We start from the raw sequence: 72089 nt of genomic DNA on the forward strand, positions 1-72089 counted from the left end.
AAGGATACTTTTTAAATTCTTGTTCATTTTTCTAGTACTTTTATGAAGAGTTTTATAATTAAACTTAATCTCTACCATTTAATTTATAATAAATGTAAGCTAGAATTCTAATAGTCTTCCTTTTTTTTCTTCCTTTGTTTTTCTTTCTTTCCTTCCTTTATTCACTCCTTTTTTTTCTTTCTTTCTTTCCAAATGGTAAGCCCAACACCATGCATTGAATAATACCTTCTGCCTGTAATCCTAGCACTCTTGGGAGGCCAAGGCGGGTGGATCATGTGAGCTCAGGAGTCTGAGACCAGCCTGAGCAAGAGCAACACTCCATCTCCACTAAAAATAGAAATTAGCTGAACAACTAAAAATATATATATAGAAAAAGTTAGCCAGGTATGGTGGCACATGCCTGTAGTCCCAGCTACTCGGGAGGCTGAGGCAGAAGGATTGCTTGAGCCCAGGAGTTTGAGGTTGCTGTGAGCTAGGCAGATACCATGGCACTCTAGCCTGGACAACAGAGTGACACTCTGTCTCAAAAAAAAAAAAAATTTAAAAATAAATAAATATTACCTTCTTTCCCCACTGATACTAATGGCACCTTTATTATATATTAAATTCTGACATTAATAATAGCTAACACTTTCATAGTGCTTACAACAAGCCAGATATTTTTCTAAATGTTTTACATATATTGCCCCTATAGCAATTCTATAGTGTATAGACCATGCTATCCCCATTTTATAGATGAGAAATTTGAAATACAAAAGGCATAATAAGTTGCCTAGGATCACAAGTTGCTGTTAAGTGGCAAAGCTGTGATTTGTATGTTGGCAGTGTGGTTCCAGAATGTGTGCACTCCATCACACACTACACTGTTCTTATCTGCAACATATACCTTGTCCATCCCCTTATCAATATCTCAGCTGGTATCACACTTTTAATTACCATGGCTTTACAGTACACTTTGACCTATTAGGGAACATATCCATCATTTTTCTTTTTCAGTTTTCTTGCCATTCTAACACAGTCAATCATTAACGTAAATTTTAACGTTAACTTATTAAGTTACAAAAATATATTTTGATTGGAATTATATGAAATGAAATGTACGGATTTGGAGAGAACTGATATCTTTACAACACTGACTCATCTCATCCAGGAACATGCGAAGATTTTTCATTTACCTGAATCTTCTTTTTATACCCTTCAATAAAATGTTATGGTTTTTATCATATAAGTTGCACACATTTCTTGCTAAATTTATCCATAGGCATTATATGTTAATTTCCATATCTTTTCATTGTATTTCCCATCTCTCGCAGGTTAAAATGTCAATTGAAAAACTCTTGATTTTTATATCTTATTTCCCACATCTTACTGAATTCTCTTATTCATCTCTAATAGGTTTTCATTTGATTCAAGTGGATTTTGGAGCATTTAATTATAGCTTCTGAAGACAAACATAATGTATATCTTTCCAGTATTTGTATGTCTTTGTTTTTCTATTTTGTTGCTTTGATTAAAACCTCCAGAACAATATTAAATAAGATGGTAAGACAGAAAACATCAGTTGTCCCCAATATGCATTCTCTTTTTTGCTCTTAGAAAAAGCTAGTTTTTAGATAAGCACATTGATACCCAGAATAAAGGCTACAGTTTCCAGAATTCCTTGCAACAAAGTATGGCCATGAGACCAATTACTGGCCAAAGTCAGCAAAAGTATTGTGTGGCAACGTTCACGAACATTCTTAAAAAACAGCAGATACCACCTTCTCCATCCTTCTGACTTAAATACAGATGTGATGTCTGGAATTTGAATTGTTATCTTGAAATATGAGAATGAAAACACACCTTAAGAGTTATGAGATATCACCTAACCCCAGTGAGATTGGCCTTTATCAAAAAATCCCAAAGCAACAAATGCTGGCAAGGATGTGGAGAGATAGGAACACTCTTACACTGATGATGGGACTGCAAATTAGTGCAACCTCTGTGGAAAAGAATTTGGAGATACCTCAAAGAGCTAAAAATAGAAACACCATTTGATCCAGCAGTAGCACTATTAGGCATCTATCCAAAGGAACAAAAGTCATTCTGTAATAAAGACATCTGCACTCGAATGTTTTCGGCAGCACAATTCACCATTGCAAGGATGTGGAAACAATCCCAGTGCCCGTCAATCCATGAGTGGATTAATAAAATATGGTATGTGTATACGATGGAATACTACTCAATTATAAAAAATGACCGTGATCTAGCACCTCTTATATTTTCCTGGATAGAGCTTGAGCCCGTCCTCCAAAGTGAGGTATCACAAGAACAAAAGAATAGGCACCACATGTACTCGCCATCAAATTGGCACTAACTGATCAACACTAAGGTACTCACACAGTAGTAATATTCTTTGGGGGTTGGGGGTGGGTAAACTCACAACTAATGGACGCAGTGAGCATTGTAGGAGGGGAAAGGGCATGCTTCAAATCATGGTTTGGGTGTGCAAAAGTCATAACATGTAACCAAAATGTTTGTACCCCCATAATATCCTGAAATTAAAAAAAAAAAGTTATAGAATAAACCTGGATGCCTGAAGAGGTCATAGATTAGGACTCACTTTTACCACCTTTAACTGCCTTTCTGCTGTTTTCTTGAAAAGAGAGAGAAATAAACTTGTTTTTTAATTAAACCTAATCCTAATGGACACAATTGTGATAGTAATTGCCACCCTTTTTCCTGAATCTAATGGAGTGCCACTTGCCTTTTACTGTTATATTTATCATTGGTTTTTATTTATACTGTTTCTCACCTTAAGAAAGTTTCCTTCTAACTCTAATTTACTAAAAGTTCTTAACAGTAATGACAATTACTTTTATCAAATGATTCTTCAGCATTGATTTATAACAGAAATATCCAGGAGAACTTTCCTCAATGGTGGAAATGTTTATTAGCTGTGTTAGTACTGTTGCCATTAGCCACATACTGTATGAATTTCAAGTAAATGGATGGAATCACACAGCAAATAAGGGGCAGAATTGCAGGTGGTAAGATCAGAGCAGTAAAAAGGGACCAGATCCTTAAGGCCATTGTAAGGACTCTGGCTTTTACTTTAAATGAGTTTAGGAAACACTGGAGTGTTTGGAGCAGAAGGCAGACATGATCTGACATTTTAATTGAATCACTGTAGCTGCTGTTTAGAAACAAGTTACAGAGGGGCAATAAGCCTGGAGATCAGTTTTGAGACTATTAAAACAATCCAAGGGAGAGATGAAGGTGGCTTAAAATCGAGCGGTAGTCGTGGAGGTGATAAGCAGTGTTTGGATTCTGGATATCTCCTTAAGATAGTGCTATAGGCTCCTTGTCTGAAATCCAGGCATAAATGATATTCATACTCTGGCTGGCTCAAGTGAAAGAACTACATATGCATCGAGAGCAGGAATTGGCTCCCAGCAGCTCATAAAATGCTTGGTGTCTTCTGTACTGAAAAGGGCACTGCCAATGCATAATACCATTCTTGTTTCATTACAAATATTAATAATTAATGTGCAAAAAGTAGATAAAACTAAACTGAAGATTTTATGAACGCTTTCTGAGTTACTCCACCCATACTTTTCATTGAGATTTAATTCTATTCATATATATATATATATATTCATCTTCAGTGCCATCTTTCATATTAACCATGAGATTGCCATTGGCCCCAGAGACAAGATTGTTTTGGGTTCTTTTAAGTAGCCAACTGTGATTGTTCCAAAGCAAACAAACAAAAAATTAGGCTACCTATAATAGTTAGGGTTTTCCAAAGAAACAGAACCAATAGGATATGTACACAGGAAGAGATTTATTTCAAGGAATTGGCTCATGAAATTGTGGAGGCTTAGCAAGTTCAAACCATGATGGGGGAGGCTGGCAGGCTGAGAACTTGGACATGAGCTGCTATCTGAGTCCAAAGGCCGTCTGCTATATAAACCAGGAAGAGCTGATGTGCAGATGAAGTCTGAAGGCAGAATTGCCTCTTGCTCATTGGAAGTCATCCTTTTGTTCTGGTCAGGCCTTCAGCTGATTGAATGAGGCCCACCCCCATTATGAAGGGTAATCTGCTTTACTCAAAGTCCACCAATTTAAATTTAAATCTCATCCAAAGTACCTATCTTAGTACATTTTCTGTTGCTATAATAGAATACCTCAGACTGGGTAATTTATAAAGAAAAGATATTTATTTGAGTCACAATTCTGGAGTGGGGGAAGTCCAAGATCAAGTGGCTGCATCTGGTAAGAGTTTTCTTGCTGTATCATAACATGACAGAAGGTATCACATGGAGACAGAGCACGTGAGAGAGAAAATTGGGCCAAACTCATCCTTTCTATCAGGAACCCATTCCAAGGATAACTAACTAACCCACTCCTGAGATAACGGCATTAAACCATTCATGAGGGCAGAGCTCTCATGGCCTAATCACCTCTTAAATGCCCCATCTCTCAATACTTTTACAATGGCAATTAAACTCCAATATGAGTTTTGGAGAGGACATTCAAACCATGGCAGCACCTTCCCAGAAACATCCAGAATAATGTTTGAACAAATATCTGGGCACCACAGCACAGATAAGTTGACACAGAAAATTAACCATAAGACTACCACTTTAAATAGGAAACTTCAAGATATCCTTTTTACAGCCACAAAATTCAGTTAAGCTTGCCTCTCATCAGCCATCAGCCTCACAGACTGTATAGTGGTTTCCTTTTTCTACTGTCTAATTGTATATTTAACAAAAGAATCATTAAATAATGGTGAGAGCCCAATTATTTTCTTACTATTATGCAAATTTCAATTCATCTCCTGCTTTTTTTAAAAATTTCAGCCCTATAATTACAACATGTGGTATCCCACATTGGCAAAATTATCTACTTTCCTCTCTAGAATACACTCTGTTATGCTTCAGATGAGTTTGCAATTTTTTACCTTTTAAAAGAGTCACTGGAAGAAAGGAAAATTGTTTACATAACTGTATTTATTCTTCAACTAGCAATTTTGCTTGGTTTATTTTGACACTGACTAAGGTGAAATCTTTATGAAATTTTTAAATATAAAAAAAGTCACAAGATTACAGAAAGTTTGGGAAAAGAGCAAAAACAAATTACCCTAAAATAGTACTCTAGCATTATGTCATTGAAGTTGCAAACATCAATAAAGCATTTAATTGTTATAGCAAGTGTTACAGCGCGTGGTTCCGAGGACAAACCGAGCTGCACACAGAGAGTCGGGGGGCGGGCTCAGAGGGGTCTCACCACCAAATTCTGAACCCTGTCTACCCGATTTTTCCCACTTTTATTAAGTTGGGGTGGCCCGAGGGATGGGGTCTCAGGTGGCTGACGCACCAACAGGTAATAAGTTAGTTGATGTGCCAGGTGATAGGTTAGTATTATGTTGACGCGCCAGGTAATAGGTTTAGTGTTATGGTGATGTGCCAGGTAATAGATTAGTATTATGCTGATGCAGGTTTTCAGTGAGGGGCGGGGGTCTCAGGTGGCTGATGCACCAAATAATAGATGGGGGATTTCCTTATCATTAGGGCATCATTTCCCAGGGGGTGATAGCCTTGTAAGGCCATTATGTGAGCTGTTGCTCTCCGGGTTACAGTTGTCTCTACGAATTTTATAATCTCGCTCAGTATGCAGGGGCCTACAGTGACAAGGAAGAGAATAGTTACTAGCGGCCGGGCCAGAGGTAGTAGCCCTGAAGTCTATTGTCCCAAGTTGAAACCCCAGCTTTGTTCTAATTCCTTGTTTCTTTTCTGGATTCCTTCTCTTAGCTCCCTGACTTTTGTGGTTACTATTCCTGTCTGGTTTATATAGTAGCAGCACTCTTCCCCTAGAAATATACAGGTCCCTGCCTTTTCAGCAGTGAGTAGGTCTAAGGCCCGTCTGTTCTATAACGTTACTGCTGCTAGTGAGTTCAGTTGACTCTGGAGAGACAGCAGGGAATCTGCTACTCATTCCATGTCTTCATTTAGTTCTTAGGATAACTTGTGGTAGATGCTCAGGGATGTTCCTAGGCCTTTTACTCCTGCTGCTATCCTAGCAGCAATTCTGCCCCCTATGAGGATTGATGCTGGTAAGGCCGGTCTTTTCTAGGTGTTTGGGTGGGGGCTTCCACTTGCTGGGTTTCAAAGATAGAAACATCTGGGGTGAGGAAGACCTGGGTGCAGGGCCCGGTACAGTTTCCTGGGAGGCAGAGGTAGGCAATGTCTCCACAAAGAAAGAATATGCCATCCCGGGAGCAGGTGGCAGTGTCAGTACTGGGTAAGGTTTGGTTATTTGTGCAGAGTTCACCTGATATGCATCCCAATATTTCATTACTAGTGCAGGATCTCCTGCATTAGTAATGCAAGTGATATTCAGGTGGGAAGTTATGGCTAGGCAGACACTGTATGCTACTGGGCCCACCAGGGATGTTTTGTTTGGGCCTGTGATCAAGATGCTGGAGTTCCAGCCCAGAAGCACAGGGACCCCAATATAGACTCACTTCTGGAGGGTTAAACAGACCCAACATGACATATGGTTGGGTAGGGCCTGGAGGGTCATATTGGGGAGCTAGGTTATTAGGGGAGAGGTTTCCAGGGGTTCAGTGATCTTTCGTATGCCAGTAAGATCTGGTCTCTTATAAGTTGACTCTGTTACTGAGACTGTCTTAACTAGCTGAGCCCTTGTGTCTTCGACCTGTTGGATTCTAGCCTGGTCTTGGACTCCTCCCCCATCAGACATCCCCCAGCAAGTAGTAAGTCCAACAAGCTGGGTTGCACCTTGGGGCTATACAGGTTCGAATACCACTTGTAATGGTGCCAGTCCAGTATTTCTTTCCCCTGCTGTGGCACACCTGAGCCTGACTATAACATATCTTTGGCCTGTAGGTGCGGACTGTGAAACCTCCCGTGTTCCAGAAGCCTCTAGTAATCCGGTTAGTGGAGGGAATCCAAGTCCTCGCATAACAAGCCTCAGGGCAGGATTTCTCTGCCATAGTTGTTAGGGCGAGTGCCCCAACCAGGAGGAGGGTAAGGACTAAGGCAGGAGTAGACATCCTATAATGAGCCAAAATACCATGGTTAGAGATGCCCTCTGCAGTCCAGTCCAATCTCTCAGAGCTATGGAGAAAAGTCCAATCCCCAGTAAAGTCACTACAACCCCAATGAGGGCCAGGTTCAATGGTCTTATTTACTCCTGTTCAGTCCTGGGTGTGGCTTTCCTCGTGGGGAGATGGTTAAGTTGGATCTTTACTGGGTTCTGCTTGTCCTGATGTGCAGTCCAGAGATCAGTTTCGTTGTCTGGTTCAGCCTTTTTCACCTGGGAGTGATGGATCCACAGAGTGATACCTCCAACTTTAATAGCAGTGGGAGTAACTAGTATCACAGTATGGGGACCCTTCCAGGTGGGCTCTAGGGGTGTTCTTTTCCAGTCCTTTACCCAGACTAGATCCCCAGGTTGGTGGCAGTGGACAGGGAGACCCAGGGTGATAGGGGTTTTTTCTAGGATGGTGTGGTGGATATGGCGCCTAGTTTGGGCTAAGACTTGGAGGCGTGTGTTTACATTCAATTCCCCTATTTGTGTAATGTCTTAATCGCTTGATGAGTGGGGGAGGTCTACCAAACAGGATTTCAGACGGTGAATATAGTGTGGGCCCCTGTGTGCACCTGACTTTGAACAGGGCTAGGCTTGGCATGTCTACCCAGGGTAATTGTGTTTCCTGACGTAGTTTCACTAGACTGGTCTTGAGGATCCAGTTCGTGCACTCTACTTTCCCTGAGCTCTGTGGCCTATAGTCTGTATGCAGTTTCCATTTGATTCCTAGTGCCTTGGTGAGGGTTTGCATGACCTCCGCAGTGAAGCTTGGACCGTTGTCACTGCCAAAGGAGAGTGGTAGACCATCCCTGGGGATAATTTCTCTCAATAGAAACTTTGCCACTTCCCTAGCCTTTTTGGTCCTGGTAGGGACTGCCTCAACCCAGCCTGAGAAGGTGCATATCACTACCAGCAGGTATGTATAGCCACCCCCACACACACATGGTTTTACTTCTGTGAAATCAATTTCCACATACTCGAACAGAGAGGTTCGGTGTACTAAATTCCTGGGGCGAGTCTCGGCCTGACCGCTGCATTGTTTTTAGCACAGGTCTGGCAGCAGGCACTGACTGCTGCAGGGATGGATGGAAGTTTGGTGATGTGGTAGTACCAGGCGAGTAGCTGCGTGAGGGCTGTTTTCCCTAAGTGAGTCAGGTTGTGATGTGGGGAGACAATAGAGTATGCTAATTTATTGGGGATAAAGATGTTATGGTTCCGTAGGTGCCATCAACTGTCTGTGTCCTTCTTGGCCTTCTCCTGCTCTGCCCACTGGTTCTCTTCTGGGGTATATTTTGGTTCTTCAGGCCACTCGGGTGCCAATAAGACTTGGCACTGGTTTGGAGTGTTGTCCTCTGAACATTCTTGGGTGGCTGCATTTTTGGCTGCTTGGTCTGCCAGGCAATTGCTGGTAGCAATTGAATCTGTGCCCTTTTGGTGCCCTAGACAGTGGATGACCGAAATTTCTTTTGGCTCCCAAACTGCCTCCAGCAGTTGGAGGATTTTATCCCTATTTTTTATCTACTTTCCACCTGCAGTCAGTAGTCCCCTCTCCCTGTATATTGCCCCATGGATATGTATTGTGGCAAAGGCTCCAGTGTGGGGGCTCTTTTTAGTAAGTCTTTTATTTCTTGGAAAGCCCTTTCCTGACTCTCAGCCCATTCCAATTCTTTGTTTTCAGGCCCACGTAGGGCCTCATACAGAGGCTTGGCCTTTAAGGAGAAACATGGGATCCAGATGCGGCAGAATCCGGCTGGTCTGAGAAATTCTCTGAGTGGTCTCCAACTGGTCGGCCTGGGAATTGTACAGATGATGTCCTTACGCTCATGTCCCAGTGTCTGGCACCCCTGAGTGATGTGGAAACCAAGGTACTTTACCTGTTGCCTGCAGATCTGTGCCTTTTTCCAGAAGACTTTGTATCCTTTGTCAGTGAGCAATTGGAGCAGGGACTGGGTTCCCCAGTGGCAGTCTTCTCTGGTTGGGCTTGCTAGAAGGAGGTCATCAACGTACTGTAGAAGTGTGCAGTGGGTTTCTTATCACAAAAAGGAGCTGAGGTCAGTGGCTAGAGCCTTCCTGAATAGAGTTGGTGAATTTCTAAATCCCTGTGGTAGTCGCGTCCAGGTCAGCTGGGTTTTCCTTCTAGTCTGAGGATCTTCTCACTCGAAAGTGAATAGGGACTGGCTCTTCAGAGCGAGCCACATGCAGAAGAAAGCTTTCTTTAAGTCCAGGCAGGAGAACCAGGCAGCTTCAGGAGGAATGAGGCCCAGGAGGGTATATGGATTCGGTACCACTGGGTGGAGAGTCACTGTAGCCTCATTAATCAGTCGCAGGTCTTGGATGGGCTGGTATCCACCTCTGTTGGGCTTATTGATTGGCAGGAGGGGAGTATTCCATGGGGCTTGGCACTCCACAAAATCCTCTCCTGCTTAAGCCTATCAATGTGTTCCTGAATGCCCTCTAGAGCCTCCTTGGGGATGGAGTATGTCGTCTCCTGGTCAGTTGGGCTCCCGGTTTCATCTCCATCACCAGGGGTGCATGTTGGTGTGCAAGACTGGGGGGATTGTCCTCAACCCATACTAGATGGAAAATACTGATGGAAACTCCTCGGGAAGTCAGGCAGGTTCTGTTCCTCTTTGGCTTCATCATATAGTTTCCATTCTGATTCCTGGGGCAGGGTGACCACCATTATGAGAGTCTCTGGGATGCTGAGCATGAGGCTCATGGTCCCATCCGGGTGGAAGGTGATCTAGGCTTCCAATTTGTTCAGGAGATCTCAACCTAGGAGGGGAACAGGGCAGTCAGGTATGTATAGGAATTCATGTCTTATCTGGTGGCCCCCCATCTGGCATATTTGGGATTGGCAGAAGGGTTGAGCTACTTGAGTTCCAGTGGCTCCCACAATGGTGGTTTCCCGCTTTGTAAGTGGAGCCACTGGGGTTGTTACCACCGAGTGTTCTGCCCCAGTGTCCACCATGAACATTATTGGTGGGCTCCCCACTTCCAGTACGACCATGGGCTCCCAGGGGCCAAGAGTCAGGGAACCCAGTTGGTCCTATTCCAAGTTGACTCAGTGAGACTGATGAGGTCCTGGGTCTCCAACTCTCGTTGGAAACCCCCGGGCAGGTTCCTGTTTGGCAGTGGGTGGTTTCTTTTGTTGGGACATTCATACTTCCAGTGACCAAACTCCTTCCAATAGGCACACTGGTCAGGCTTCAGGGTCCCTCGTCTCCTGGGTCCTCCTTCCTGTGACGGGCCAGGTCTCTTGGCTGGGTCAGGTCTTCCAAGGGCAGCTACCAGGAGAGCAGCTTTGTGTTTCATTTTCTTGTCATTCTCCCTCCGGGTGGTCCAATCTCGATTAACATAGACCTTCTGGGCCACTTCCATCAGCTGCTTGATGTTCATTCCTGCAAACCCATCAAGTTTCTGGAGTTTCTGTCGGATGTCAGCATAGGACTACCTAACGAATGTGGCATTCACCATCCGCTGATATTCGGCCACCTCTGGGTCAAAGATTGTGTACACACGGTAGGCCTCACAACAGTGCTCATAGAATTCGCTCAGTGATTCCTCCAGCTTCTGGGTAATCAGAGCGACTTTGTTCATGTTGGTTGGTTTTCTGGCTCTCTCCCAAACCTAGTGGAGGAGAGCTTCCTGATACTTTCCAAGTGCCTCTCATCCACTTGGGGAGTTGAAATCCCAATCTGGGCTGGTCTCAGGTGCTATTCTCTGTGCTCACTGTTCCATGTCCAAGGTTTCTGCTGGAACCTGGTCCTGGAGCCACCTCTGGGTCCCAGCCACGATCCCGCATCATTCTTCCGTGTTAAAAGGAGCTGGCGGCAGTCTTCCCAAGTGCGATGGTGGGTCTGAAAGGTGGATTCCAGGAGGTCGAGGGCCTGAGGTTTTCCAGAGTATGGCAAGGTGTGGTGCTTCTAGTTCAGAAGGTCAAGGGTGGAGAAGGGCTGGTAGTACAGGGCTGGCTGCCCTGGCTGAATGGACCCATTGTCCATAACCTGCATCAGACCTCATGCCTCACGCACGGGCATCTGGAGGGCTAAAGTTAGGGCCTGAGCTGACTATAGCCAGCAGTGATGGGAGTGTTGGCACATGGTTTGTCTGGAACTGGCGGCAGGGTGACTGATGGTGGCTGGGTGTCTGGTGGATTCAGGAGTACTTCAGGAGGTGTCACGGTAGGGTTGTAGGGTGGTGGTGGCGGATCCTCTTCAGGAGCTTTCTGATAGATGGGTTTGGACAGTTTGAGTCTCTGGTCCTTTGGGCCACAAAAATCCTGCTCTGTCCCTTATTAGCACAAAACCAGACCCAAGGGGGCAGGGTCTGAGCAATCTCTAGCCATGAATCTATGTAAGGTAATTGGTCGGGGTGGCCGAGAGTCCCAGTCACAATTCTCCAAACAGCTAGCACAGTGGGAAGGTCTAAGGTTCCTGTTGCGTTTGCGGGCCAGTCGACCCCAAATGTGGGCCATTCGTGTTCACAGAGGGCTCTAAGTCTACTGGGACTCAGTGTGATGCCATTATCTCCTGTGAAACCCTTCTTAAAGTTCTTTAACATACATTTAAGGACTGGAGGCTTAGATTCTATGCTACCCATCCTAAACCTTTGAACGGTGTCGCAGCTTAACAGATAAGGCGGGGGGGGGGGGGGGGGGGGGGTTCTCTCAGGTGTCCATCTGGCTTTGTCCCTCGAGGGAACTTAGGCGCGTCTTGGCAAAGGTGTGCCCGGATAAACCCCGGGCCTGGTCGCTCCCTTTAGGGGAGTGAATCACTGTTATGCCCTACGCCACCTCCACAGAACCGCAGGTGAGGAACCACTCAAGCTCCATAGCCGTAGCCGTGAACCACAGTCACTCTTCACTCACTCACTCAGACAGGCAGAGGTTACAGGTTCCCACCCTGGGAACTCCCTGCACTCAGGAGGTGATCAAGCTCCTCTTCCGTCATCTGAGGGGCCTGACTCGGACGGGTCCCGGGACCTTACCTGGTCCGATGCCTTCAGACCTGATTTGACTTGTCCGTCCCCCTGGCGTGTCCAGGCAAGTTCAGGACCCCACAGCCCAGCGGGAGCTCCCAAGGAGCGAAGATGTTCCCCGAAATGGCGATTGGCGCCCGTTCCCTGTTGTTGCTGAGGTCCCGCAGGTCGCTGCGCTCGCTGTTACCAAACCGGTGGCTTCAACAGGCCACTGCAGTCGGTTTTCCGGTCAGGGAACCAAAATGTTACAGCTAGTGTTACAGCAGGTGGTTCCAAGGACAAACTGAGCGGCACACAGAGAGTTGGAGAATCAAAGTTTATTCGCAGGCTGGCTCAGAGGGGTCTCACCACCAAATTCTGAGCCCCATCTACCCGATTTTTCCCACTTTTATTAAGTTGGGATGGTCCGAGGGGTGGGGTCTCAGGTGGCTAATGCCCGCCAGGTAATAGGTTAGATGATGTGTTGGGTAATAGGTTAGCATTATGTTAATGCACCAGGTAATAGATTAGTTAATGTGCCAGGTAACAGGTTAGTATTTTGCTGATGCGGGTCTTCCGTGAGGGGCGGGGGTCTCAGGTGGCTGATGCACCAAGTAATAGATGGGGATTTTCCTTATCATAATAACCACCAGAAAAGTAAAGAAACCAGTAAAGTGGAAAACCAAATGCCTAGTGCAAATTTCAGGAAGCTTAAGAAAATAGCAAAAATGGTCATATGGGAACATTATTAAACAATAAGAAATCCAGTAAAACTGGATGTTGTGAACAAGAAGAGATCCACCTTGTGTCAGAAGGATAGGCAGAATTTAACTTCATCAGCTAAAAAAAGTTTAATAACTGAAATAAAGATAAATTAGACATATAGACACAGAAGATATTAGACCAGCTTACTAAACAGAAGTAGGCCTAAAAGGAAAGAATAAATGCAACGAAATACTAGCTATTAGAGATGCCCTGGCCTGATGTGACTTTGTAAGGACGGTGTGAGGGGGCCCAATGCCATCTCCATACTTGGTGAGAGCAGCACCAATCCCAGCAAAGATCCAGGTCTGGCTTCACCTGATGGCAACAGTAGCTGTAGTACCCTTGATGCAGAGTACAGTGGCATTATTGAGTGTCCCTGCCCTTCTGAGTGATGACAGCTTTGTTGGCAGGAGGGAGTTGTGCTACCTGGCGATGCCTGATGTTATGCAGAAAGAAACTAACACATGGCAGTGGAGGCCCTGGGTGTCAGGGAAGATGGAAAGAACTTGTCTAAGAGCATGTGTGACTGAGGACTCCCAAAATTTACTGGGAAGGCAGGTTGAGTCTTTGAATAAGGCTAGAAATTCCAGCATTTTATATAAAGTATTACAGAGAAAACAATGTTTTATACTTTAAGGCTTAACCCCATTTTCGCCCCCAGGTGTAATTTGAGGAAAGATGGCTTATTGTGCCACATGGGTTAAATGATTACTCTTTCCAGAAACTGTTTACATTTTCACAGGGACTTTGTGTAGACAATACTTTAAACATGTCCCCCTCATTGCTTCATGAAGGTCTGTGTTACTACAGCTCCATGTGGCTTCATTTTCCCACATCTCTAGTTTTTCCAAGGTAGAAAGCCCTACATAGGATGAGGTGTCTCTGCATTAGGAAAAGGCAATAGTTGTAGTACTTGAACTTAAGTTTTCACTCCCTGAGCCGCTAACCCCAAACTCCTTTCTCTACCACCTTTCGCCTCAAACTTCCCTTTGCCCCACACAATGAAACTATTTTCATTTGGTTCTACAAAGTATAATAGTGAATAAATGCTCTTAAAATAATGTTATTTGGTAGGTATAAATAGTTACATCAAGCAATTTAATTCTAAGTTTAGAAAAATGAAGCTCACAAAGGTCACTTTGGCCTGGCATTTTTTAACATTCTCATTATTAATGTATGGATGTACATACATGGATGTACATATGTAATTTAATGAGTAGAGATGTGTTCACTTTCACCAAATATGGAAATAAAAAAGTGGTTGCAGCAATATTTTTACATGTCCACACTGAGTAATTAGAAGTCAGTAGCAAATAGTTTTAAGAGGCTAAATATATATACTAAGTGTCCAATAAGTATTTATTTAGAAAGACAAAATTAGCAGGTTCTTCAGAGGTATTCCCACCATTTTACAAAGAAAACTGATGCCTAGATAGGCAATTTCTTTTGTTCCAGGTCACCCAGCAAGTTCATGGCCAGGCTTGATCTAGACTCTATGTCTCTCTACTATTCAAGGTAAATTCCCTTCCTTCTGGATAAGACTCTGGAGATTAAGGAGAAGCTTATGTTCCCCATTTTCTCCAGAATCTCAGTTCCAAGGCAGTGGTCAGTCCCATTTTTATTGTACCAATGGGTACAGTGTCGTGGCTCCAAACAACCATGCCCAAACCTGTAACATAAATGTGGCATCATATAAAAGAGCACCCCATTATACACTCTCCATTCTCACACTATTCCCAGAAACACCCAACTCAAAATTTATCCTGTCTGTTGTGGTCTGGAATGTTTGTTTCAGCACACCTCCTTCCCCATCCCTGCCTTCAGCATGCGTACACAAATACAGCCATGCACACTTATACAGACATGCATGCCAAATACACTATCTTTTCATTTAGTGAGAATGCAAATCACATGACTATTAGGAAAACAGACCTTGCTGCACAGTGCATGAGGCGTTTGTAAAAGATAAAGAATGAATTCCTTCTGTCCCTTATGGGACATACAGTCACAGCTGAGGCACTTCCCTTTAAACTGCTGGACATCTGGATATCATTTGAGATGGGAGTCATAACTGCCCTTTGGTATCATCTTCTTTTTGTTGTTGCTAAGGTCATGAGCAGGAACCAATCATGAACTCATTCTCCTTCTAGCATTGCTTGTGGTTGGTCAAGAATAAATTTTTTGTCTTCCCTGAACTTGCTAGCAGTTAGAGAAGCAAATGCATCACGTTGTCAGACTCATGAATGGCTGAAGACAAAGTCCATTTTAAATGGCAGCCCTTAGATTAAGAACTGTTAAATCGATCCTCTTAAAGAAACTTGAGAATTGCCAGGATGTGAAGTCAAGATCCCTGTAACCTATGTGGTGAAAAATCAATTTCCAATTCCCTTCTATGATTGCACTTTGGAGAACAGATGCCACACCAAGATGACTGTGCTTGCAGTAGTTGAAGAAAAAGAAAATATTTCAGGAAGTTGATACATTAACTGGACAATTCAGACTATCTTGCCATAGAACTGACTGACAAGAATGGTACTTCACTACAGTATATTCTTTTGGTAAAGTGTGATCAATCTCTCTTTTTCTTTTTTTTGTAAAGTGTGATAAATCTTGGGATCTAAAACTATTCTCAGGTTTGAGAAATGGTAGAGTAAGTCTTTTGCAAATATGGATGTCAGATGTCATCTGTGTATTTCTCCTGATCATAGCCTTAGTTACTCTCTTCTGTTATACCTCCTATCAGATTTCCCATTTACGACCTCAACTCTTGCCAAAAACTGGTGACATAGCCATGAGCCAGCAAGACTCAGCCCCTTGAAACCTCTGTATCTACTCCAGAGGGTGGTATACCTGCCCAACTCCTCCTGCCCTCCTTGATGGGACCTGAGGATCCGTTTCTGAAACCACTAAGTCAGAAGCATCCAAAGAAATCAATAAAGGAAGCATGCGACTAGCATGATGCTAAGGAATAAGACACTAAGCACTTAAAAAATACTTAGTACCCAAGTCAAATTCCAGATCAAGTAAATTAGAAATCTTTGGATGTGGGGGTCAGCTATTAGTATTTTTAAAAATCTCCCCTGATGTTTCTAAAGCATAGACAAGGTTGAGAACCACAGGCTTGGGGATTGTTGCCACATATGTGATATAGTACTGTTCTAGAGTCAATGCCTTGCAGTTTTCAAATATGGCCCCAAATCCTTTGACATTTCTCCCATTGAATGATGGGGTATATATGTCTTTCCTGTTAAATATGGATGGACTTTTGGGTGCTTCATCCAAAAAAAGTATGCTAGAATTGATGCAATCTTAGTTCTTAGGCTATGTCACAAAAGGCTACGCAACTTCCACTTTGCCAAGTGGGACACTCATTTTGGACCCAGAAGCCACCATGGAAGAAGTCCAACTATCTTGAGCTACCATGCTGTAAGGAAGATCAGGCCACATGGAGAGGCCACATGTAGGGACTTGTCTTGATACCCCAGCCTGGTTTCCCAGCCAACATTACCCGTCAACTGAATAACTGAGGGATAGACAGATTATTTATGAATTCTGGGACTTGAAAACATTAATATAAATAAAGTGTGTTGGAGTAATGTCTCTGAATTTGTCCATCAAACATTCTTATTCCAGTTTTCCTCCAAATCTAAGATAACTTTGACTTTAAACAGTCAATGAATTTACAAGTGCCTGAAGTTACCTATTAACTGAGTTCCTCATGATTTGACTAGAGGCTACATTTGTAATAAAATACATAGAAAAAGTATTCTTACTCTGAAAATGCTAGGAAATGGTCTGTAACTGTCTAAGCTCAAAGAAACAACCACTAGTATTTTGGCATATCAGAGAAATGAATGGACTTTAATAATTTGAATGTTGGTCTACAGCAGCAGTTCCCAACCTTTTTGGCATCAGGGACCAGTTTCATGGAAGACAATTTTTCTACGGACCCAGGGGATGGGGGGGATGGTTTGGGATGATCTAAGTGCATTACATTTATTGTGCACTTAATTTCTATTATTATTACATTGTGACTTGCCACTTACCAATAGGGTTTTGTTATGAGTCTGCAAGCAATTGATTTATTATGGTCTCTGTGCAATCAAACCTCTCTGCTAATGATTATCTGTATTTTCAGCCGCTCCCCAGTGCTAGCATCACTGCCTCAACTCCACCTCAGATCATCAGGCATTAGATTCTCATAAGGAGTGTGCAACCTAGATCTCTCACATGCAGTTTACAATAGAGTTCCTGCTCATATGAGAATCTAATGCCACCACTGATCTGACAGGAGGCAGAGCTCAGGCGGTGATGCGAATGATGAGAAGCAGCTATAAATACAGATGAAGCTTTGCTTGCTCGCCTGACACTCACCTCCTGCTGTGCTGCCTGGTTCCTAACAGGCCACAGACTGGTACCAGTGAGTGGCCCAGGAGTTGGTGCATGGCCTGGGAGTTGGGGACCACAGGTCTAGAGGGCTGAACAGTGGCCCCCCAAAAGGTATATCCATGTCCTAATCCCCAGAGCCTGTGAAGGAATATTACTTTATTTGGAAAAAGGGTCTTTGCAGATGTAATTAAATTAAGGATCTTGAGATGAGAATATCCTGGATTATCCAGGTGGGACCTAAATTCAATGACAATTGTCCTCATAAAAGACACACAGGTGAGAGTTAACAGACAAAAGAGAAAGCAATGGGGCCAGAGAGGCAGAGGTTGGGCTGAGGCAGCCCCATGTCAAGGATTGCCAACAGCCACCAGAAGCTGGAAGGGGCGAAGGACAGATTCTCCTCTAAGAGCCCTAGAGGGATTATGGCCCTGTGAACACCATGACTTATGGCTTCCATAACTGTGAGAGAATAAATCTCTGGTCTCTGAAGCCAGCCAGTTTGTGGTGATTTGTTACAGCAGTCACAAAAATTAATATAGTTGTAAAAAAATTTCATCTAAATTCTTTGCTTCCACCTAAGTATAAAATTTAGTAAATTACAATTTTATTCTTTATACTTTTCTTTATGCTTCCACCTACTAGTTTCAGTTCAAAATGTTATTTCTATTATAAAAATGTCAATCTTTTATTACTACTGTTACTTTTCTTTATGTTTAATGTTTTGTGTGCTTTGTTGTCTTTTTAACGTACACCCTAGCAGCAATTTTTAGGCTGTATTTACCAGCAATCTAGAGTACAAAGTGGAAAACTTGATTTGGCATTCTGAATTCTGCCCAAAGTTCTTTTTAAAAAAAATTAAAATATATATATACAAATATATATACATACACACACACATATATATATATTCGGGGGTTATTGGGTAGAAAGTGGAGTCTTGGGACAGAAAGGATAAGGAGAATGATCCCCACGCTGTAAAATATATGATTTGTAGGGAAATATCTGTAGACATGGTTTAAAAAGGCTGTCTCAAATTCCAATTGAGGTCCTACCTACTTGATCAATATTCTTTAAAACTGTCCAGGTCATCAAAAACGATGAAAGTATGAGAAATTGTCACAGCCAAGAGGAGCCTAGGGAGATATGGAGATTAAAAGTAATGTGGTATCCTGGAACAGAAAAAATTGGATAAAAATTAAGGAAATGTGAATAATGACTTTAGTTAAAAATAAAATACTAATATTTGTTCATTGATTTTAATAAATGTACTATACTAATATAAAATGTTAATGGGGTGAAAATGGATGCTGGATATATAGGAACTCTTTGTAGTATCTTTCATTTTTTTCTCTAAAAGTATTCCAAACAATAGTTTTTGTGGAAAAAAAACTGTCTCTACCAACATTCATAATTTAAATATGAAACTAAACTTGAAGGAAGTGAAAAATTTTATACAAATCAGTAATGTTGAGGAAATATTCTCGACTGTTTCCCGAATGCCAGTCCATATTGCAAAGAATTGCTTTTTTTAAAAAATAAGGCTTTTTCCTTCCTAATTATTTGCGATATTCCGAAAAGGGAATACCGAGAAACATTTCCAGATTTGTTTAAAAAAGTTAAGGGGGGAAAAACATGGGTTCGGCTTCCAGTCTAGTTTCCAGGGCTAACTGGCGTGCCATCTGCTCGCAGCACGGAGTGGTAACCATGGTTCACGTGTCACGCCAGCGTTCGGGTGTTAGGAGCTTTGCCCCAGCAAGTCTGAACAACTCCGCTTCCGCGCAGGTTACTAAGCGGTGAGGGGAAAGGCGCGGCGGCAGCAGCATCCAGGGCGCGGGGATCGTTTTTCCAAACTCCATCTGCTTTCCCCTCCCCAGGCTGTGCCCGAGGTCCCCGGGCGCTGCAAGCCGCGGGGAGCTGAGCGGGTCTTTTATGCATAACAAAAGAGCCCTCCTCCTTCCCTTCCTCCTGCCGCCGCCCTGCGCCGCCCCCACCTTGGCTTCCCGCGGCCGCCGGGGCCTGAGTCCTCCGCGGGAATTGGCTCCCGGGTCCGAGGTTTCCAGGTACCCGGAAGGGGGAGGGGGACTGAGGCAGCGACAATTGGGCGGGTGAGGGCAAAACGCGCGGCCCAGAGCGCCAAGACTCCGAGGGGCGGAGAGCCCGGGCCGTGCGGCCGCGCGATTGGCCGGGGCCGCCCCTCCGGCCGCAGCTGATTGGTGGATTCTCAAATTCGGTCTCAAGGCGCCAGAGGAGGTGTTTTAGCGGGGATAGCGATCCAGGCTGGAGCAGCGCTCGGGGGTTCGGAACGCTGGCGCTGCCCGGGCGCTGTCGGGTCCCCGCCAGTTCAGGGCACTTGGCGCGAGGATCTGCGCGCCTCGCTCTACCCTCCCGATGTCGCCGCCCGGCTGCTGACCGCCTCACACCCTTCCCGCATCACTGTGGCGTGGGGGAGGTCCGGGTGGAGGCAGGAAGCCTCCTTCGCATAGCGGGAGTAAGTAAGCGTGCAGCCCCAGCGCTGGTGGGGGGCGGAGAGAATTGGGGTGAGGGGACCCCCGGCTGCCAGCCTGCGACCCCTCCGCTCCCCCGGCTGGCGAGAGACCGAGGTGTTATGGTCGCGGCACCGGGTGCGCGGGGCCCGTACCGGGTCCGGGTCTCCCTCCAGCTGGGCAGTAGAGGGGTCTTCCCGACGATTTAGGGGTTTCATTGGAAGAATTTATTTTGGGGGTCTGCTTGGAGGCCTGAGAAAGGGCTGTGCTAAGCTCTGAGTGGGTTTGGTCTAGCGATCAGGTTTCCTCCTCCTCTGATTCAAACCCCCTCAAAGCCGAATTCCTCCCAGTTGTTTGCGCCAAAATTAACTGACCTGGGAGACCCTGTACTTTCTGACAGATTTGCCCAACACCCTCCTGACTTGGTAACTTTATTTTGCCCTGTTGCTTTTTTCATAAAGAATTACTATTTTTGTTGATTTTTTTTCTTCCCAGATTTTCAGTAATTACTAAGCACACTTTAGGTGTTTGTGTTTGTTCACGTGAGTGTTAGAGAGTTGGAAGGCGGCTACACTCCTGGAAATTCCCAGGACGTGTTTAGGGAAGGGGAAGTTCATGTTCACAAACAAGTAATAAATATGTAGATATTTTGTTGTAAGAAAAAATATCTAATTGTACGGTCATTTTCTAATGTGCTTTACAGATGGAGGTAAATTGTTTAACACTAAAAGACCTGATCAACCCCAGGCAGTCCAGGCTAAATTTTGCAATTGAAGATGGAGAAAATGCACAAAAGGTAAGCCCACATAAATACCTTAATCTCTAGAATATTAAGGATGGTGATATCTAATCGTGTTCCAACATGCTACTTGTATTTGTCTTATAAACATCATAATCAATTTTGATGAACATTGTAAAAACATGCTTTTTTAAAAATGAAGCCATCCATATTATTGTTGCAATTGTGCTTTCAGTCATTGTGCCGTGGAAAGAGAGGCTAGGTTAGATGGATGTAATGTTGGAACCAATTACATAAGACATGCTAGACACAGCAATCAAAAGTTTGTAATACAGTTGTCAAGGATGGTTTAACTAATACTGTGTAGGAATGTGAAGTCTCACTTCCAGGAAAATAGACTTTTGTAGTTTTAAATGCTGGACTCTTAAAGTGCTGTGAAATGTCTTCATACTAATGAACCAGCCAGCTCCTAGAGGCTGTTCCTTTCACCCAAGAGTATGACCTGTGCCTACCATATAGGGAGATAAAGTAACTCAGCCCACCGACATACTCTGAATATTTTACAGTGCTACTGATAGCATTTCCGTGAATGCTACTGAGCCATTCCCTCCCTTTTTGCACCCCTTGTGATTTGTAAGAGTGAAGCAGTGTCTTCAAGAAACATTAAAGAGTAAACTGGCAGTAACAATGTCTAAACTATGTGAGTATTTTTAGGCCGAGGCACATAGATTTAACAAACCCAGTTTTAGAAACTTTGGATATAAACCTAAGAGTAACAACTTCCTTGAGCATCAAGGCTTAACATCAACAATGAAACCTCCTGGTTATGAAGCATCTGTTAAATGGGCCTTGAAGAATACTTGACACTTGTTAATTTTGGATAGTGTGAAATTGTGTGCTTTTCCATGTAGGGATTTTTTTGTTTGTTTAGCATTTTGATTTATTTTTGTTAGGAAAAGAAGTACAGTAGCCCCCTTATCCGCAGGGGATATCTTCCAAGACACCCAGTGGATGCCTGAAACTGTGGATAGTAGTGAATGCAATTGCTGTCAATTGGAACATGTTTCTGTTCATGTCTTCCACCCACAAATTTAATTCCTTTCCATCTTAACTAAGCCTTGAAAGAATGTGTAAATGTACATTTATATAAAGTCTAAGTCAGTACTCCACTTCTATCCTTCTGGGTCAATGACTTTTATCAAGTGCCTTCAGCAAGGACCCTTCTCTAGCATCAGTAAGTGCTGTGTCTTGTTGAGCTTTTACATTGTGAAGGGTTTGGAGAAAATCTCAAATGACTTGAAAGAGACTGGACAAGTGGCTAAAATGTTTGAAGTAGAATATATGAGCAGGAATTATATCACCTCAAACAGAAGACAAGAGATGAGAACAGAGTGCTTCTGCCAAGATACTAGGAGGGACTTTTGTCTCTTTTTCATGTTGCTAGGAAGTAAAGGAAGGAGACTCTAGGGATGGTGAGAACATGGGGTTTGGAGTCACAGGGTCATGGGTTTGATTTCCTGCTTTGCCGTTTACTAACTGTTGAACAAACATATTTATAAGATCTTCCAACAAATATTTATGTTCCAGATACTGAGGATATGGTGGTTTAATGAGTCTCATAACCTTCCTAAGGCCATTTTTTTCTTCCATTAATTGGAGTTAACATATAGTACCTCCCCTGTTAGGTTTTTGAAAAACACCCATCAGCACATATTCTTCATACTGTGCTGAATCAAAGTGATAACCCAAAAATGAATTTGATGCAGGCCCTGTCCTCAGTTACCAGAGAGAGGGACCCAAATGTCTTGAGTTACCCTGTGGGGAGTTCTAGAATGACCTCTTGGTGGAGGCAAGGAGGCCAGGCTTTTACATGTTACTGCTATTTCTATTAGCTAGTGAGCACAAGCTAGGCCTCCCAGGAGGGAATGTGATCCTGGATGAGTCAGCCCTCTTCCAGTCCCGATAAGGGTTTAATGTTGGCATTACTTCCAGCAGCTGGGGAAATGAGTCATTCATTTCCAAAGAGATCTGGGTGCATCCCAGTGTCCACTACACAGCTGCGCAGCCTTGCTAGAAAACTTTGGAGACAGATACTGTAGTCTGAATCCCTTATTTTATGCATATGGCAACTTGAGCTCAGACAGAATGAACAATTTGTCCATGGATCAAAAAGATACAAAAAGAGCTGAGACACAAATCAGGTTTACACATTCCCATTCCAGTCCCCTTACCACTTCCCTATAAATGTCAGGATAGCAGGATAGACAGATGGATGGAGCAGGGTGTGACCAGATTGCAGTTGACTTTCTGTCCACCGTAGACCTTAGAAAACAATTTGCTTGGCATTTTTTTTTTGATGTATTAACAGGTATAATATGATCATAACCTACCACATGACCTAACTCCCCTCCTACTTTAAGTATTCATTAAACTGCAGGGAAAATATATCAAAGTATATGAATAAATCATCATCCAGAGTTGCTCCCTCGCTAGGGGAAAAGTAGGAACTCATCATTCCCATGCAGACAGATACTGTGAAAGCAGTAGAGAAGGCAAGTAAATATCTATCCACTCAGTATGCCTGGACCACACCCTCTACCAAGAGGACACCTTTTGGAATAACCAGATAATCGAGGCACAGTGTTCTTTGAGCACCTGTAATGGGCAAGACATTGTGCCAAAAATTGGGGTGAATAACACATGTGGAACTTGCACCTTGACTTGCCTAGTCTCATTCAGACAAGGCACACATCTAGGAAATAAAATAGCAATACCATGCCCTGTAGTGTATTATCTCAAAGTGCCCGAATGAATGGTAATAAAGGATGGAAAGAGGAAAAAGATAATAGCAAAGTTTTATTGAGCACTCACTACAGACCAGGTATTCTCTTAACCCTTGAGGTGGGCATTTTTATGAACTTATTTTCAGTTGAGAGAAATAAAGTATAGTGAGGTGCAGGAACTTGTCACACTCACACTGCTAAGTAGCAGAGGCAGGTCAGCTGGCCTCAGGCCGTTGTGCGTAACTACTTCCTCATCCTGCCTCTCTCTAGATGCTGTTGAGGATCACGGCCTGCTGGGTACCTTTGGTTGGAGCTGTAAAAACGATAACTTCCCACTTGCACCCAGGACAGGCTCATTTTTAAATGCAGAATTCAGAACCATCTGCTTTCAGCTGTTTCTTACATACCAATGATTTTTACAATGAATGAGGTCGTATGTGACCTCAGGCAAGTTATTGACCTCTCTGTGCCTCAGTGTCTTCATCTGTAAACTGGAAAAATAATAGTACCTATGTCACAGGATTGGATGAAGACTTAATACATGTAAGATACGTGAAACAGGGCGTGACGTAGTAAATGCTCAGTAATTTCCCTCGAGAGTTCACTTGTGGAAGCCTTCATCAGAATGGCATGCCAGCAGGGACTTGTTAAAGGACATGGGTGGATGCAACGCTCTGGACTGGGTGTTTACTGCTGCTGTGGCATGAGAAATCCCCACCCCCATCCACTCCCTTCCTTCCTGTTATTCCGGGACAGAACGTTACCATGGCTAGCTTGCAGCTTCTGCTGATGCAAGGAATAAGATTTGCTCTGCTCACGCAAACTCCAGTTTCTCCCAAACAATCTTTTACCTCATCACATGTTAATCATTTATAGGAAAGCACTTTCTGTAAATCACTATTCAGCCAAAATCTGCACATGTAGTAGCTATAGAATGGTGTGTGTGCAGGAGATTGAGTGACAGATATTTAACTAATCTACCTTCATAATCATGTAAGACACTATTGACTGGAAGGGAATACTACAGGAAAAGCAGAATCTTTCTGTTCTTGAATATTGAATTCTCCTATTCTGAATTCTTGTTTTGAATATTTAGAAACATATTTTAGGGAAATTTGTTTTAATTACTTGATAGTTGTACATATGGGTTCTAATATTTAGTCCTTTTTCATAAAGGGGCCATCATTAATGTTTTCTTATAATTCTTGAGGGTCATCTACTCAAAGTGTGGTCTGAGGACAGGTGCTTTTCTACAAACTATTACCAGCCTGCAAAAAAATTAACAGAACTTGGGAGTTAAGCACTTAGAAACCTCAGTAGCAATTTGATACTGCCACCAGGACATCTAAGCCTATGATCAGTGGTCTTTTGTTGAACAAGCCATTTTGAGTGACAAACTCAAATGGCAAGTCACATCTGGTGGGAGTTGCATATTAGTCCTATGAAGTAAGATCACATATCAGTAATGTGGGAGAAGCACTGCTCTGGGAGAATATTACACAGCTCTCTGGGTTGACTTAAAATGTGGTATTTTGCTAGATGTTCTTCCATTAACTGGTCCTGCTGTTAATTGCTATATTAGCACTAGTGAACATTGAACTAGAAAAGCATAATTGCTCTTCACTAATTAATGCAAACTTGTAAATAGTGTTTTAAAAAAGATGGCACTTAGAAGCAGTATGGACTCACCCACATTGGCCTCCATCAGCCCCAACTATTACGAGTGACAGATACATTCATGACTTCTCTCACAGAGATTCCATGAAAAATATGTTTAAAAGGAGTAGCAGATCATAGTCTATTTCTCATTGGAACCACTCTTCAATTCCCATGAAGCCTTTTGTCTGATTTCCATTAGTCCTATCCTGATACTTTTCAGCCCTAAACATATGGTCCTATTTGTATTTTCAAGTATTAGTGAATGGTGGGAACAAAGTGTACTCTTAGCTGATACCTGCCCTTTCTCACTCTTGCTAAAAGGTCTCTTTTTTAAAATAGGAAAATATATTTGTTGATCTATCAAGGATGCCCCCGAAGACGCCAATAAAAAATGAACCAATTGACTTATCGAAGCAAAAAATCTTCACTCCAGAGAGAAATCCCATTACTCCAGTTAAGCTTGTCGACAGACAGCAAGCAGAACCATGGACACCCACAGCTAACCTGAAGATGCTCATTAGTGCTGCTAGCCCAGACATAAGGGACCGGGAGAAGAAAAAGGGACTTTTCAGACCCATTGAAAACAAGGATAATGCATTTACAGACTCTCTACAGGTAAACAGGCTGTGCTCTTCAAGGCTTTTATAGAACTTAAAAAATATTACTTGATCATTAAAAATTCTCAATTTTTCAGCTCTTATTGAGCCAAAAGCAGTATTAAACTGAATATCTTTTCATTTATAGCAGAATTCTTGCTATGTATCCTATTTTTCATAATGAATGCTTTCTTCTCTTCTGTCTGATACTTCCTGGACCAGAACACATTTAAAAATGATAAAATATTTTTTAAGTAATGATATTTAATAATTTTGATTTAATGAAGGAATTTGGACTTTTTAAAATGCTCCTGTGAACTATAATTTAGCTCACATTTTAAAGGTGATATTAATCTAAGTATTTTTCATTTGGGAAATTCCATTATTCTCATATATGTTTAGTTTGTTGGTTTGGGGTTTTACTAAAGTTAAGCCATCTTTAAATTCCCTGTCCTGTGGGGAACCAGAGCTGTTGACAAATAAGCAGCATATGTATACTTTTTTAAAAACTTGATGGTCAATAATTTTCACTCTTTCGTCAAACTTTTTCCCAGACTTGGTAAGAAAAGTTTCTTGCAGATTTGAGTGTTCTTAGCTATTTTTTCTCCTTTTGGTGGATTTTTTTAAGCTATAAAAATTGCCAAAATGAAGAAATTGGTAAGGGATAAGAGAAAAAGATGTCCTGAATTATAACTTATCATTAATAAAACAAAATTAATTTAATCCACTATACATATCAGTGGAGTGATAGAACTAACAGATTGTTTCATGTAACTAAACACAAATCATACAGCTTTGAGAGTAGTTTTTACATGCTTAAAGCCAAAAAAATTTCACAATTCCTTTTTTAAGTCTGGGTTATTCTTCGCTTCCTTTCCATTTTATATTTAATGTTGGAAGCACAAGGAGCTTGGGTTTAGAGGCCTTGGGTTCAAAACCACTCAGGGTCTCTGCATCTCAGTTTACTCATCTGTAAAATGGGAATCATGGTACCTGCCCTGGTTTTATTAAGTTTTATTCTAAAAACTAAATAAAATTAAGTGTGCTTTTTGCTGTCAAAAGCATATAAATATTGGTTTTGGTTTTTTTTTAATTTTCTTGACAAAAATATAGCAAAGTGAAAATCACCCAACAGGAATTGTTACTGACCTCTTTCATAAGGTGACATTATTGATATCTAACTTTGGTAGAACTAGTTGTTTAACATGGCCCTAAAACAAATTAAATTTTGGGGTTTTGTACCCAAGCTTTATAAGGAGATTTTAACTGATCAGTCACTAGAAATATTCACCACTACTTGGAAGTAAATACCTTGAGTGGCCATAAAACAAGCTTTTAATATCTTTTTAAAATTGGCCTTTATTACCTTTTGATACACTATTTGATCATATAAAATACACTTACCCTATGCAATACTTTTAACCCCCATAAATCTACCTCTCAGCCCAAAAGCCAGAACAATACTGTTAATTGACATCTGCCTCCCCAACAAAGCAGTCACTCTCCTGAATTTGTATTTGTCGTGTTCCTATATATTATATTGCATAGATTGGTTTGGTTTGGTCCTTAGGCTTTGTAAAATTGAAACTATATGTAGTATACAATCTTCTGAGACTTGCTTTTTTCAATCAACATACTTTGTTAAGATTCATTTGCATTTTTGCATGTAGCTGTAGTCCTTTCATTTTCATTGCTATGTGGGATTCCACTGCACGAATACACCACAATTTATTTATCTGTTCTCCTGTTTATAGCTGTTTGAGTTGTTTGCAATTTAGGGCTAATACGAAGTACGCTGCTATGATATTCTTGCTTATGTCTCCGGGTGTACATATATAAGAGTTCCCTAGGACAGGGGTTCTTAAAGTGTGATCTGAGGACCTCATGTCCACAGAGTCTTACAGGTCAATGAGGTCAAAACTATTTTCATAATACTAAGACATTTGCAATTTGAATTCTCATTTTCTCCCAAGTGTATGCTGCAGTCTTCCAGTAAGTATCCAACGTGGACATTGCAACAGATTGAAAACGAAAGCAAACACAAGAATCCAGTTCTCTTCTATTAACCCAGACACTAAATAGGTTTGGGAAAAATGTATAAAACACTAACCTTTTTCTCACAAAACATTTTAACTGTCTCAGTTTTAGTTTCTAATACAGTAACTCTCTGTAGATAAAACCTACATAAATAAAAAGCTCAGTAGGGTCCTCAGTCATTTTTAAGAATATAAAGGGATCCTGTGAGCAAAACATTTAATAACTACTGTTTTGGGTATATACTTATAGTAGAATTGCTAAGTCATTGGATATGCAAATATTCACAAGATAATGCCAAATTGCTTTCCGAAGTACTGTTTGCTTCCACCAGTAATATATAAACATTTATTGATCCACATCCTGACACTTGAAATTGTTAAATTTATTACTCTCTGCCAATCTAGTGGGTATACAATTTATATGTTTTTGTGGTATCCATTTGCTTTTCTTTGGTCACTTGGGAGGTTATGCTTCCTTCCACATGTTTGCTGGCTGCCATGTTTTTCCCACTTCTGTGAAATGCCTGTTTGTATTCTTTGCCAATTTTTACTGGGTTGTTAATCTTTTTCATATTGATTTGTTGCAATTGATTATATATTCTTGATACTAAACTTTTGTCAATTATATATGTTACACATATATTCTTTCAGTTTGGTGATTGTCTTTTCCCTTTATGTTGTTTCTTTTTGATGGACAGAAGTTCTCAAGTTTAACATAGTCCAATGTATACATTCTTTCTTTTAAGGGTAATGTTTTTTGTGTCTATTTAAAGAAATCCTTCCCTATCCCAAGGTTAGAAAATTATTTTCCCATATTTTCCTCATTTAAAATTTGCTTTATTTGTTTAAATCTTTAATGGTTTGGAATTGCTTTTTGTGTCTGCTGTGAGTCAAGAATACATCTTTGTTTTTCTATATGTATAATCAGGTGTCCCTGCACCATTTATTCAGGAGTTCTTCCTTTCCTCCCAGTTGGCAGTGCTACCACTTTCATATGTCAAAGCTGCATTTATATGTATGTCTGTCTCTGGACTCTTTTCTGTTCCGTTGGCCAATTTGTCCATCCCTACTCCAATACTCTATTGTAATTAGCATTTGTATCAGGTGAAACAGAACCTCAACTTACTTTTCTTGCTTGTATGGGCTATTATTGGCTCTTTGTTCTTCATATATACTTTACACTGGATTTAATTTTAATTCCATTGAATCTGTAGATTAATTTGAGAAGAATTAACCTTGTTATGGTACTGAGTCTTTCTATCTAGGAAAATAGTATATCGAAGTTTTAAATATCCTTCTTTAAGATCTCAGTTTTAGTATTTTATGCAAATAGATTTTTGCTAGATTTATTCCTTAAAACCTTATCATTCTTATTGCTTGTTTAAATGATGTCTTTTCGGTTCATTTGCTGTTACTGTTGTATAGGAATGCAGCTGATTTTTTTAAATATATTGTCTCATATTCAACTACCTTGTTAAATCCTGTTATTATTTTTAATAACTTCTCTGAGGTTCTTTTCAGTTTTTTATGTGAACAATCATATATTGTCTGCAGAATGAAAAGTTTTACTTATTCCTTTCCCGGCCCTGTGCCTCAATTTCTTTATCTTGTCCTCATGCATTGACTAGGATCTCTAGTAAGTGATAATGGGCATCTTTATCATTTTCCTGATTTTAAGGGAAAGTTTCCAAGTTTTTCCCATTAAGACAGATACTTGCTGTTGTGTTTTCATGAATACACTTCATTGAAGAAGTTCTCTCCTAGTCCTAATTTTCTGAGGGCATTTTTGGAAATCATGAATGAGTGTTAAATTTATCAAATGCTTTTTCTGAATCTATTAAGATAATCATATCACTTTTCTCCTTATATCTGTCCATTAAAAAGCCTTTTACTTTCTTGGGGCTTGAATGGAGCCCCTTTCAAATGTGGGTTGATGGTACAAGGATGCTAGTTTAGTATACTTGCAAATGAGAAATAATAAGATTTAATTGCCCTAGTTCAGCTTCATCAACCTTTGGTCAACTGTAAAATGTAAAACAATTTGGTGACAGGATGCAGGCCAGTGCATCTCAAACTTTCATGTCGATAGAAATCACCCAGAATCTTCTGACAGGGCAGATTCTGATGCAGCAGGTCTGGGATGAGGCCTGAGATTCTTTGTCTCTAACAAGCTCCTGACGATGCTGATTTCATGGGTCCAACAAGCACACTAGTAGCAAAGGTGTAGCTACCTAGAAATGACTACATTTTTTATTTTTCAAACTTTTAAGTAATACACTTAGCCTCAAATTACAAAGGAGAAAAAATTTAACCTAGACAAAGCAATAGGTAAAACATACAGAAAATTATATTAGGAAATGTATTTTAACCAGAATCTAGGATGGTATGGATTGAGATGTCCCCCCAGTTTGCCAATACCAGCCATTGCAATTTCTCCATTAGGATATTAACCGTGATGTCTTCCCCTCCCTTCTCTCTGCCCTCTATAGTTTGTTATTGTTGGGAACAGTCCTGTGGAAGAATTTGAAAAGCAAAGGCCAAGCAGAAAACAGAAAAGTTTAGGACTCCTGTGCCAGAAGTTTCTAGCTCGCTATCCAAGTTATCCCTTGTCAACTGAGAAAACTACCATCTCCCTAGATGAAGTTGCCGTCAGTCTTGGTATGTATCATGAGATTAGTGGGAAACTGGTTTCCTTGGGCAAGCCAAAGGCTTCAGGCAGCGTGAGCCCTCCAAAAGGGTGAGCAGGCAGAGCCTCCTTTGTTATCATTGAATTTCTCTTCATTATGCATAGAATTTCAGGGAGTCTTCTAGACCTGAGAGCCAAACAAAAATTCAGTTTTTTTAACCTTACAAAATATTTTCATAAGAGGCAGTATTTTTATGTGACTTACATTACAAACTGGTATTTCATATTTTAAATTCATCTTACTTCAGACAGACTCAAGAAATATTTAGAAACAGCCTGCTTTTGATTTTCAATAGTGCTTCCAGGAGATCAGAACTGGTGTCATTTCAATTAAAGCAAGAATTTGAGAGCATGAGCATTATGTTTGAAACCCTATACCAGGATCTTCACAGCAAGCCCGTCAAACTAGAAAAAGCACATTTGGACATAACTCAAACAGCTAAACCTTATAACAAAGAGGAATACATGTGTTCACGTGGCAGGAGTATGTAATGTAGGATGGTTGTATTGACTGTAAGTATGTATGCAGCTGCTTCAGCATAGAGACCCCTAGTGGACATGGATTGCAGTTGGTTCCAGGATGAACATGCTGTTGACAATCATTAAATAAGCAAAAATCACAATGATTTGATGATGTCAGGGTGTCCCCTTAAAACATTGGAGGGTTTTACATACATACAGAATAAAACGAAAACAGTTCTGAAGAAATTAGCTAAATAAATAAAGGATGGATTATAATTTTTGTTTGTTTCTTAGTTCTACTTCTTCCATAGCCCAGAAGAATATGTGCTAGTAGATGAGGATCAGTCTGAATTATTCATGCTCATAGCTAAAAAGATTTTGGTTGTTGGAAACTGAGATGATGAGGAAGCAGTGAGTTACCCTGGGAAGACCACGGCCTGGGCTTTGAATCAGTTAAAGCTGGATTCGAAGCCCAGCTCTCTTAATTTACAGGCTGTAAGAGCTTTAAAAAGTTAATTCACCTTTTGTTGTCTACAGTGTAGGGACTATAGCACCTACCTGGCAGAGACATGGCAAAGCTGGGGGCAATGTCTGTAATGTGCCTGAGTCACTGCGTGACATGGATAGCTCTATTACTACATGGAACAGTTTCTACTCAGCTCTTACTAGAATACCTCCAGCCCGCCGCCCCCAGCCATCCCATCAGCCTCTACAGCTAGGAAGAGGAAGTAGAGTGCTGGAGTTCAGGAGCCATTTTGGAACCCAAAGGTATAATACAGTATTCTAGGATTGGTGGCATTCGATCAAGGAAAGGAAAGTAAGCCAGCCAGACAGAGGCATGGTGAAGAGCCAGTGAGGCACACTGGGGCTGGAAACTAGTCTCATGGAAGATGAGGGTAAAATGACAGATTGTCTGGTGTCCTCCTTGGGGTTCATGAAGCCTACTTCCTCCTTATACCCAGCTTCCACCAAGCGTCTTGCACTGATGTCACTGCAAAAGACAAAAGATTAGATATTAGAGGGCTGTGTTACAGGTCCCAGGGAGGACTCCCCTGTGGGCTACAGATCATTCTGCAAATCCCTATGTTACAGCTTCCTGGATCAGAACTCCAGGGATTTTTAAAATCCAACAGCTCTCCAATGCCTCCTGATCACCCAGACCTGCCAAAGGAGCATGCCATATCTCTTCATGTGAGGTTGAAAAACGGGATCCCTTGCTGAAAGCTATTTCAGTGGTGACTGTCCTTTGGGGTTGAGTCGAAACTTCCTGCTACATCCCAGGGTAAAATCTACAAGACCAAGGATGTGTAGAGCATTCAACTTGCACTGTTTCTCAGATTCTGGTGCTATGTAGATTTGACATTGATGTCATGGGTAAGAATTTAAAGAACTGGGAGTGACTTTAGTAAATGGAAAATAGCAAAGCCTAGGATACTGGGCTGAGAGTTGTTCTTAATAAGTTGCATTGGAAACTAAGGGAAGCATGGCAACTACTGGTAAATCCTTGACTGTATAACTTAATGCCATGATGAGGATTAATATAACTACTTGAATACAAAAGAAAAAGAAGACTGAGTGCCAGGGAAATACTTTCTGACAGAGTAACACATGGGTCTTGAGACCTGTGAAATGGAACTTTTTAGTGCACTAGCCGGTGGACAGTTAAATTCAGTCCAGATTGAAGAGGTGAGTGAATGAGAAGCCAAGCAGCCACCACGTTGGCATTCACCAAAACCACCTACTGAACACCCAGTGTGCATATTAAGCATAGTTGTAACTCTCCAAGTGGTCAGAAGCTTCTTTTATTTTCACTTCTTAGGATATCTAGCCGCTAGATGGAGACTTAATAGCTAGTTATCAAAAACAAAATAACAAAACAGGCGGGCATATGGCTGGCCCTGGGGTGTCTCAGTTGCATTCACATGACATTTCTAATGGGAAGGTTTATAAAATGTTACACTCTAAACAAGATGTGTTAATATATGAAAACAGACTGGAATAAAGAAGCAGGCAGTTTTGGACAAGGGGCTGCCGACTGCTCCTGCCAGCACCTCCCGGCAGGCAGCTGGCACCGAAGTCTGAGCTTCTAAGGGTAGCCAGCCTTTGAGGGTCATGAGCAGAAATGTTCTGATTGACTGTGAAAGGCCTCTTCATGCATGTGATAGAACTTCTCTCAGCTCCAGAGTTCTTATTGTAATTAGGTATGTTTCTCATGTTAAGTCTTTGAAGGGCCAGCAGCTACATTCACTGAGTCTGCCCTGATTATATAACAGCTCCTGGCAAGTGAAAAGAAAGAGGGCATCTTTGTAGCTAGGCTGGTTTCCTGCAAGATGCCTAGAGGCTTTTGCTATGGATACTTAGATGAGAGCAAAGTAGGCCATGAGTCCAAGGGCCTGTTTCACAACACAGTGAGTCACAGACATGAGATTTTTAGAATCAGTTTCTACTGTGACCTCTTATTGCTAGCAGGGATTTGGGGTGTCTCCAATGCCATGCAAAAGGTGTTTACAAAAGTATTTATTTAAAATGGACGCCAACTGGGGACACTTTACATGGATGGTTGCATCTAATCCTCATCATTTTATGCAATAAATACTAAGACATAGAAAGGTTAAGTAAGGGATAGATTAGGGATTCAAATCCAGGCAGTCTGACTGCAGGGCTCCCACCAAACTTAACTTATGTAAATACTTTTTTTTTTTTTTTTTGAGACAGTCTCTCGCTCTGTTACCCAGGCTAGAGTGCCATGGCATCAACCTAGCTCACAGCAACCTCAAACTCATGGGCTTAAGCGATCGTCCTCCCTCAGCCTCCCAAGTAGCTGGGACTACAAGTCCATACCACGACGCCTGGCTAATTTTTTCCATTTTTAGTAAAAACAGAGTCTTGCTGTTGCTCACGCTGGTCTCGAACTCCTGAGTTCAAGTGATCCTCTCACCTTGGCCTCCCAGAGTGCTAGGATGACAGTCATGAGCCACTATGCCTGGCCAATATTTATTTTTTTTAAGAGATGGGATCTTGCTCTCTTGCTCTGTCACCCAGGCTGGAGTCCAGTGGTACAATCACACCTCATGTGATTTATCCTGGATCTTTTTGAGGATTGGATCCCAAGAAGGAAAAGGAAAAATAATTTGTTGCTTTCATCCTTATAGGTTGAACTTGCTGACCATCTATGCTTGCTGGGCATTACATTGGGCATGATGCAAAGTAGTTCACAGGCATGGTCCAGGCCCTCAGGGAATTTATACTCAAAAACATTCATGTGTGTGAAGTCTGTTGGCTTCTGTTTTTCAAACAGGTGTGGAGAGGAGACGTATCTATGACATTGTAAATGTGCTGGAGTCACTGCATCTGGTCAGCCGGGTGGCCAAGAATCAGTATGGCTGGCATGGACGGCACAGCCTGCCCAAAACCCTGAGGAACCTCCAGAGACTGGGAGAGGAGCAGAAATACGAAGAGCAGATGGCATACCTCCAGCAGAAAGAGCTGGACCTGATGGATTATAAATTTGGAGAACGTAAAAGAGATGGCTATCCAGAGTCCCAAGATCCACAGTTATTGGATTTCTCTGAGCCTGACTATCCTTCTTGTGAGTTCATTATAACCTCATGAGTAATGGCAGAGAGACAGCAATAGTCTCTTCTGAAGAGTTTCACTGCTAAGATGGGAAGTGCCAGATTGACAACCCTGGAGGGAGATGTCCTCTTATCTCTCTGCTGGAGAAAGGGAGACAGATGGCTCCCAACTGGGCTGCCCACTCGACCTCACTTGAAACCTGTCTCATGGCAGTTCACCAGTGTTTGGCATGTTGGGACCGTCGATCGCTAACAGCGCTCCCATTTTAGATTGACAGCCCCATGCTGTTTTCTTTTGTGAGACATTAAGTAAAATTTACTTTGAAGAAGTGATCTGTTCAAAGAATTTTATCTAATTGTATATTGGAATAGACTACTTAGAAAAGGACCCCATTTGCAGAAAATGTTGATAAGAAAGATAGACGCCCCCTGTTTTCATTTGGTGCAGAAATTTTGTTCATTTCTGCATTGTTCTTCCCTTCCAACTCATATTTATCCTCTTCTTTTAGTCATTGATCTTCTTCGTTCTTACCCTCCTCCCCGTTGCTTAGATGACAAAGTACAAGTATCACACTCACATTTCATTTGCAAATGCAAGAAATAGGAATGGAAAGAAAGGGGGGCCTGGTTTTCATTAGATTCACTGCCTCATGCCTTTTAGTTCCACCCCATGAGCCAAGACTTATCCTAATAACCAGAGAAGACAGCCATCTGTCGGGGACGGTGTGCCTGCCCTCCACAGGAGCACACATCTAATCAGCCTGTTTATGTGTAGTTTATTTATTCATGTGTTTCTGAAAAGAAATGGGAGAGGTGGGCACCAACTATGCTTAGGGTATAGTCTAGATATTGTGGGCACAGAGAAATAAAAATGGAGTTCTTACCTTTGAGAGGAGAGTTGATGTTCTGAAAATAATTCCATATCCCTACCCTGTCTTTTTATCCTACATTAATCTTTTCAAGAAGTTGCTTCAGAAAAACTGCCACTTGTGATTCTATTATGTAAAGTATAAGTATAAAGCATTGAGAGTGGTTTCAAATATGCATTTCAGAGTTTATGTGTACTCTAGAGTAATACTTTTATGAGCCACAAGAAAATCCAGCTCATTTCTTTATGTGCTGCCTTTTGGGATGTGTGTCCAGTAGGCTTCTGCCTATAAAGAGGGTGATCTTTCCATCTGCTGGTAGAGTTAGATTTGGCAAATGCAAGGACAGTCTTTCTTGTAGAAAATTATAGATTTAAATGCTTTTGTTTCATTCCATTTGTAGCATCAGCAAACAGTAGAAAAGACAAGTCTCTGAGAATTATGAGCCAGAAGTTTGTCATGCTGTTCCTTGTTTCTAAAACGAAGATCATTACTCTGGATGTGGCTGCCAAAATTCTGATCGAAGAAAGCCAAGATACCCCAGACCACAGTAAATTTAAAAGTAAGAATCTTCACCTAAATCCACTTGTCAGCATAAAAAGGGCGGGATTTCAAATGTTGATATTTTCTACCTCTGAGATAAAAGTTATATAGAGAGACATGTACTCCTTCCTACACTCATAAAGGTTTTCATTGCTGTGAGAGGTAAGTTAGTCAACATACTAGAATCCCTCTTTTTTTTTTTTTTTCTGAGACAGAGTCTCGCTTTGTTGCCCAGGCTAGAGTGAGTGCCGTGGCGTCAGCCTAGCTCACAGCAACCTCAGACTCCTGGGCTTAAGCGATCCTCCTGCCTCAGCCTCCCGAGTAGCTGGGACTACAGGCATGCGCCACTATGCCTGGCTAATTTTTTCTATACAGATTTTTAGTTGGCCAGCTAATTTCTTTCTATTTTTAGTAGAGACGGGATCTCGCTCTTGCTCAGGCTGGTCTCGAACTCCTGACCTCGAGCGATCCACCCGCCTCGGCCTCCCAGAGTGCTAGGATTACAGGCGTGAGCCACCGCGCCCGGCCTAGAATCCCTCTTAAAGCCTGTCACATGTCTTCCCTGGATGGTTCCAGTGGACGGTGAGAAGCAGAGTGCTGTCCTGAGAATGCTGGTCAGGGAGGGTGTGAAATACTTTGCATCCAAGACAGAATGTCTGAGTTTTCTTTCCCCTTTTTTCCCCACCCCCTGCATACTCTTCTGAAGGGTGGAGATGAAAGTTGTCTAAGGTAAGACCCAGAGGAATGGCCAGGGTAGGGTGGTGGGACAGGGCTGCTGGACAGGGAGAGAGTGCCTGAGCTTCACGCTTAGTGTGTCTTCCTCTCCCGTCCAGCTTGGATGCTGAGCCAAGTGCCCTGGGCTGCTGGTAGCCTGTTCAAGCCCCTGGAAGCCACGAGCTGAACATTCTTTAGCTTTTTTGTTGTTGCCAGCTGGAATTATAGCCCCCCTGCAGGTGAAATGACTAGAAATCCAGCCCTGTCAGGACTGGGAAGCAGAAGGCTGCAGCTGGGGTGAATGCATGTCGTTTCTGGATGATAAGCAAAACTCCTTTCATCTTAGCCTTGAGGTCAACTGGGTTTCCTACCTGTAAATTGATTTCTTGAATCAAAAATACTTTGTGTTCATCATCTTGCCTGTTTAATGGATTACCACCCCTTCTGAGTTTTTTCTCTAGTAAGTGCATATGCAGAGATCTCTCCCAAAACCCCTTAAGATTCAAGGGATGCCCAGCCCAGCCCAGCCCTTCCTACTGAGTGGCCAGAATGCCAGGATTTTAGGTGAGGAGCTGCCTGTCTTATCCACAGTTATACCTTATGACCTTGAGTCCTGGCCATCCTGTGTGCCCAGGAGTGCAACCTGGCAGGAAGCTGTGGGGAATCCCTGTTATTTTCACAGACCAGCTGCCTGGTGGAGCTGGTGCCATGATCTCCCGCAGGGCAAGCTTTTGATGTACTATATCAGAAATACATTTACTAAGCCTTTAATGACAGCCCATTTCCTCCCTTGGTGTTTTTGCAATCCCAGTGCTCCCTGCTTGTCACCAGGTGCCTCTTGTAAGAGGTGTGAAGTTGTGGAAATGGAATGACACACTGACCTTCCCTTGGTATGTGTCTTCAGATCCCGCAGGTACATAAAATCCTGGGTGATTTCATGACAGAGTCATTGGTCTCCTCATCCCACCCCACTGCTTTCTTCTTGAGGTTTTTATGGTGGCTGAGAAAAGTTACCTGTCACATAAACTAAAATGTAATGGTGTTGCAGATGGCATGACCATAATTGTGTTTTATATCTTCAAGCAAAGGTACGACGCCTCTATGATATAGCCAATGTTCTGACCAGCTTGGCTCTGATAAAGAAAGTGCACGTAACAGAAGAGCGAGGCCGTAAACCAGCCTTCAAATGGATCGGGCCTGTGGACTTCAGCTCCAGCGGTAAGGTGGCGTCATTTTGCTAGGGACCTGTTTCATTTATAATCCCCGTTTCCTTCTCTAAATCATACATCTACTACCCAGTGAGACTGATCTCCTTGTTTTCCCATAACCCACGTCACGTACAAAATTAGACTAGTGACTTCGCTTTTGGAATAATGAGCATTAGCCTAAAATGGTGTGTGCTGGTTGGCTCATTCACAATAGGAAGGGAAACACTGAAAGCATGTCATGTGGGAGTTTCTGTAACTACAAAATTATAGCTTTTTAGGTTTTTAAGTTTCGTTCCAAAGCTTTTTCCTGGAAGTTTGGGACTGAGAATTAAAAACAACACCTCTTTTGAACACTGGTGGTTGTTTCTATGTTAGCAGAATAAAATACGGTTTTTCTCTGAAATTCCAGATGATGTAAAATTACATCAAATAACCATCACAAAACTAATACGGGGTAACTAATATGTGGTAAAATTGTATCTAAATATAGTGTGGATGTAGTGGACACCTTTGTTGTAATTTATTTAAAAGGTTACAGATGTCAAAATTTTACTTAACTGGATTAAATTACTTAAGGGCATTATCTTCTACTATGTCACAGGTAATATCTGAGCAATCAGGGAATAGATCCTACACACCAACTGTTTTACATACAGCTCGCTGCCTGGGAAAAAGCCATTAAAGCTATTTTTAAATTACCCTTCCAATTTTGGTGTTTGTGGTATAAATTTGTGCCACTTAACCCGGGCTTATAAAAGATACCGCTCTCCACCTCACTTTTAACACATTATTCACTTAGGCTCTAGATGAAACCACTTAAAATCAAGTATAACTAATTCAACCCAGTAAGTACTTGGTGTGGGCGGTTTGCTGATTATTATACCAAATGCCATGAGAGATTTAAGATGTGGGTGACACTGGCCCTGCCTGCATGAAATATACAACTTTGCCATTTTCTGCTTCTTTGCCTTTGGCTTCTGTTTTTTCACATGTGAAGCCCTCTTCTTTTTGACACAAAAATATTCTCAACATTCAAGATCTGGCTCAAGTGTCAACTGCTATGTGAAATTTTCCCTGATCACCCAGAGCAAAGAGTGTCTCCTCTGAACCACTGCAATTTAGTATTGTGCTTGGTGAAGTTGATACTGCAGTGTTGCCCCTGCCCTCCACGTTTGAGGCCAGACATCATCTTTATTCATCTCTGATTATCCCAGAACAGTGCCTAACTCACTTTAGTTGGTTAATGAGCTTCTATTGAAAATGCATAAATTAGCATAGGTTTGAAAGTTAGAGAGCCATTAAGTGCTAGACAGGGTGGTACTGGCTCTGCTGGAATTCAGAAAGGATACAGGTTAAGTTTGATGGACTTTTGGGTTTTGGAGGGATGAAGGAATATGCTGGAGAGATCAGTGGAGAGCACAGGATTTAAGTGGAGAGCACAGGATAGAAAGTAATGAGATATACAATATGATCAGTTGGGACCACATTTTTGGAAGGCCTCAAAAGTGAGCCAAGAAATTTGGACTGAATGTGATAGGCAGAATTGATAAGTCTTTGGAGGTAGAGATGAAAAGAGAAGGAAGGACTCAAAGGTGGTTGGTGCCATGGAAGAAGTAAGATAGCTAGGATGATAAGCTGGTGTTAAGAAGTCAGGGAGTTCACGTGGTTGTACAACCAGGGGGACAATGTTGGAGAGAACTCTGATCTGACATGGGATAGAGAGTTTGGAGCCAGGTCAGGAACCTTAAATTGAACTTAGTTTCCCTACCCTTCAGAAACCTGGTCCTCTATATTTCCTAGTTCCATTACTAATAACATCATCAACCCAGCAACCAAGTTTGGAACATTAAGTCATCTTTGATTCCTTGATCTGTTCTCCTTCACTCCTCAGGCAGCAGTTCCTCACAGTTAAACCTCAGAAACGTCTCTCTCCTCTTCTTTCCCACCAGCATGGCATAGTTCATTATGCATGGGTGTTTTCTTCTTTTTAACAGCTTTATTGAGGGGTCACTGACATACAAACTATGACAGGAAGTTATGATAAGCTATTGCATATGTATGCACCTGTGAAATAATCATCAAGGTCAAAGTAATGAACACACTCATCACCCTCAAGCCTCCTCTTGCTCCTTTGTAATCCCTCCGTCCAGGCCCCAGCTCCTATCCCCAGGCAACCACTCATCTGCTTTCTGTCACTCTATATTTGTTTATGTTTTCTAGATTTTTTATAAGTGAATCAGATATAGTCAATCCTCATGATTCACAGATTCCATATTTGCAATCCCTGTGTTGTGTTCACAAGAATGCCCAAAGTGAGTAAATCTTCATAGCAAAGAAAATCTTCTGTTATGACCCGAATGAAGTATAAAACCTACACTGAGTCAATAGTATCAATTGATTCATCCAAAGTGATTGAATAACATATATTTTCCTTTTGAAGTATTGCATGAAGTTGTTCTGTTAAGTGGAAGGCTAATTCATGCTGCTGATCAGTTATGGTTCTCTTTGAATGAGGCAGTTGTTTGTATTGAAACCTTACCATGGTCTGAGCATCCTATAACTTTGACAATGCATTCTTTCACAATTTCTATATCACTGAATGAATGGCTTCCTTTTTTCCCCCCGAGTATATAAGCTACTGTATAGGTTGCTTCAATGGCATTATTTCCAAGTCTTATTGCTGCTTGAAAGAATTGTCTGTGTTTTTCATCTTTTAATTTCTACAGTACAACCTTTCCTGCCTCTCCCTCTAATTTAAAGTATTTGTGGTCCTTTTGAATGTTATAATGTGATGAGCATTGAATTTCTTTACTGTTGATATTGTAGCATCACAAAGCAAGCAAATTGTCTTATCTTTAGCAGAAACAAGATAATATTGGAATTCCCACTCCTCATTAAAAAATCTGTTTTCTTCAGCATTCTCTTGGTCTTCTTCAACATGATGGGCTGTTAAGTAGACAGAATTAAAAAATACTGTCGAGCTGTGTAACTATTCAGAAATTTCACTTCAAACAGAAACACAGTGCACCATTGTCAAAAGGTGATAACAGACTGGCGTACTAGACCCCCACAAACTCTCGCCAACTTGACCCCCATAAACTCTCGCCAGCCAGCCTTGTGTGGTAGTGGCACCAGTCAGGTGGGGGATGTTAGAACTAAATTGTGAGAATAACAGCCATCAATTTAGCCCTTATAGCTTACTAATATTCTAAGTGTGCTGGTCAATCTAGGAGGATTATTTCACTGAAACTTACTTTATTCTTTGGTATTTTAAATCTGTGCATTTTAAAAATGAAATACAAATATAAAAGATGAACAAGAATGTATTAATAAAATAAAAGGATTTGCTCTGTAAAATTTGTATGCAATTAGATGGCCACACTTAAGGACCTAGAAGGCCACGGGTTCCCCACTCCTGTTCTAGTTTCTTAGGGTAGAAACTAAAGTCATTAATTTGAGACTTTTTTTCTTTTCTAATAAAATTTGACCCACACATTATTTACATGTGTTTTCAAATATTCTGGGAGTTTTCCAGATATCTTTTTGTTATTGATTTCTAATTTCATTCCATGTGGTCAGAAAACATACTTTGTATAATTTGATTTTCTTAAATTTATTGAGACTTGTTTCATGGTACAGATATGGACCATCTTGATAAATATTTCATGAACGTATATTCTGTTGGGTGGAATGTTCTATAAATGACAACTAGGTCAAGTTGGTTCACAGTACTTTTCAGTTCTTTTATATCCTTACTGATTTATGTCTACTTACTTGTTCTATCAATTATTGATAGATGGATGTTGAAATCTTTGATTATAGTTGCAGATTTTTCTATTTTTTCATGCAGTTCTATCAAGTTTTCCATGTACCTTGAAGCTGTCATGAGCTTTGTCTGCATAGAATCACTATGTCTTGATGAACTGACCCCTTTTTCATTATGAAATGACCCTCCTTGGTGATATATTCTGTGCTCTGAAATCCACTTTATCTGATAGTAATATAGTCACTTCAGCTTTCTTTTGATTAATTAGCATAGTATATATTGTTCACCCTTTTACTCATAAACAATTTGTATCTATATTTAAGGTGAGTTTCTGGTGGGCAGTATATAGTTGAGTTTTTTGAAATCTAATCTGACAATTTCTGATCTTTAATTGGGTTGTTTAGACCTGCTGTCCCCAAGCCCTAGGCCGCAGACTGGTACCGATCTGTGGCCTGTTAAAAACCTGCAGCCACATAGCAGGAGGTGAGTGGTGAGCCAGCTTCATCTGTATTTACAGCCGCTCCCCATGGCTCACATCGCCGCCTGAGCTCCACCTCCTGTCAGAACAGTGGCGGCATTAGATTTTGCATTATAGTGAGTTTTATAATTATTTCATTATATCTTACAATGTAGTAATAATAGAAATAAAGTGCACAATAAATGTAATGTGCTTGAATCATCCCGAAACCACGCCAGTACTTTTCAGTTCTTTTCAGTTCCCACCCCCCACCCCAACCCCCATTTGTGGAAAAATTCTCTTCCATGAAAACTGATCCCTGGTGCCAAAAAGGTTGGGTACCACTGGTTTAGACCATTTACATTTAATGTGATTCTTGATCTGTTTGGATTTTAATCCATCATCTTGCTATTTGTGTTCCATTTGTCCCATTTGCTCATTGTTTCTTTTTCTTTCTTTTGGATTTATTCTTTATGCTTCCATTTCATCTCCTTTGTTGGTTTACTGGCTATAACTCTTTGTTTTGTTATTTTAATGGTTGCTTTAGCATCTATAATGTGCATCTTTAATTCAAGTGATACTACATACATTGTATAAGAACCTTACAATAACATACTATTATTTCTCCTTGCCTGGCCTTTGTGCTATTGTTGTCAAACATTTTACTGCTCTATATGTTATATACCCCATAATGCATGGTTGTTATTTTTGCTTTAAACAGTTGGTTATCTTTTAAAGAGATTATAATAAGAAAAAAATTTTTTGTCTACCCATGTAGTTACCATTTCCAGTGCTTGTCATTCCTTTTTGTAGATGTAGGTTTCCATCAAGTATCATTTTTCTTCTGCTTGATGAACTTTAACATTTCTTATAGTGCAGGTCGGCCAATCATGAATTCTTCCAGCGTTGTATGTCTGAAAACATCTTCATTTCTTGTTTTTCTTTTTTTTAATTTCAAATTATTACGCAGTACAAATAATTTTGGTTACATGAATCACTTTTATAATGCTTGAGTCATAGTTATAAGAGTGCCTGACACCCGGACATTGTTCCTTGTACCTGTTAGGTAGATTTTCTGCCATGCCCTCCTCCCTGTCCCACCCTGGTTGATTTCTGTTGAGTTTTACTTTCCTCTATGCACGTGTGCTCATCGGTTAGTTCCAATTTAGTAGTGAGTGCAAGTAGTGTTTGTTTTTCTATCCTTTAGCTACTTCACTTAGGATAATGGTCTCCAGTTCCATCCAAATTATTGCAAAAGGCATTAATCCATCTTTTTTTATGGCTGAGTAGTATTCTATGGTATATACATACTACATTTTGTTAATCTACTCATGAGTTGATGGGCATTCAGGTTGATTCCACATCTTTGCAATTGTGAATTGTGCTACAATAAACATTCAAGTGCAGGTGTCTTTTTGATAAAATTACTTCTTTTTCTTTGGGTACAAACCCAATAGTGGGATTGCTGGATCAAATGGTAGGTGGACTTTTAGTTCTTTGAGGAGTCTCCATACTGTTTCCATAGAGGTTGTACTAATTTGCAGTCCCACCAACAGTGTGTAAGTGTTCCTTTCTTTCTGCATCCATGTCAGCATCTATTGGTATTGGACTTTTTAATAAAGGCCATTCTGACTGGAGTAAGGTGATATCTCATTGTGGTTTTAATTTGCATTTCCCTGCTGATTAGTAACATTCAGCATTTTTTCATATGTTTATTGGCCATTTTAGACCAATGGAACAGAAAGAAAAACCCAGATATAAAACCATCCACATACAGCCAACTGATCTTTGACAAATCAGACAGCAGTATATACCAGGGAAAAGAATTCCTATTCAGTGACGGTGCTGGGAAAATTGGATTGCCACATGCAGAAAAATGAAACATGATCCATATCTCTCACCACTTAGGAAAATTAATTCAAGATACATAAAAGACTTAAATGTGAGGCATGAAACCATAAGAATTCTAGAATAAAATGTGGGAAAAACTCTTCTACATATAGGCCTACATAAAGAATTTTTAAAAGAGACCATAATGGCAATCACAGTGACAACAATAATAAATAAATGAGACTTTATTAAATTAAAAAGCATCTGCACAGCCAAGGAAATAATTAACAGAGCAAACAGACAACCTACAGAATGGGAGAAAATATTCACAAGCTATACATCCAATAAAGGACTAGTGACCAGAATCTACAGAGAATTCAAGCAAATCAGCAAGGAAAACTCAAACAACCCCATTAAATAGTGGGCAAAAGTGATGCACAGAAGCTTCTCCTTTGTTTTTGAAAAATATTTTCTCTGGGTGAAGAATTCTAGGTTGAATATTTTCTTCTTTCAGTTCTTTAAAGAAATTGCTGCACTGTCTTCTAGTGTGCATTGTTTCTGACAAGGAATCTACCATCATCTTGTTATTCTGTATGTACTGTGTCATTTTTCCCTGGTTGCTTTTAATATGTTTATTTCATCTAAATCATTAAAATCTCTGTGGCTGATTTTAAGCAATTTGATGATGTGTGACTTCATGTACTTTTCTTCATGTTTCTTGTGCTTGTGTTTCTTCAGCTTCTTGGACCTATTCATTTAAAGTTTTCATCAAATTTGGCAAATGTTCGGCCATTATTTCTTCAAATATTTTTTCTGTCTCCTCATCTCCTGTCCTTGGAAACTCCAGTTATGCTTGTATTGGGCTGCCTAAAGTTGTCCCACAGTTCACTGATGCTTTGTTCACTTCTTTTTTTATTATTATTATTATTTCAGCATATTGTGGGGGTACAAAAGTTTAGGTTACGTATATTGCCCTTGCCCCCCCACCCCCCCGAATCAGAGCTTCAAACGTGTCCATCCCCTAGATAGTGCACATCATTTCTTTCAGTCCTTTTTCCCTGTTTCATTTTTGTATAGTTTCTATTGGTATGTTTTCAAGTTCACTAATTTTTTTCTGCAATATCTAATCAGCCATTAATCCTATACACTGTATTTTTCACCTCTACCACTGTATTATCTCTAGTAGTTTGACTTGGGCCTTTATATTTTTGATACCTCTATTTAACATATTCAGTCTTTCCCCTAGCTTCCTAAATTTATGGAATACAATTCTAATAACTGTTTTAACATGCTGGTCTACTATACTTCTGGGTCAATTTCAGTTGATTTGTCTCCTCATTGGTTACATTGTCCTGCTTCTTTGTGTACATGGTAATTTTTAATTGTATGCCAGACACTGAGAATTATACACTGTTAGGTGATAGACATTTTCGTGTCCCTAAAACTGTTCTTGAGCTTTGTTTTTGAATGCAATGAAGTTACACAGAAACAGTGATCCTTTTGGGTCTTGCTTTTAAGCTTTTCTGGGCAGGACGCTATCAGCATTTAGTTCAGCACATTTTCCCCATTACCAACACAACACCCTTTTTAGTGCTCTGACCAATGCTCCCCGTATTATGAGGTTTTTCCACTGCAGCTATTGGCAACAGGCACTGTCCTCCGCCCTATATGAGCTGCAGACACTGTTCCCTCCACTCCTTTTGAGGGGTACTTTCCCTGGCCTTGGGTAGCTGTCTCACATGCATCAGTACTCCACTGAACATTTCAGGGGGACTCTCTGCAGACCCCCAACATTGTTTTTCTGTATAGCTCTCCTCTCCAGCATTCTGCCCTGCAAACTCTAGCAGCCTCGGCTTTTTAGGACTCCCAGCTGCATCCTCAACTTAGAGAGACCACCACACTCTGTCTAGCTCCCCTTCCCCGCATTGCAACCTAGAAACATTCTCCAGACAGTAAGTTAGAACAATCATAGAGCTCACCTCATTAGATTCCTGTCTCTAAGGGATCACTGCCCTTCATGTGCCAATGTCCAGTGTCTTAAGAGCCATTATTTTATATATTTTGCCCAATATTTTACAGGTATCAGGACTTAAGGAGGCAATATGGTCCCTATTACTAGCTTGACCTATTTTCTTTTTGGTTTTGTAATTTCTGACTTTTCTTAAAGGACCATTTATTGGGCTTTTGTTATAAGAAAAAGAAAACCATAAAGGTAATTTTTTTTTCAATTTTAAAGTTACATTAACATGAAAGTGTGTGTTTTATAAAATGTAAGTCTAGGCCTTTCAGTTTATTAAATCAGTTTTATAATTAAAACGTGCATGCTTTAAGCTTAAAAAAATTAGCACAAGTGAACAAGGTAGGACTGACCATCTACACATCAGGGGACGGCTGCCTGAGTCCATATAGAAAATTCTGTCCGGACTTCACACAGGCTTCTTAAAGCACAAAATGTGCCTCCAAGGCCCACTCAACCTTGAAATATCGTCATTGTTCTGCAGCATTTTAACCATGAGATTTCTGCTGAACTTACTTCTTTGGGCACTTAGTAACTGAGCTTCCTATTACATAAGAAAGAAATAATAAAGCCTAATAGAAAATAGAGATTCTCATATTCATTGCCCCAGGTCTGTGGCATAGGAAGCTGGTCTCAATTAATGTTGAAAGCGAATCTCAAAATGTGCATGTTGGGCTGAGCATGGTCGGATTTTCCTTTGATACTCTCTGCTCAAATGGAGCATCTAAAATGTCGGGCTCATTCTAATTTGGGTTGAAGAACATCTTGCTCTACTTTTGTTACAGTTCAGATAATTTTAGAACATATATGGATTCAATCTCATTTTATAGTCATCCACTAACTTTTGAAAAAAAATTAGTACATTGAAAGAAATTGGGGTTTGAGGCAAGGCTCATAAAATTCCTTTGATTTATAGGGTAGCTCCACTGCAATTATAGGTTCAAAGCTATCTCTTTAAAAGACTAAAATTATCCTGGATTATAGCTGTATAAGAACACTACCAATTCTCTCATTTATTTAGATGAAGAACTAGTGGATGTTTCTGCATCTGTCTTACCAGAATTGAAAAGAGAAACATATGGCAAGATTCAAGTCTGTGCAAAACAGAAGCTGGCTCGTCATGGTTCTTTTAACACAGTTCATGCTTCTGAGAGGATCCAGAGGAAAGTGAACTCGGAACCCTGCAGCCCGTACAGAGAAGAACAAGGTATCTCGCCCTTGCTTAATCCATGGAATCCATCAGATGCCGTGTGATTGTAGCCCCACACACGTGCTGGCATTTTAATATGAGCTAACTCTCTAGCCCCTGCCTGTTTTTTCCAGAGGCCTAATTTTCACTTGACTGAAGTGAAACACTTACTGGGGGCAAAGGAGATGCTGACTTCACAGTGTGTGAACACGGCCCCATGCCTATAATTGACCCTGGTCAGCCTTGAAGATCAGTTGGCTTGCAGTGGTTGGCCTGTTTGATGTGTCTCAGAAATTCATCAGACTTACAAAGCAGCACTTACTTTGTTTTCTTACTAATTCTTGATGACACCTGAATTCACCGTAGCAGCTAGCTTCTGGAAATTTCTGTCTTTTAATCAAAACCAGAATGGATTTGAGATACCCTTGTAATCCCCAAGCTGAGAGTAATGAATTCTGCTGTATATAATTGGTGTGGATAAATGTCTTTCTGTATTTAAATCTTCATTTTCCTTTTCAGGATCAGGTGGCTACTCTTTAGAAATTGGAAGTCTAGCAGCTGTCTACAGACAGAAAATAGAAGACAGTTCACAGTGAGTAGTCTAGAAAAACACATATTCTTTCTATTGCCTAGTGTTAACTTTGACTAAATTGAAATGCCACCCATTAAAAGATAAAATTTAGCCATTTATTTATTAAGAGTTGATAAGTTTCCTTTTTGTGTCCAACACTGTGTGGGAAGTAGCACTGGGGACACAAAAGTATGAAAAATTTATCCTGTAAGCTATGATAGCTGATAGGAAACAAAATAAAAAGATAAATACACTAGAAAAAGACATTTCACCACTAACATGACACTGAGCATCATAGTCTCATAAATCACTCTGTCATCATCATAGCTAGCTCTGTTTACTGACTACCAGGTACTGTTCCAAAGGCTTTAATGTATATTAACCCATCTGATCAGAATAACAATCTTTTGAAGTTGGTACTATTATCCTTATTTTACAGAGAGGAAACTGAAACCTGAAGAGGTTAAGTAACTTGCCCAAGGTCAGATTGCTAATGAGGGACAGAGCTGGCCTTCAAACCCAAGCTGTCTGACTTAAATTTGGGGTCTGATTTTGAAAGACATCATATAATATCAGAGAAAGCAGAAGAAACACCAAAGAGAGAACGAGGGAGGTTTTTAATGACAGATATGGTAAGAAACAGATTATAAGGCAGAGTCAGAGAGTAGAGGGACCCAAAGCTGATTAGTTTAGCTGTAATGCTTTGTCCACGTAGGATAGTAAAAGGAAAAGTCACTCTGAAGCAGAGCTTAGGTACTAGAGGTAAGTAGGTCAAGTTGGCAGAAAGCTCTGAAAGCCCAAGTAGAAGAGTTTGAATTGATCACAGGAACAGTAAAGAACTATTAAAGGCTCGCCGAGGAAGATCATTCTGGCTGCTTTTAGCAGCTGGGAGTAGAAGTAGAGAAAGGCTCTAGAGGAGCAGATGCGGAACAGAGAGTTTCTAGTCTTTCTGGTCTGCTGTGGGGCAGATCTGAGCCATGTCAGCTGGAGGTGGAAAACAAGGGAAATCAGCACAAGACAGTGAGTCAGCAAGACTGGCTAAAGTAGACAGAGGCATCAAAAAGAACATCTGGGTGTCGGGTGAGGGTGGTACTGCTGGTGGAGATGGGAAGGTTGAAGGTCGCTGGAGGTCAGATGGTGGGTGATGTACTCAATGTGGGCGTGCTGAGTTTTGTAGAGCTGAGCGATGCTGATTACTCACTCAGGGAGCTGGGGATGGAGAGATGGCTCATCCCTGCAGCCCAGGGCACTCCATTTTATTCCTGGCAGCACAATGGACAGTGAGATGGTGGAAAAATAGGTCTCCGTGACTCCATCAGAAAGGCTGAAAGAAATTCCCGTCCTCTATTAACTATTTTAAAGGATTTTCCTCGTCTGTTCCTAAAAGTATACTAAAAACATAAACGTGGTTTTGAATCTTTGGAAATTTTTCTATATGAAAGGCCACGCCATTGTTTATGATCTCATATATTGATGGGACTTAATTTTGAACATGTGCTGCCTAAAAACTCTTTAGTAATACTGAGCAGAATGGGACAAGGACAGAAAATAATAATTTAGTAGGTAAGTTTGTTTCCCCACTCACTGCCCACTTCATTTACTTCACACTGGGTTTGAGACAAACTAGATTAGTCTTTCTCTAAGTCGAAGTCTGGTCCAGTCTCTTTTGTCCAGCTGAGATCTCTCACAGTGACTGAGAACAGGGGCTTTGCCATCAAGCAGGTGGATGTGGGGCCCAGATTCCCCACTTTAGTGCTGTTTCACCTTAGGCAGGTTGATTAACCTCTGAGCTTCTGTTTTCCTCACTGGTAAACTAGGGGAGATGAAAGTAGCTATTATGAGCATAATTGGATAAAAATTATTATAATACTATGCTAATTGTAATAGTATCTACATGCCTGGCAAGGGAGTAAGTTAATTAATAACTATTAGATGGGGAAAAGAAGGAACAGGAACCAGGGTTAGCTCTCAGCTGAGATTCCAACAACTCTTCCCACATTGGCTCTCCCACCCCAAACCCTACCCATCCATCCAGGCTGTACTTAGTCATTTGGCTCTGGGGTGAGCTAATATGTGCTCAGAGACTGTGTTTTAATATCCGCCTGAGCAGTATTATCTCACTTCTCACTTGGTATGGCTCTCTTTGGGGAAGCGAAAGGTCAGGAGTTGGTCGAATGTGCTAACTTCGTGGTACTCATTGTCTTTCTCTTTATTACAGGGAAAAAGCCCTTGCCAGTAAGAGAGTGGGGCCCTCATCAAGCAGCTTGGACCCTTCTGTTCCTTTCCCTGCCCTCTCTGTTGATTCAGAATATTGTGTTAATCCTTTAGCCTACCCAGTATTTCCTGTTACTCAGACGGACCTGCAGGCATTCTCCGGGCAGAATGGCCTGAATGGACAAGTAAACGTCTCACTCACTTCTGTAGCCTCTGCCGTGGAGAGCTTGAAGCCAGCGCTGCTTGCTGGCCAGCCCTTGGTGTACGTGCCCTCCCCCTCCCTGTTCATGCTGTGCGGGAGCCTGCAGGAGGGGCCATCCCCAGGGTCAGGGTCAGAGGATGGCAGAAGTTCGGAAGCCCCAGCTGCAGCAGAGCTGTCATCTGCACCCTTGGCTCAGAAGCGCCTCTGTGAGGAGAGGAAGCCTGAGGAGGAGGGTGAGCCAGCCATGAAAAGACAAAATAGGGAGTACGAAGACAGCCCCCTGTCGCTCGTCATGGCCAAGGTAAGGGAGTGCAGGTGGATGTGCCTGGTGACATCCCACTAGCCCTGAGCTTCTTCCTAGTGGAGACACACAGATATTAATAAGCAGTGGAGTCTGGAATATAAGGCTTATTTCATGTGTTACTTCTGTAATTAAGCACCTGGACTGGCTCTCCCAAAAATCCTGCCTTAAAATAGTACTGTAAGAAAAGTGATTTTTATAAAAGTCACACTTTGTATAAAATGCTAAAAAATATGAAGAAGAAAAAAACTTACCCATAACCCCACCACATAGAGGCAATCACTATGTTAACATGTTTGTACATTTCTCCCAGTCTTTTTTGCATCCTTTTTTTTAAACAAGTTGGGGTCACTGAAATAATCATCTTCATCCAGGATGCAGCTGAGTTCCAGAGTCGGGGTCTGTGCTTGGTCAGTTCTCTTCACTGCCCAGTGATCCCATTTCCCTAGCTACAAAATGGAAAAAACAAAAATATGAGCTGTCCACGTCTCCCACTTAGTAGCCATGCAGAAGTTAATGAGATAGGACCAGTAAAACTCTCAGAAAGCAGAAGCGCCGTCATTACTGCATTTTGCAGTAGGTCAGCTAGGCACGCTTCATGGAAATCATTCCATTAATTAGGAACCTTTCTCCTCTCCTTCTTTCTCCTGCCAGAATGAATTTTTCTTATTTTGTATATAGCCTGGGTTGCAGATCAGAAGTGAAAGACTGACTGGCATATGTCTTAGATAACCAAGACGGCTTGGGCCAGCCCACAGTTCTTATAAGGCCCCCAAAAGACTGTAGCATCAACACCCTATATTTGTTACCAGCTCAGAAATTTTACAGTCTAAACACCACAGCCAGTTTTCTATTGCTAAAATCGCTATCATTTCTCTACTTAGGAATCATAAGCCTATAGATGCATGTGACATAACACTTACTTTCAGACCATTCCTATAAATAGAATTAAAACAACTTACATACACAAAATCAGCACAGCACATAGCTCTGTTTTACTTTATTGTTTATGTGTTAGCCATGTTGAAAAAGCTGTTATTAAGATTTACTACTGGAATTTTAACTTGATTTTCTGGTTCCTGGTTTGGTTGTACTTAGAAACCCTCAGATTACACAGACTTTTCCTGTCCCAAGACTCTGGGTGGCAGGGCGTTCATGCCCCTTGAAGACACTCATGGGAACGGCCAGCTCCCTGCTGCAAAGGAGGCTTCAGGAAAGGCTACAGCAAACTGCTTTGCTGCTTCTGAGCGGGGAAATCCTTCAGGAAATACAGATGTTGAAAAGCATTCAGAAGAAAATGAAAGCACCAAAGAGTCCTCTTTGCTGCAATATCTTTATGTGCAGTCTCCAGCCGGTAAGGGATGTCATCGTGTCTTAGAGTCGCTTGTGGTAGTCAGATCCTAAACTGGATTTTTAAACGTTTGTCTGTGTCACCCGACAAAAGCGGTTCATTGATATGCTGCTGTCTGTTGCCTGTGAGTCACTTTACTCTTAGCCCCCTTGTTTTCTCCATCCATAAAATGAAGGGAGAAGCTGCTGCTTCTTTCACCAACTTCAGGGATAATGAGAAAATAATTAGGGCAGGTGATTTTAAAAAAATACATTAAACATTATTTGGTGAAAAAGCCCCCCAAATTCAAGACATGATTCTGTTTTTATAATGCAGCTGAATCTGGCATTGGCTTAGTATAACAGTATGAATCTATTAGCCATTATGCACAGCTAGCATTCTGAGCTCTTGTGTCTCTAGAAGTACCGAGGATATCATCGTGGTCGAGTACCAGGTCTGGTGTAAGAGGGCTTGACACTTACAACCACTTATTATCTGCATGAACTTAAGTATTCAGCCATCCTCATTGGTAAAATAGCAATAATAACAGTACCTGCTTCATGGGGGTGCTATGAAAACTGAATTAAATTTAATAAGATAATACATCTAAAGCACTTAGAATAAGAGTGCCAGGCCCTTAGTAAGACTCAATAAATGGTGTTACTATTTTGAATTAAAGCTGAAATACGATAGATACTTAATTTTTAAGATATGCACTATGTACATAAAGCTGCTCTTGATGCAAAGATACTTAAATTGATTTTCCTTGCTTGATAGCTGGCTTAAGCCTAACCTGCCAGAACAGGTTAGGTAGGTATTTATTATTGTTCACTTATCTAGATTTATTCCTTTAGCAAATATTTTTTGTGTGCTTACTCTAAGCGTGATACTCAGTGTTGGGGATACAGGGATGAACAAAAGCAGACTCAGCCCCTGCTGAGTGAAAATTACAGCCCAACACGGGGATTCTTAGCTTTTCCTATGCCATGGACCCTTTGACAGTCTGGTGAAGCCCAAGGACTCCTCCTCAAAATGTTTACAGATATATAGAATTAAGTACATAGGATTACAGAGGAAGCCAATTGTATTGATTATAATTAGAAAAACAATTTTTGAAATTATCATAATAAAGAGATCTGGCAGCAAGTCCAGTACTGTCATAATCTCCATGTTCTAATATTAGCTCAACAGTGTATTAAGAAATCTGCAGTAGCTATGATGTAATATGAACATTTCTGTACTTTTTACTGGTGACAAAGTCAGGGTACTGCTAATACTGTTGTGATTTGTTGCCTGTGATCATAATTGAGGGAAATATAAATTTTCGGTTGGAAGTTTATGAAAGTGAAGATGTTATTTTTCCCATCCAAGTTTCACTTTCCTCCTCAATTTGGGTTCAGCGGAACTCCCAGTAAGATCCCTTTGCAGGCATCAACCAAGTGCTCACACAGGTCAATGTGATCTCAGTCTTGGCCACTGCTGTGCAGGAGTGGGAAGGGGCTGCTTGGCCTGGTCAGGTAGGGGAGGGTTCCGTTGTTCATTGATTTATTGTGGACTTTCATTTGAAAGAGCCATGAGGAATGTGAACTTGAATGGTATCCTCATGTTGTGTTGATCTTCACTTTGTTCTGCTTCTGTTTCAGGATTAAATGGTTTCAATGTGCTCTTATCTGGTGGTCAGACCCCTCATACTGTGGGCCCATCTTCAGGTCAGCTGCCGTCCTTCAGCGTTCCTTGCATGGTCTTACCATCTCCGACTCTGGGCCCTTTTCCTGTTCTCTATTCTCCTGCAATGCCCGGCCCGGTTTCTTCCACTCCTGGTGCTCCCCCAAACACAGGACCTGTGAATTTCGGCTTGCCTGGCCTTGGATCAACAGCTCATCTTGTCGTCGGCCCTGCAGCCATGGTTAATCCAATGTCGTCCACACTCCCTTCTGCAGACCCTCAGCTCCAGGGTCAGCCCTCACTTAACCTGAGTCCGGTGATGTCAGAGTCACACAGTGTCATCCAACAACCTGAGTCCCCCATTTACGTGGGACATCCAGTCTCAGTGGTAAAATTAGAACAGGTGAGACCCAAAGTTGTCCTAAAGACTCTATCACTCTGGGATGGAGTATGCCTGTGTTGAATTAGCTTCACTTTAGCCACGTGACTGTAGGACAGCGGCACTAGGACAGGCTCTGCCTAACTTCCATTGCAGACCCAGAGTTATCTTCTTGTTTTATAAAGCTCTGAGGCATGAGGCAAGAAATCCTGTGCTTTAAAGACAGAGAATATGTTTTTTTAATTGTCATTCTGTTCTTAGAATTAGAGGAGGCCTATTATAGGCATAGTTCAGGGGTATTTTTGAGGAATGCTGAATATTTAGATGATTTCAGTGATCTCCAAGTTTTTATTTTATTAGGTCAATAAAAGAAACCACGGTAAATTTTAATTACGCAGCTATAGAGGCAGTCAGTGGAAACGAAAGTCTTGATACTAACTCAAAGATTCTTAGCATCAGTTATTTCTGAAAATGTGATGTTTAGAGGCAGTGTGTGTGTGTGTATATACATATATATATTACTCATAAAACATAAAAATGTACATACATACAGGTAGATAATCAACATAAGTTAATTAGTACTATTTTTGTCCCCCAAACTCCATTTGTAGTTCAATCAATAAATATTTGTTGAATTCCTCTTACCATTAGGCATTATTCAGAGTGATTACTTACTCTCCTAGAGAAAGTATTATATTTGGCCAAAAATATTTTAGAGAAGTTATTCAGAGGCTCAGAAGTTTGCTAGACATTGAAATAAACTGGTTAGTTTTTAAACATAATGCTTTTTGCTCATCAGTTATGTGCCAAGCACCTATCTAGGCAGTGAAGAAATGGTAGGATAATGGTCCCAGCCATTTTAGGGCACATTTAAGAGATAAATATTTAATATTTAACATGAAAAGATAAATATTAGCAAATAAACAGAAAGATCTAACACAGATACACTTACTATTTGCCTCACATGCTCTAAGGTGTTTACAAATATGATCTTGTTTAATTCTTACAGCCCTGTGAAATCGGTACTTTTATCATCCCTATTGCAGGGATGAAGAAACTAAGGGACAGGTTGATTAAGTAATTTGCCCAAGGTCACCCAGCTAGCTATGACAGAGCCCAGACCCTGGCTCTAGGTGCCACATTTGTAACTTCTTTGGTAAACTGCCTTTCTGCACCCAAAATAAATGGACTTAATTTCCAATTGTGATAAGTGTTGTAAAGAAGACAAATAGTATGAGCGTGACAGGAAAGCAAAGAGGAGGGAAATGCCTCTATCGGGGTCATAGTGACAAAGGGCAAGGGAGGGCTTCCTTCCGGTTCAGAGATTGAAAACAGTTGGACTTCACTTCTGTTTTTACTCTTTTTTGTTCAGTCACCAGTTCCAGTGACCCCCAAGAACACCCAGTGCACACAGCGTGAGACATTTTTCAAGACACCTGGCAGCCTTGGAGACCGTGCCCTTAAGAGAAGAGAAAGGAATCAGTCACGAAACGCCAGCTCCGCCCAGAGGAGACTAGAAATCCCCAGCAACGGGGCTGACTAACCTGCCTCTGCCAGATGGGAGTGGAATCAAACCACCTGAATCCCTGTGTTACAGGCGACATCCTGAGTAGGATACAGACCATCCGGTCGTGAGCACGCGTCCTTCCTCTCTCTTTCATCCACTGGTTCTCTTAACTTCCCACCATCATGAATCATCTGTTCTCCTGAAAGTAATTGTTACTAATTGTGCATTTAATACTAGGCTGTCTGCACGGTGTCACAGTGAAGGCACCTGCTGACTTTTGTGGTTTTGATTCAAGAATCATCTTATTGCTGGAAGTAGGTCTGAACAGGCTGCCAGAGCCTTGTGGTTTTTCTGAAGGGGGAGCTGTCTAGCACTTAACTAGGGTAAGCATTCTTGACATGTATTTCCACTTGCCCTGAGTAAATCTGTGGTGAGAGAAACTTCCTTTCTGCAGTTTAAAAAAGCTACTGCTTCCTTAGGCTTCATTAGGAAGCCACCTTCAGTTGTGAATCCTATCATATTATTTATTTTGTTCCTGAAATGGGATTTAGTGCAAAAAGTTTACAACTACAGCCTAACGCATTTTTTTCAGGGTATGACGACTTGAATGTTTATCCTTCTTTCCTATAATTTGCCCTGCACTTATTCTGCAACCTAGTAAAAATGTGGAGAAATGTATATACATGACAAATGTCAAGACCAAAATAACTGTGAATGCCACACCTTGCTGTAAATGAACTGTGCCAGCACTATCTGTGGGCATGAGAACTAAGATAAACTTCAGCAGCCTGATTGCTGCTTTTCAAATAACTGTGAACAGTGAGGTTTTACTGTTCATTTCTAAAAATCCTACTGTGTTCAGTTTCCTTCAGTACACGCCCTATGTTTTTTATTTAAATTTTAGCTGCAGAGTGTCAGGTATGGATGCCTTCTAACAATTGCTGTTTGTAAAATAAATCAGGATGGTAGAAAGTAATTATATGGAAAATTGGAACCTGAAGGAGACCTTTTAGTTGAATTCTTAAGAGTAATGGTGTAGAAATTGATACAGGGCAATAGGTGATTTTTTTAATATTTCTTTTACTTCTTTTCTTCATGTTATGAAGGATAAGAGGGAAAATGGACACATTATGTTCCATATCCAAGAATATTCAAACCATAGTTAGATGGTACTTCTGAAAAATAAGAACAGTGAGTGCAAGAGTTCATTGTTCTAGCGTGAATACAATTCTGGAAGCTGTTACGCAATTTCCCTTTGTTAAACCACATTACTTTAGGGGTTCATTAAGTAGCCAAACTAGTTTTTTGTATTCCTAGATTTACTGATATTTACCTCTCCTGTCTTCAGAGTAAATGACTTCCTTCCTTCCTTCCTTCCTTCCTTCCTTCCTTCCTTTGTGTTTTCTTCCTCTCTTTCAAAACTTCTATCTTAGATTTAGAATCTTGGTGTAGGGTTTTATTTTATTTTTATTTTTGGGCCCAATAAAAGGTTATATGAAAGAATAAAAATATTAATTTAAGAAAGACTCTGGGAGTCTAAGTAAAGTAGCTTTATATTAACTACAGGATAATATTAGCCTTATTGCCCCTACAAGATTTTTAAAAACTTGAGGTAGGTAGCCAGAGTAAATAAATTTGCTACTTATATGAAATTTTTGTCAACACTAAACTTTTAAAGTTTACAAGATGGTATTTTTTTCCCTTTTTTACAGTCTTCTCTAGAGTTAGATTAAAAATGTAGTTCCACCTGTCAACAATTGCATGGTAATGATTACCCTGAACTAATACTGATGGGTTTCCTGTCAAAATAAATAAAAATAAGCCTTTTTCAGGTAAATTATAGAATACGCAGCATATAAATCTATGCAGGGTATGTCCATTTTAAATCTGCCATGCGTAAGAACTTACATAAAATATTTTCACTGAGAGGTCTGCATTTAGATGAAACACAAATTGGTTTTCCCCTCACTGTTCCTGGATGTTCTCCACTTATTTTAACTTCTTCGCTGTCCTTTTTATTATTATTATTATTCTACTCTCAATATGACCATATTAACCTCAAAGAATTCAGGTTCTTGAGGGGTGTTAAAGAAGCAATCCCATAAATGAGAATATTACGACATCGTGACTATACTTAGCAATAGAAAACCAAGGATAAATGACATTTGTGTTCAGTACCCACTTCTTAATGTGGCTTTAAGATATGTAAAAATAAAATAATGCAGTGGTTGTTTCTGTCGGGAAAATAAGTCTTTCTTACAGAACAATCGATGGTAGTGAAGCTGCTGAGCTAGACTTGGTAGTGAAGAAGCAATGGCAATCTTGAGTCTATCATTGTATAATTTAGTAAAAGAAAAAAACAATCGTTGGTGATCCTGCTAAGAAAATGCAGCTTTGAGTCAGCATTGAGGGTGTGTGTACCCTACACTGTCCAGGGTTTGTGAAACCCTTTCATGCTGGTACAAGAGTTGGGGGTATAACTTTTATACTTGAATCTACCTACCAAGTTTACATTTCTCAATTCCTTTTTGTAAGGTGCTATTTCTGTATTTAAATAACATTTTTTTAAATGTAAAGCTGCTTTCTGTTTATCTTATTGCACTGCTAGTTTTGTGTAGGGATTAATTTTATTACTGCTTACTGCTTTTGTTTTCATATTATTTAGCTGTGCTCTTTTTCCTAATGGCTATATTGTCTATAGCTATCTGCTTGTAACTTTACTACGTGTAAATTGATTTTTTTTAGAAAAATATTAAGCTTTATAAAATAGCAATAAAAATTAATTCATTTAATGGGAGATTTTGGTTTTATTTCTTGGTGGGCTTTCTTGGCATACTGTTTCCAGTAAAACCATTAACAGTTACAACATAGCCAACCAGGCCCTTATAAACCCAAGTCAGATCTTTTTGCTGAGACTTCCCAGTGGTTTTCAAATACCAAAATTTACTGCATCAGAATTACGTGGGAGCTTGAGAGTGTTGAGAGACTATGCAGTTGAGCTTCTGATTTCTACTGAGTCTGAATCACTGTAGGTTTGGAGCTTCCAAATGATTCTGATGTTTATCCAATATAGGAATCACAGGTGAATGTAGACCACCCCCTGACTTCTCATGGTATCCGTAAGGTTAAATGCTTCTCAGTCTAGCAAATGCTCACCTTTAATTCAGAGTCAAATTCTGTTATTTCTATTGTTAACTTTTTTTTTTTGAGACAGTCTCACTCTGTTGCCTGGGCTAGAGTGCTGTGGCATCAGCCTAACTCACAGCAATCTCAAACTTCTGGGCTCAAGCGATCCTTTTGCCTCAGCCTGCCAAGTAGCTGGGACTACAGGCATGCGCCACCATGCCTGGCTAATTTTTCTATATAGATTTTAGCTGTCCATATAATTTCTTTCTATTTTTAGTAGAGATGAGGTCTCGCTCTTGCTCAGGCAAGTCCAAGCAGACTTAACCTGATTTTCCCCAGCTCTTCATATGTCCAGAGAGTCATCCGTATTGCCTGTTGTCAGACTCCCCTGCTAAGTTGTGAGGTGGGACTGGCAGATATTTGAGCCACTAGCACATGGCATCAAGCCATAGGAAAGGGCAAACGGTTCGCAGTTCTTATCTGTTCAAATTGGCACCACTGTGAGTGACTTGCTTGGACACCAACCACATCACTGGCAGCCCCTAGGAAAACTTTCTAATGCTTTACTCAAGCTCACGGGCCCAGGAAGGTCTTGTGACTTTCTCTGGTCCTCTCTGCCAAGAAAATCATTTTGAGTAAGACTGAGCCAGAGTCTCATTTCCTGTGAAGTCTGCCCCTTTGGAGCTGCCACTTGTAAAACTTCAACTTGAAAAGCAATTAGGTTTTTAAACCCTAGAAGGCCACTCTGGTGAAATGTCTCAATCATTTTGAGGGCATCAATCTTAGGGAAACTCTCTTGTACACAAATAGACATATATATATATGTGTGTGTATATATATATGTACTTATTGTGCCATTGTTTGTAACAATAAAAATCTATAAACAGACTAAAATACCTACAACATGGATAAATTGTGATCCATTCACATTATGTACTACTGAACAGTTGAAATAACTAGATCTATAGGCAACAACATGGCTATGTCTAAAATACATAATACATAATATTGAGCCAAAAAAGTAAGTCGTAAAAAGAGATGTACTTTTTACATTATGTAAATTTTTAAAGCACTTTTATAGTAAATATATAAAAGAATAGACACAAAGGATAGCATCAGAATAGGATTACTTCTAGAAAGGAAGGGTTTGAAAAACGAATGGGATGGGGTTTGTGGGGATGCTTTAACTTCATCTATAAAATTTTGTTTCTTTTTTAACAAAAGATCGAAAGTCAATATGGCAAATATGAACAGCTGGTAATTCTGGGATATAAGTACTTATGTCTCCGTACTTTTCTATATGTTGGAAATGTTTTGTAAAATTTGATATAGTTGATCCTTGAACAATGCAGGGGTTGGGGCCCTGACCCCCGTGCAGTCAAAACTGCATATAACGTTTGACTCCCCCAAAATTTAACTACTAATAGCCCACTGTTGACCAGAAGCCTTGCCAATAACATGAACAGTCAGTTAACACATATTTTGCATGTTGTATGCATTATGTACTGTTTTTAACAATAAAGTAAGCTAGAGAAAAGAAAATGTTATTAAGAAAATCATAAGACAGAAAAAATATATTTATTGGCAGAGGAGGAAGAGGTGGAGGAGAAGGAAGGAGAGGCAGGAGAGACAGACACACTTGGTATAACTGTCATTGAAAAAAGTCTGCATTATATCTGGGTGCGGTGGCATGCCTATAGTCCTAGCTACTCAGTAGGCTGAGGTGGGAGGATTTCTTGAACCTGGGAGTTTGTGGCTACAGCGAGCTATGATTGTGCCACTGCACTCTAGCCAGGGCAATAGAGAAAGACTCCGTCTCTAAAAAAAAAAAAAAAAAAAAAAAATTTAAATAAATAAATAAAATAATCCACATTATAAGTGGACTTGTGCAGGTCAAGGGTCGTCTGTATTTTTATATATATAATATACCAATTTTGGAAAATGATAACCATCTTCTTGCCATAACTCAATGATTCCTAGATTTTGGGGTTTTTTGGGCACAGTAAGTTATAATATTGATCCAAATATCTGCCGCCTCCTCATGGAAGAAGTTTATACATTCTTACCCTGTTGAACTCAACAGAGGCCACGAACTTGCTTTTTCTAAAGAAACATAGACAGAAGTGATATGTGTCTTTTTGGAGTAGAAGTTTTGATAGACTGCTGATGGTCTTCCACGTCTTATTTTTTTCCCCTGCCAAGAACTAGATGTCCCAGAGGGGCTGCTCTGTCACTGTCTTAGGCAAGGAGCAGAGGCATTGAACTTGTAGCGTGAGCAGAAATATAACTTATTTTGAAGTTGCTGAGAATTGGAGTTGTCTGCTACCTCAGTCTAATGTAGCTATCCTGACTGGCACAATTTAAGAAGCACAATAAATGAGGGGACCAACATAGCATGGCCAACATGTGATTTTAGAAAATCAGGGCTTTCAAAATCACCATTAACATCTCCTAGCACTGTCTTTTCTTTTCTTTTTCTTTTTTAAATGCAGAAGACATAGCAAAATAAAGAAGAATTATTTAAACTCAGTGAATTCAACACTGAAAACTTAACTATGCCCACTTGGTCCCTACCCCCACAGCCCAATTTGGCATCAGACTCATGGAAAGCTTCCTTATAGACCAGCTTTTGGGATAGACCAGTGATTTCACCCTGGGTGTGCACAAACTTTTCAAAGGATAGGTATATTCACATATATTTAAGGGAATCAATTTTTTTCATATCTTCAACTTCCATTTGTATTCATTTAAAAAATTTATTTGCCTAGTTATCTCTGGTCAACCGTTACACTGTTCCCACCTCCTCTTTCTCTATGTTCTTTCTCCACCCTCTTTCTCCCATAGCAAAAGAAAAGCTTATCTCCCTGTCCCGTGCAATTGAAGGTTAGAAAAGTGCACTGTCTGACGTATAGAAACCTCTGGAACATCCATCACAGGGATGATTTGAATTATTAGTATCTGTACTGAGAGAGTAAATGATTCTAATGACTGGATACAAAATCCTTTTGCAGGACCAATGGTTTCCAATCCTTTTGCTGTTAACAACCTTGAAGCAAAATCTAAACCAGTTGTCCACTGATCATTAAAAAAAGAAAATTATTGAAACTGTACTTAAGTCATTTTGGGCAAGTAACTTGGAAATTGTTCAAACAATTGAGTTAACATTGCCTAACAAAATTTCTTCCATTCGCATTGCTTTTTTCTGTGAATGAAACTTCTTTAGGCTTACAACTAGGAAAAATGATAAATATGGATAGTATTTATGCTGACCTTTGTCTCATTCTAGCAATAATCAATATTCATCATGGATATGTAAACTAATTTTTAAAAAGTCTTGTTTACCTAAGAGGCAGATTTCTAAATACAGCTTTCCTTTTTAATGTTTAATAATTATTGGTCAACATTTTAAATATATTTGTGTTTTAATCAATTGTGCACTAAAATATATAGATAACTAAAGCCTTATAGTCACAAAAAAATCTTTCACTTTGAATTTTAATTTATACATTTATTTTTTTAAAGAGAAACACATATAATGTTTTACATATACATAGTATTATATATTACGTTATATATTTTAAAACATATATGTGCATAAAACGTTAGAAAATAAGTCTGTTGGAAAAGTGGAATTCAAATACAAATTCAAGAAGGAAAAGGAATTAAGTGAAGATTACTCAATTAAGAAAGCTTGCCCATATAATTTTAAAATAGTTGATGGTGTATATCAAATCCCTACGGTATTTAGATTCCATTGTATACATTTAAAGGTGTGATATAGCAGTTTTATTTCAAAATATCAGTATTCATAAACCGCAAGAAATTATATTCCTTTCAACCATCTAAATGTATAATTAAACTTTTTACGTGCTAACTTAAATATGTGCCAGAATTTTTTTAGATTATTTTCAGGGGCACATGAGCAAAACCATCTGAAAGCCACTACCATGTTCCTCTCCTGCCCATCCCTCACCCTTCAGCTCCCTGGAGGTTCCCAGCATTGTCCACACGGTGGCAGTAGTGTCTGCGCAGCATGACGGATTTCCAAAGCTAGATGACCTCTAAACCATTCCCGCATTGCCACACAAGATTAGCATGTTAAATCAACAGTTTACATTTCCCTTGCATTAGAACAATAAACGTCCATTGTAACTTGCCACTGCTGAATTTTGAGATATTTCATTAAAATTTCCAGTCATGTAACAAATAAGCTATAAACATCAGAGCTATATAAATCTTTCACCCACTTGGGAATAACCAGACATTAAATTCATATTTTTACACTCCTTCCTGCTTTTCTCTTCCCTACTGCTTTTACAGTTTCTGCCCACCCCCCAGCTTTAGTTGCTAAGCAACTGAAAGAGCTTTGTTGTTCCTGAACACTAACCATTAACTGCCCTCATTTTCTCTAATGAAAATATGCCTGCAGCCCAAATTACCTCCTTTTCCTGAAAAACAGAGCAGGATGCTTATGACTTATGCTAATAGTAAGGCAAATCACATCCCAATAGATAAATGCAGGAAAAGGAAACCCAGAATACATGAGCAACTCTGAACATGGTGCCCAACTCTGAACACTGTACTAATGTACACCGTACCACTTAGCCTTATTAAAGAGATCATGATTCTATTGAACACCTATTATATACTAGGCACTGTTTTAGGTGCTCAACGTTTGTTATTTCTTTTAATATTCAATCCTACTTTATTAAGACTTTTACACCCCAGAACAGGACAACTTCATTAAGATTCAGTTGGATGAAAAGTACACTGTTGTTTTGAGGAAGGGGACATGGGAACAGAAAACTAGCCTAACTATTCACCAGTCATTCTTAGATAAATCTATTTTTTTTTTATTTTAAATTTTACTTTAATTTTCCAGGTTGGAAAGCTGAGGTCCATAGAAGTTCAACGATTTGCCTGTCACAGAACCAGTAAACGGCAGAATCTAGAATTTCTTAGATTCTAACCTGCTTGCATGACATTGCCTCTTGCTCCTACTGGGTTAAGAATGTTGTCGGAATTACCATCTTCCTACATCTTTGTTCAACATGTAAAAGTATAATGAGAATTTCTACATTAACACTCTGGTAGGCTATTCTCAATGTATGAAAGGAATGTCTGTGGTCTCTGAGTGGTTGGAGTTGAACTGACCATAGTTTGAATCTTGATTTGTCACTTGCATAACCTGAGAAAGTGATTCTCTCAGTATGGGCCTCAGTTTCTCCTCTGTAAAAATAAAGATAAATAGTATCTACCTCATAGAGATGATTTGAAGATTAACATTGTGTATAATTAGAGTCTGTTAAACTGTACCAAATGGATCCCAAAGTGTATAATGCCTCAAACACTATAAGAGTTTTCTTCTCACTCACCTTGCAGTTCAAGGTAGGCAGCATGCCTCTCCTTCAGGGTAACAGGTGAGGGCAGCTCTGCTATCTTCAATACCTGATTTTCAAGTTCACCCTAGGCAACATTTTCATCCAGGTAAGCTGGAAGCAGGAAAGACCAGAGCATGTGTGAGAGGCTTTTGAAAACCAGACCAGGAGGCAGGACACATCACTTATGCTCACATTCTATTGGCTGAAACTCAGGCACACAGATACAGTCACCTGCAAGAAGCTGGGAGATTTAACCTGCCTGAGTGCCCAGGAAGAAAAGAACTCAGGATTTGGAGAATACCTAGTGCTTTCTACCAAGTGTCATGTTTCTTTAATCATTTCTTACCATGCATATAAAGTTTAGTAAGTATTAGATTCTTCCCTTTCTCTCTCATTCCGTTCTTTCTCACTTTTTTCTTTCTGTCATCCTTTCCTCTATATTGATAATATTTCTCATATAAGATACCACCATTGATCACAGCATGATAACTCTTACACTGACATCAGAATAGTAAAATAGAGATGAGATGATTTTTATAAAACTTTTTGTGGCCGGGCACGGTGGCTCATGCCTGTAATCCTAGCACTCTGGGAGGCCGAGGCGGGTGGATCGCTCGAGGTCAGGAGTTCGAGACCAGACTGAGCAAGAGTGAGACCCCCGTCTCTACTAAAAATAGAAAGAAATTATCTGGCCAACTAAAATATATATAGAAAAAAAATTAGCCGGGCATGGTGGCGCATGCTTGTAGTCCCAGCTACTCAGGAGGCTGAGGCAGGAGGATTGCTTAAGCCCAGGAGTCTGAGGTTGCTGTGAGCTAGGCTCACGCCACGGCACTCACTGTAGCCCAGGCAACAAAGCGACATTCTGTCTCAAAAAAAAAAACACTTTTTGTGGAGCAGGAATCTAAGCCTACTCAAGAAACATTAGCTATTTTAATTATGACTATGATTCCCTCCTTCTAAATTGTCATTGGCTACTGTGTGATTTATTATGCCACAAAATAAAGAAATACTCAAAACAATACTAGATTTTCCATGTTGCTAGACTATCATAAGTTCCAGAGTTTGAGGGGCCTCAGACTCTGGAACTTATGTGCCAGAGTTTGTGCCAGCAGTGACCTTCCTAAGCCAGCTAACAAAAAACATGTGAACCAGCCCAGCTAAATCAGTAAAGTGCAGCCCAGAGCAGCAGACCTGGCCAACAGACTAGTGAATAATACATGGTAATAATGCATGGGTGTTGTTTTAAGCCATCACATTTTAGGGTGGCTTGTTATTCAGCAATTGCTAACCAATACAAGGGAAACCTTGCATTTAGAGCTAGATTGGGGGTCAGGCTAGCCCCAACAATCTATAAAGATCCAGCCAAGAATCACAGGTATACATACACACACACACACACACACACACACACACACACACACACAGAGGAAATATGTGCCAGCAAACTCTAGTTTCCATAGCTTTCTTATGTAACTGAAAAAATGTATATTGCTCCTGCTTCTGCAAAAGTAGAAAATATTAAGTGAAAAACAAAAAAATTATTCCTTCAGCCACAACAACACCCTCGTTAAATAAATGTAGAATACATATCTAAAAAAAATTAAACCAAAGAGCAACAAGTAATCAGATTGCCAAGGAACCACTATGTTTTTATTCAATTGCCTGCTTATAGATCATGGCATACAAATGTTCTTAGAGCAGTGTACTAATTGTCCTTATTTTTTTGGAAAACATCAAAAGCAAATGACAAGAGGAGTACTTTTCTAGTTCAGAATTAGAAAAGTTGTTAGGCCTTGAGAGGTAATATGAGGTCAAACCCAATGGCTGAAAACATGTCTCATTCCTCCCAATCTATGTCTCCCTTCCTTCCTGAACAACTCGTCTTGTACAACAGGCTGGTGTTTAGAATATCACTTCCAGACACCAACTCATCTTTAGACTTTGCTGAGTTTGGAGTTTGCAGGGTCGAGTTTCAAGAAAGCCAGGCAAAGTCATTTATGAGCTCTGTGAGACTGGAAATTCCATATGGTTTCTGACTTATAAAATGTAAAATAATATTTTTTAAAAACTACCTTCTCTATGCAAACTTATTTTCTTAAAGTATAGCCTTGTCTTGTGGTTACTCTCTACAGGGGAGTATTTTAAAAGGTCTCCTTTGGAAATTAAAAAAAAAAAAGTTATTGAAGTTCAAACTTTTGGTCTGTGTCAGCAAGTATTTCTACATACTGTTTGCCAGCAGGCCGTTGGTGCCATACAATTCACCGAAGGCGGCCCGTCTCTCTTCAGACCTAGCTGGATGGAAAATGGAGAGTGCTTTTGACAGTTACATTTTAGATTTAGTTAACATGGGAAATATTTAAACAGAGTGCAGGGAGCTCAGTTCTCTTGTGCCAGAGGCCAATTATTTCCCCCACTTAACTCATGAAAAAGTATTGCTCAGTGGTTAGGAACATGGGTTTGGGATTCCAGTTCCAGCTCTGCCATTTACTTGCTATGTGACCTCAGTTTCCTTGTCTGTGGAACGGGCTTAATACTTATGTCACAGAGTGGTTTTGAGGAAAGCGTGTCAGGTGGGTAATAATAAATAGCTAATATTTTTTGATCCTGGCACTGTACTAAACGTGTGACAACTTATACTGTGTTCGAGCATTACATTTTGAGGTCTATTTGGTACAGCAGTTTGACCTACCCCAACCAATACAGTTGACAAGTACAGAGTTAAAAACCAAATATGTTAGTTGAATGAAGTTAAAGTCTAGGGGGATCAATCTGTGATGGTCTCATATTCCCACCTCTGGGAGGAAAATATACATAAGAGATGATAAAGCAAAGAGTTAAAGAGCATAGTCTTCCACTTCGGACAGACTTGGCTGAAGTCCCAGCTCTGCCACTAACTAGCTGTGAGACAGCAGGTAAATCATTTCACCTCTGAGGCTTGGTGAAGCCAGGTGAAAAGTGGGGATGATGATAATCACCTGAGGTTTTCGCCAGGCTTGAACAATGTTATGACATAAAGCTCTTAGCACTGTTAATAGACTCCATAACAGCAGTACTGCATCAGCGTAGCAGCCCATTGGGTGGGAAAGTTCCTCCCAGCTGGTCAGAGCACCCCTGCTAATGGGCAGAGCTCGTGACACCCTGACAATTCTTACTCTTCTTACTCTTCAGACTCCCCTTCTTGTCTCTGCCTTACCTCTCTTATCCTTCTTACTGCCAGAGTAGGCCTTCAGATATAATTGTAACAATAATTAGGGCACTACTTTTCCACACATTCCATCTGGGTTTGATTAGACTTCCAGTCCTTGCTAATCTTCATTTTAACCTTTTGACAATTGACAGTCTTGTTCTTTTTTAAGGTATTCATCTACAGAATGTTATTTGTATTATTTTACTAAATTAACCCTAAGAAAGCAATATTATTTCCCTTTTTCCATGTTCTAATGCACACTTCCAAGTTCCAATACACAAGTAATGACTTCACTCTCAAGTTCACGTGCTAACCATAGATATTAAATTCAAGGCTTATTGACCACTTATCAGTGGGAGGAAGCCCAGATGAAGCCCAGGTTTCCACAAGCCAGCAAGGATATTCCATGGAGTGAGAAGAAATCTCAGATCCACTTACAACTGACAAGAAATGTCTATCGCTAGAGTTTTGTAAATCAGCCTGGGGACAGTGATATCATCTCTATGGCTCTGCATCATTTCCAGGTGAGGATGTGTGTAAAGTTGCCATAAGTCCACATTAATCCTGCTGAGATGAGAGTCTTGGGACCAGCCAGACAACGAGAGAGATGACCTCAAAGGGGTGTGTTTCCCCTCACTAAGGATGCTGCTGCTAAATTCCACTTTTTGCTAGACTTTAGGGCACAGCAGCTGTATACAGCCTGCACGGTAGGCAAGAAGGGTTAAATCATTTATTTGTCTCCTTTCCATTGCCTTTCCCCTCCATATCCCTACTAACGCCATACCACTTCAGGGTGTCTAGTTGTGTGCCATTCTCCAAAGGTAAAATTCCCCTCCCTCTAAGTATCATTCTCACTGTTTAATGCTGCTTAAGTATTTCTACCCTATTTTGTGTTAACATTTCCTGTAAGTGACTAGATAGCACAATAAATAGGAGTACTGATTATTCACAGACGCAATCTTGGTCTTATTCCATATTTTCAAGTTTTGAGTAAATCCCTTTGGTTTCTCCTGGGTCTAGTCACCATGGTCATTACCAGACTTCCAAGTTCATGAATATCTTCTGTAACACATTAAATTGCACTCCAGTGCACTATTTTTACTTGACTAAATTGGCACTACTTGGTTACAGCTGTATGACTGTTACAGTATTTCCTGGAATAACTTCAACATGTATTTTATTGCAAAACACTACAAACCACATTGTGTTCACAGTAATATTCAGCTAGCACTTTAACTCCTTTACGCCTGGCACACCTAAACTTTTTCCTCCTTTTTTCCTAATACTCAACAGCCAAGGTAGGAGGAAAAGTAAGAGTTGTTCAAACCAGTGGATATAATTCCTTGAAAAAATGTTATAAATTTAATTTTCTTCTGAACCAAAGTTTCACTCAAATTTTTACCAAAGTTCAAAGGAATTTAGGTAGCTGTATATATTCCTCTTTTTCAGCAATTTATCAATGCTATATAGATCGGGAGTTGGCAAACTATGGCCCAAAGCCAAATCCAGCCTGCAGCCTGTTTTTGTAAATAGCATTTTACCAGAACACAGCATTGCTCATGTGTTTATGTATCATCTATGGCTGCTTTCACACTACAACGGCAGAGCTGACAGCCCCCAAAGCCAAAGTTTTAACTATCTGGCCCTTTAGAAAAAAAGTTTGCTGACTCTTGCTATAGATGAAAGACTTCAAATGAATCAATTTGTATTATGTTTGTGAGCTTGAGAATGGGATGGAAGAGATAATTTCTACTTGATTGAAATGCAGTTTATACTTCGGATTTTCCCTCTGTATTGGGTTGAATAGTATGTCCTGCCCAATGCATGTCTGCCCTGGACCTGTGACTGTGACCTTATTTAGCAATTGGATCTTTGCAGATATAATCAAGTTAAGATGAGGTCATACTGGAATGAGGTGGGCCCTAAATCCAATGATAGCTGTTTTTATCAGGAGAGGGAAATTTGGAGATACAGAGGATACACACATAATGCCAACACAGGCAGAGAGTGGAGTGATGCTACATTACTATAGTCAGAAAAGGCCAACGATTGCCAGAAGCTACGAAGACACAAGAAAAGATTCTTTCCCAGAACCTGCAGGGGGAGCATGGCCCTGCTGACACCTTGATTTCAGATTTTTGGCCTCCAGAACTGTGAAAGAATAAATTTCTGTTGTTTTATGCCACATAGTTGGGGGAAATTTGTTACAACAGCCCTAGGAATCTAATACATGCTCTATTCAAGTTCTGCCTATAAAGTCCTTAGACTACTTTTCTGTTTTACCATGAAAGAAAGACCAAGTAACTAATGCAATTGCAGGTCGCTGATGCCCAGGACATTTTAAATACTTGTGAAAATGACATAAAATAGTCTTTCAACTTTATAAGCTAGGTTTGGGTTGAAGTAGAGGAAAGAAAGTAAGGGGAAAATAATTCTAAAATTAAGGGGGAGAAATCAGACAACTAAGGAGGTATATTCTTTCATAGTGTTCACATATTTTTACCTTAGCAAATTAGAAAAATATTTTGACTTTTATCAGCTCTCAGAAACACATGTTGAACATTTTCTCCCCACTGGGTACACCCTCTGCTTTGAGCACTCTTGTCCTGACTCTTGTCCTGATATCCATGTTTCCCTCATTCCCTTCAGGTCTCTGTTCAAGTGACGCTTTATCAAGGAAGTCTTCTCCTGCCACCTCGTATAACAACACACCCACACACACACACAACCTTTGCCTAGTCCCTTTGTAGCCTATTTCTCTTGATTGTTCTTCCTAGCACTTATGTTTCTTTGTTTACTGTCATCTTCCCTGACGAGAACGTAAACACTACATGGTCAGGAACTTTGTTCTGCTTTGTTCACTTACGTCTCTCCGGTGTTTATGAAACAAGAACATGAAAAAACAGTCCTAAGGCCTGGGCTCAAATTTTGGAACTAGCATCCAGCTGTGTGGCCTTTGGTAAATTTCCCATCGCTCTAAGCCTAATTGTTCTCACCTGTAAAACAGAAATCAGAAGATTGGTAATATATGCCTAACACATTATAGCTTCTGATATTATTGTGGATGTGGAGCTATGAGTCTTTAAAGTAGAATAATTCCACCCTTCCTTCTCCAGCTTCCAGATTGTTTAGGGGCAGTAGTAACTTCATAATTGAGATATATAAAAATGACTTTTAAAAATAACTTTTCACTCCCAGAAATGTATACTATAACCAAAATGACTTCATCAGATTCATAGGAATTCTTAAGATTCATAAGAGTTGATTCACCAATTTGTCTTCTAGAAAGAGAAGGAAATGAAAGAGAAAACTTTCAAGTCAGCCTAAATTAAAAGGGGAAATTCAAAAACTAGGTAAGAACATGATATCCAAGGTCAGGGAGGATAGCCAGGACTCCGAAGGGCCTATTCGAAAACAAAAGCACCTGCTCTCCCTTCTCTTTCTCCCTCCTGATCTCTCTGCCTCTTTTCTCCACTCCTCTCCCATGTCATCGTCTCTAAAGTTGCAGGCTCATTTTCCTCTGCTTCTGCAGGCAGACAATGGTTGCTGTAGTCCTAGCACTGCTCAAAAACAAACTAGAGTGGTGTCTCTTAAAGTGTGACCTACATCAGAACTTTATGGAGGTACTTGTTGAAAATGAAATTTCTGAGACCCACCAGAAGTGAAGCACTGATTCTTAATTTTTAGCAAGCTCTTTTCATGATCCTTATGCACCTGAAATTTGAGGACCATGAAACTATAATCTGCATACTAACACGAAATCACCAAAGAGGGAGAGGCTCTGATTGGCCTAACTAAACATATACACTGGTTTCCAGTCACCCATGAACAGAAGGGGGCGAAGTCACAGAATATGTGTGGCCATAGGGACCCATATCTATAGTTGGACACCATCCTCAGAAATAGGAAGGAACTTTGCTAAAGTTACAACTGTTCCTATTAATAAACACCCAGGAAGCTGGAGAATGGACCCTACGATACTGCCATGAGAAAAGCTCATGCTTCTAGAACCTTACATGTCACCAGTAACAGCCAACAACCACAGGAAGATGCCATCAACCTTAATTCCACCTTTCAGATCTCTCTTGGGTGCCTTAACTGGCAGAGTTGAATTCATTCCAGAACCCCAGCTGCCAGGGAGTCTGGGAAATGTAGTTTTAACTTTTCAACCTCTCCTACTGGAAGAAAGGGTGGAATGGAGGTTGGGTGAACTAATGTATAATATCTAGCATGAGTGGCATTCTTTAATGTTTGTATGCTTATATGGAATGAATCACAAGAATCAATCTACCATTTTATCTTTAGATTTTCCCCTATTTAGAAGAGGAAAAATAAAACATGTTTAAAAGCATTCTGATATTTTAGTAGTAAACATATATTACTAGGATTCTTCAATTTAGCCAATTTGCTAAGTCATTGGATTAAAGATACCTGATCTGAACGTCATCTAGAAGCCTTCCAAACCCAACTCCTCAAGTGAAATAGGTTCAAACTCCAACCCTAGACACCACAACCTATGCAAGGCTGGTGTGCACCCTAGAATTTCTATGACTTCCACATGGACTGACCCCACATGGAACTCCACTTGGGACTTTAACCCAAGCCTGGCTTACAAAGTTGAAAGGCTGTTTTATATAATCTTTACAAGTATTTGAAATTTTCCAGACATTAATGACTTGCAGTTGCTTTAGTTACTTGGTCTTTCTTTCATGATAAAACAGAAAAGTGGTCTAAAGATTTCACAGGCAGAACTTGAATAGAGCATATATTAGATTTCTAGGGCTGCTATAACAAATTGCCACCAACTGCATGACATAAACAACAGAAATTTATTCTTTCACAGTTCTGGAGGCCAAAAATCCAAAATCAAGGTGTCACCAGGTCCATGATCCTCCAAAGGTTCTAGGAAATGATCTTTCCTTGTGTCTTGTAGCTTCTGGTGGCATTTTTTGACTATGGTAGCATCACTCCAATCTCTGCCTGTGTCATCACATGGCCTTCTTTTAAGTGTGTTTTCAAATTTCCCTCTCTTTATAACTTTTATAACACCTGTCATTGGATTTAGGGCCCACCTCTATCCAGTATGACCTCATCTTAACTTGATTATATCTGCAAAGTCCTAAAGTCAACTTGAACTTGGGACTCCTACTTCCACATGGTCTCTCTCTGTTATGCACCTTTTTGATCCAAATGAGATACTCAGCCCTTCTCTAATTTCCACAGGATTCCATTCACAAAATATTAATAAGTTTAATAGGCTTTACTGACAACAATGCAACATTGCAAACAACATTGAACACTAGGCATTGTAGTTCTTACAATATCCTCTGGGTATTCCATTCCCATGAGTTTTAATGATCCTAATTTCTACTTAGTTTAAACCACCATCCTATCAGCTGA

The 72089-nt window shown here is 40.5% G+C and overlaps 1 protein-coding gene across 2 annotated transcripts; it reads left to right on the top strand.

The window, feature by feature from the left end:
• The first annotated feature begins 19472 nt into the window (after window positions 1-19472).
• Window positions 19473-57789, top strand: E2F7 (E2F transcription factor 7). Of its 2 annotated transcripts, none has more exons than XM_045553321.1 (13): window positions 19473-19702; window positions 20401-20493; window positions 25218-25493; window positions 30000-30168; window positions 33957-34247; window positions 35503-35661; window positions 37440-37574; window positions 46656-46841; window positions 47343-47415; window positions 49613-50111; window positions 51210-51465; window positions 53085-53509; window positions 54858-57789. In XM_045553321.1, exons 2-13 carry the CDS (start codon window positions 20401-20403, stop codon window positions 55026-55028), a joined length of 2733 nt encoding a protein of 910 aa, XP_045409277.1. In that variant the 5' UTR covers window positions 19473-19702; the 3' UTR covers window positions 55029-57789. The 2 variants fall into 2 exon arrangements, with proteins under 2 accessions (XP_045409277.1, XP_045409278.1); XM_045553322.1 differs by having other exon boundaries at window positions 19488-19702; window positions 46695-46841.
• Window positions 57790-72089: the final 14300 nt, after the last annotated feature.

The sequence above is a fragment of the Lemur catta genome, chromosome 6 (genome assembly GCF_020740605.2).
Source record: "Lemur catta isolate mLemCat1 chromosome 6, mLemCat1.pri, whole genome shotgun sequence".
Classification (NCBI taxonomy): domain Eukaryota; kingdom Metazoa; phylum Chordata; class Mammalia; order Primates; family Lemuridae; genus Lemur; species Lemur catta.

What these genes read in the sequence shown, in the direction of transcription:
- E2F7 (XM_045553321.1), top strand. Translation starts at nt 20,401, where the DNA reads ATGGAGGTAAATTGTTTAACACTAAAAGACCTGATCAACCCCAGGCAG. An exon ending in CCCGTACAGAGAAGAACAAG is followed by an intron (nt 46,842 to 47,342) that starts GTATCTCGCCCT and finishes TTTCCTTTTCAG; the next exon opens with GATCAGGTGGCTACTCTTTA. An exon ending in CAGTGGTAAAATTAGAACAG is followed by an intron (nt 53,510 to 54,857) that starts GTGAGACCCAAA and finishes TTTTTTGTTCAG; the next exon opens with TCACCAGTTCCAGTGACCCC.